At 36.2% G+C, this 72,089-nt stretch overlaps 1 protein-coding gene and 2 long non-coding RNA genes across 4 annotated transcripts; 1 reads left to right on the top strand and 2 right to left on the bottom strand.

Annotated features, from left to right (window-relative positions):
• Positions 1-44,471: 44,471 nt before the first annotated feature.
• On the top strand, positions 44,472-46,946 carry LOC122275355. The gene is made up of 2 exons (XR_006228535.1): positions 44,472-44,745; positions 46,390-46,946. It is a non-coding gene; the product is annotated as an uncharacterized LOC122275355 (long non-coding RNA).
• Positions 46,928-49,084, bottom strand: LOC122275354. 2 transcript variants are annotated; one of them, XR_006228534.1, is made up of 2 exons: positions 48,699-49,084; positions 46,928-47,625 (listed from the first exon to the last, which is right to left on the bottom strand). It is a non-coding gene; the product is annotated as an uncharacterized LOC122275354 (long non-coding RNA). The 2 variants fall into 2 exon arrangements; XR_006228533.1 differs by having other exon boundaries at positions 47,068-47,587.
• Positions 49,085-65,882: 16,798 nt separating this feature from the next.
• LOC122277427 (actin-depolymerizing factor 2-like) lies at positions 65,883-68,291 on the bottom strand. Its single transcript, XM_043087397.1, has 3 exons — positions 68,133-68,291; positions 66,605-66,870; positions 65,883-66,484 (listed from the first exon to the last, which is right to left on the bottom strand). The coding sequence occupies exons 1-3, from the start codon at positions 68,133-68,135 to the stop codon at positions 66,334-66,336; spliced, it is 420 nt and encodes a 139-aa protein (XP_042943331.1). The 5' UTR covers positions 68,136-68,291; the 3' UTR covers positions 65,883-66,333.
• Between the last annotated feature and the right edge of the window lie 3,798 nt (positions 68,292-72,089).

Genomic DNA, 72,089 nt, shown 5'->3' with positions numbered 1-72,089 from the left:
GTCTATCTGGCCTAATGTCCCTTTTGGTGAAAGCTTTTCAAAATAAAATGTTGGTAGAGCTTTTGTTGTCAACTAAAATTTGCCTAGTTGTGTAATTGGCAATCAGCAGTGTTACTACCAATGCATCGTCATGAGGGTATAACACACCCTCACAGTCCTAGTCGCCGAAGGAGATAATGGGAGATGCCCCAAGTCTGGGACATTTAGAAAGTCTTTCAGTCGAAAAGACTTCGTGGTATTTGGCCTGATGGGTGTGAGTCTTTCTTCCCAACGCTGTTGCATGTCCTTTAGCAAATCCTCCTGCTATAGTTCATATTTCCCCCAAATGGGCTTGTTCTTGTCGGGGGGCGTCCTGTCTCTGCTCGTGTCCTGGTGCTGCTTCTTCGGGCTCCTACTCCTTCTGGGTTCATGCCCACGTCCTTCCTCTCTTCTTGTTTTTACATGGTCTACTAGAATCCGCTCAAGCTCCCCGCTTCCTACCAATTCTACCACTCTTTTCTTCATTACGGAGAAGTCTTCTTTCCAATGAGCATCGGACTGATGCTATTTGCACTAACATTGACCCCTAGAGGTCGGATGTGTGTCCCTCCTTTTAGCTCTTGGCTTCTCTCATATGTTTATGTTATTGTGGATGAGGCGAGCCCCATAGTCCTACTGGCAATCTCTCACACCTTTTGCCGCCATAACTTGAACTCGTCTTCTTATCCCTGCTTGAACTTTTGGGATCATTTTTTATTTGTTGTTTCCTTGGTTCCAACAGCACCTGTAGTGTATCTTCTACATTAACATAGCCATCAGCTCTATCCATGAACTCCCTCAGGATAAAAGGAGTTTTCCTGGCCAGCTTAGTCATGAATGGGCTTCGGTGCCATATGCCTCCTAACAAAGCGGCAAGTGTGATCTTCTCATCCTAATTGTTTGTGGTTAACTTCTCTTTATTAAATCTGGACAGATATGCCTTCAAGCTCTCCCTCTATTTCTGTTTAATGGTCCAAAGATAAGCTGTTGGGCGGCGGTAGTGTCTGCTCGCCATAAACTAAGTCAAGAATTGCTTGGCAAACTCCTCAAAGCTTCTAATGGTTCCTGGGCATAAGGTTCTGAACCAACCCAGTGCAATTCCCTTTAAGGTTAAGGGGAAAGCTTGACAGGCCACTCCCCCGGGAAACTGTGAAGGGTCATATGTACTTAAAAATTTTCCAAGTGATCCATGGGATCCCTAAATCCATCATACATGTCAATTTGAGGGACCTTGAATCTAGACAGGAGTGGTACTGCCATCACCTCATCACTGTAAGAAAGATCCGTCCGATTCAGCAACTGCTCTACGGATAAGGAGCCTCCTAACCTTTTTGCCATCTCCTTGTACTTGCCGACGAGACTTTTGAGTTCATCATGCAACTTCTTCTTTTTTGGGTCCTCTGCATTGACCCCTCCCGTATTGTGAGTGTCTCTCTCGCCTTTCGTTTGTTCATGGCTAACTGGTGGCGTGGCAGTATGTTGATGCTTTAACACCTCATTTTCTTTTTGCAACTGTTCTACCATAGTTGTTGCCTTCCTTAATCTGTCCTCTATGTCCACCACTCTTACCTCTATTTCTGCCGTGCTCGTTTCTAGATCCCTATTTGCTTGTGATTGCAGAGTAGTTGACATGTGAAAATTATGCTGAAGTCTGCACTGAATCCCACAGACGGCACTACTGTTGAGGACGTATTTCACACCACCAATCACACGAATGACCTGCAACGAACAAAGGGGTGGCTCTGGTTGACTTGGGAACACTCCGATGCCAAAGTCAGAATACTATGAGGGTAAGTGTATGTAGAAGATGTAGTAAAATTAAGTTGAGTATTTGTTACCACCTGTAAACTATTTATAAAGGCATCAAAATAAAAGATAACCATCCTCCATGAGTGTATCTTCAACGGTTTTCCTTATTAGCTGTAGTGATCCCTTCCTTACATGGTAGCAGTGTTATCTAGTTAAGGCCTTGCATTTGGGCCACCGTAGGCTATTGGGCTTACGGGTGTGATAGGCTTGTATATGTATTGGGCCCAAAGATACCAAAGATCCCATCCACCAACCTTATTCTCTCTAGTTATGTCAACATCCTCAATTGTGTTCCCAGCATGTTTCGTGAGTGTGCAGGAATTATACTTTCTTGGTCATCATGCAAAAAAATAAAGAAAAAACAAAACCTAAACATTATGTTTCCGTCGTAAATATGAGATTAAACATGAGAGACCCATGCAATAGAACAAAGTAGCCCGTGATTTTAAGGGAGATATGTGTAAGACCTAATGACCCATCAATGGTTAAAACTAACACTTGAACTTTCTTCCAAAATTGCTGATACTACTTCTTCCATAGCCAAAATGGAATAGCAGTTTACATTCATCCATTAATTACATAGAAATAAAAGAACAATACTTTTAGTTTGCCACATCTGTGATGATCACTTTCATATTGTCTTTTGACAAAGACTCATTTGATGCTAATCCTGGAGTAGGAGCGCTGGGGAGAGGCTGCTTCGGTCGCTGAGGCTGATTGGGTGGTGGAGCAACCTCCTCTACAGCATTGTCCGGAGGAGCCGAGAGATCATGATCAAAGGACATGAACACACTCTGTGATGGAGACCTACTTTCTGGGACATTTTCTTCCTTCTATCTAATTTTTCTTATTAGCCAAACAACATATAGAAGCCAATGCGCAGAGAGGTACATATGGGTATGGGGGTTTGTGAAAGGAATAGGTGGGACAGAGGAAGCCAGTGGTAGGCTTTGGTACAATTATATTCCATGGCGGGAGTTGACTTCTTAAAATATGTTATGATTTATTGAAGATGCACGGAGTTTTATGGGCAATATCTTACACAAGATGCATCGTGCAATTGCAAATCCATGTTAGGCTTGTTAGCATTAATTGATGGTTTTGCTTATTGAACTGACCCCAAAATAAAAGTTTAAGCAAAGATCTTATAAAAATAAATGTATAGATTAATTTGTCAAAAGTATGTGAATTAGATGGCATGAGACCTAGTTTCCAAAAGAGAGATCTTGAATTCGACCCCTTTTCCAAAATCCCTCAATTTCAGGAAAAAAAATGTATATATTAATTTGATGGAGATATTAAATTTATTTTATAATAAAAAATATTACATTTAGATTCCATTTGGATAGCGAAAGGTTTGATCTATGTATTACAACTTTTTAAAAATTTTACACAAAATATAATAAACACTTCTAATTTTTTTAAATTCTAGAAAAATAATAATATTAAAAAATAATATTTTAATAATATTTTATTCAACTTTCATAACTCATATCATCTCGACTCACTAAGTAAACAGCACCTTAGTTACATCAAATTATAAATTTAGGCCTTGTTTAGATAATTAGTTGATCTCAACTCAACTCATCTCATCTCATGTAATTATTATAACTTTTTTTAAATTTTCAAACAAAATATAATAAACAATTCAACTTTTTCAAATCAAAATAAAAATAATATTAAAAAACTATATTATAACAATATTTTATTCAACTTTCAACTCTCATCTCAACTTATTTCAACTCAACTCACTATTCAAACCTCCCCTTAATATATTTATAAATCAAATATTTTTCAAAAGAAAAAAACATGAAATTTAACTTTTATGATTTTTGTTTTTGGGGTAGGTAATTACCAACATATATATATATATATATAGGATTCTAATTTACAGTTACTTTGATGCATCGATAATTATTCGATCGACAGGATATATAAATTTTATTAAAAAGTACTCTACAATTAATTAATGCAACTAGAAATGGTTGATTTTTCTTTTTTTGTAATTGTTGCTTCAATATTCCCACCGTATGTACATTTTTCTCTTATAATAATATAATTATAATTTATAACCTTTGCCGAGAAGATAACTCCTATTATTTTAATTACATTGTTTCCTCAAAATAGAATAGAATAAAATTATATAATTGGTCATGTTCACACTAGACATCTTCAGTATAATTATAGTCTCTTAATTGCAGTAGTTAAGATATCATTTTAATTATCTGATTGATAAAAATATTGATTAACGACGTGGTAGCTAGTCTCTTGACTCTTGCGGTTTTAACAGCAACGTCTGAGCAACTACGTATATCATGATTAATGGATGATGGCTTTACTACAAATTATTTGATTATTTACATTGATTTTTTTTTTCTTGTATATATATATATATATATTTTTTAAGAAGAGCGGAAAGTCACATGTCCAAGAGTGACCCCCTCCCATATTTATTAAAGACATTCACTTTTGGCAGAGGAATACCGTGGAAACAAAAAACAAAACCCAAGAAAAAACCAAAAGAACCATACTCAAAATAAAACAACGACAACCCTATAAGACAAGAAAAACAACCAGACCTAACATCTTAAAGATGGGAGGCCTAAACTATTCAAACGGATCAACCCTCGCAAAAACCGAGGCATACTACAATTATTATAGAACACCAACTCCACCCCTGAAGCTCCAGATTTGGCTAACCAATCCGCCACCCTATTACCTTCACGTAAAACATGTTGAAATTGGCATTGTATAGTTCGGGTCAGCTCAATAATTTCCTCACAAAAATCCTCTAGGTACCATACACCACATCTTCCTCTCATCCACCAAGAGATAACCAGCTTTGAATCCATTTCAACAATCACCTTAGTGATATTTAAAGCTATGCAAATTCTCAAACCTTGAAGAAGCACCATAAGTTCTGCTTTATTATTAGAGCCAAGACCAACATGTGAAACATAAGCCTGGACATGTCGTCCTAACTCGTTACGAATGATCCCCCCAATATCACAAGAACCTGGATTGCCAAGATTGCTACCATCCGTATTTAATTTATGCCACCCCGACAGTGGCTTAGCCCACCTTACTACTCTGCAAGAAGGGACATGCGGGGCAACCGGTTTTATCCTCAAGGCCTCAAGAATCATACCATCTCGATGAGACAACCGTTTGAGCCGTTTAGCCATCTGACAAAGAGAACCAAGCCATACGCAAATAGAATGGACAATAGTATCATGGGACTCCAAAATACCTTCCATCCGAGTTAGACATCTTCTCCTCCATAATCGCCAAGTAACAATGATGAACATAATACCCACAATAAAACCCACATGTGTAGATGCATTAGCTCACCTGAACCAAATCCCTGCATTCTGTTTCCACCCTCTTCCAATAGGAATACCAAATGTAGTGGCAAAAAAGGACCATATTTTTTTAGGAAAATCACCCTCAAATATCACATGATTCATATCTTCAATGTGACCTCCCATACAACAATCACATTTGGAAGCAATAGAAATACCAATACGTTGCAATCTATCATCCACACTCAAGGCCATATGCCAAGCCTTCCAAAAATGTATAGACATTTTTAACGGAAGACATTTATGCCAAATCCAAGTATACCAATCAAGAGAAGATCCCCTAACACGAATACACTTCCAGGCAGATTTAGTAGTAAACTTACCTGTCTCCATCGGAGTCCAAATCAGAACATCATTTCCAAAATTAGGCCTTGAGAATGAACTTAAAATCTCATCCACCTTCTCCCCCTACTAAACTTTCCAACATATCCACATCTCAACTATCTGATAACCGACATTCTTTAATTTTAAGCAAAGGTGAACCAACTGGGGACATATCATTTATAAGTGGGCCATTCTCCCTCCATTTATCATACCAGAAAAAAATATCTCATTCTCTAATTTTTCACTTCGAATTATTCAACAACAACGGTATACAATTTGCAACTATTCTCCAAAACCTAGACCCTTTTGAGGCTTGAATTAAGCACCAAGGTTTTGTTCCCACATATTTTGCTTTGAAAAAGTTGGCCCAAAAAGAATTACATTGAATAAGATTCCACGCAAAACATAACGGATATGCAAAGCTTTCTGACAATCCTAAAGAGCCTGCAAACCGAGCCCCCCTTCTTCCACCGGATTGCAAATATGTCTCCATGCCACCCATTTTCTTTTATCTCGCCCATCTGATTCTCCCCAAAAGAAAGAACTCATCAACTTGTGAATCTTGGAAATGATAACTTGAGGGACCTGTAAAACAGCAAATAGGTGAATCGCCATGCTAGAAATAACATGTCGTAACAAAATGAGCTTTCCACTAGAAGATAGAAGCCGCATTTTCCAACCACTAATTTTTTGCCTCACTTTATTCATCATATCTTCTAAGTGAACCTGTTTAAGTTTTCCCAAAATAATCGGCACTCCCAAGTATTTGAAAGGGAAAGTCCCCTATCTGAATCCCGTACTCCGTAACAGTCTACACTTCCTTCTAGTGGAAATTTTATTCAAACAATATAATGCTGATTTCTGTATATTGATAGCCTGTCCCGACCACCTCTCATATTGGCTCAAAATTTGCTGAAGAACTCTAATCGATCTCTGGCTACCATTGGAAAAAATCATGACATCATCAACATGCATCAAATGAGAAACAATAGGTGTACCACGGGCCTGTGAAAACAACCCAAACTTGTGCTCATGAACACTTCTATGGATCAACCGGGATAAGACCTCTTGTTGTATGATAAATAAATAAGTGACAACGGATCACCTTGACGAAGACCTCAGCCTCCTAGAAAGAAGCCCTTAACTGTACCATTCATCATTATCGAGTACCAGGGGCTAGAAATACAAAAATGCACCAAATCACAGAATTGAGCAGAAAAACCAAATCTGTGCAAGAGTTTGATCAGAAAGGCCCAGTCCACACGATCATAGGCTTTTGCCATATCTACTTTTAGCATAATATTACCCCCATGAATTCTTCTATTAATGGAGTGAACCATTTCCTGAGTGAGGCTAATGTTCTCAAAGATGCTTCTTCCAGGAATAAAAGCACCTTGCTCCAAAGAAATCAAGCGAGGCAAGAAACCTGTTAAACGAGATACAATAATCTTGGAGCAAATTTTATAAAAAACAGAGCAAAGGCTGATGGGTTGGAACTTATCAAAACCTGTAGTCGACTCCACCTTTGATTTTAAAACCAAATAAGAAGCCGTAAAATACTTGGGAAGATTCTTTGACACAAAAAATTCCTGCACTGCCTTCCACACATCAACTTTAACAATCTCCCAACAAAATTTATAGAAACCCGACCCAAATCCATCTGGGCCCGGTGAACTCTAAGGCGGAATAGAAGAGACAGCCTCAAACACTTCCTCTATAGTGGGAGGACGAATGAGTGAGGTATTTTCCTCCTCTGAAATGACTGGCGCAATATAATCTTCAAGACTAGGCTGCTCTGCAGGTAACTCCCCATGAAGAACAGAAGTGAAGTACTCTACTGCCCCTTGGTGAATACCTTCTGGCGTCTTAAAAACTACCCCATTTGACCGCATATGTAGAACTTTGTTTCTTCTTTTATTAGCAAGGCAAGCATGATGGAACTTGGTATTTCGATCCCCCTCCAACTTCCATTTTAACTTAGTCATCTGTGCCAATTTCATCTCTTCCCGACGTCTCCAATTAGTCAAATCCGAAACTGCCTCCTGTAATTCTTTCCCCAAATTGTCTTCCCAAAATAATTGCAATTGCTGCTCAATTTCCTCAACCTGTTTTTCAAGAGCATCAATATGACTTAAAGTATGGCCAAAGACCCTTTTATTCCATTCTCGAAGTGCCACCTTTGTCATTTTTAATTTTCTAGACAAATTATAGATAGCCGACCCATCCATATAGACCTCCCAAGCTGACCGAACACAATCTAAAAAATCATGATGGTCCACCCACATTTGCTGGAAACGGAACGGGGCAGGGCCATAGGAGAAAGGATCCTGCATAAGTTCAATAAACATGGGAGCATGATCTGAAGTCGAACGCGGAAGATAAGAACAACAAGCATTAGGAAACAAAGCCAAGAAAGAACTATCCATAAGAGCGCGATCAAGGCGTGCCCAAGAACGAGCAAGCCCTGTTTGCCCATTACACCAAGAAAAAACACTCCCTTTCGTCACCGTCTCCATCAAACCTCCTTGATGAATCCAATTATTAAACTCCTCCATAGCCATTATAGTCCGAGGCCTACCACCTCTTCTTTCAGAATCATTCTGTATAATATTAAAATCACCCACAAACATACAAGAGTCGAAACCCACATTATTAATGCTAAGGTCCTCCTAAAGGAGCCGCCTCTCCGCCAAGGTACACTTGGCATAAATAACTGCAAGCAAGAATTTCATATTACCTTCGCCAAGGTACACCTGGTTGGGTTGTCACGTCGGATAAATCTTCCTATTGGCATCATGAGGATATTCAAGAATGACTCTTGATAAAAATTCGGAGGGAGGCCTGGAAGGTAAACCCAGACCGACACTCTACAAGGTTCTGCATCTTCATCAAATTCTGGGGACCACCGAAACGGACGATAGAAGCTTTCGTTAATTTCACACACCTCCCGCGAGAGAGCCTTCGTGAAATCAGCTTCATTCAACGTACAAACACATTCCGAGGACGCCGCATGGAAGATACAACCGGATTGGAAGAGAGTCCCCATCGGCTATGAATGAAAGATCAAACGACATCCAACAAAGGTCTTTGTTTCAGGAACTTCAGAACAACCGAAAAGTGGAATGGTTCTGCTGACCTTGCGATCTCTTCTTTGTAGAATTGAAAGAACACCTCGCCATCAACCACCTTAGGAAGCCTAGGCGCAGGAACCATCTCAGGGATGGGTTGTGGAACTGCAGCCACTAGATCGGCAAAAGAGGGCCGACTGGAGCCACCCTCAATGGCTGCCATGCAGCTTCATGTAGAGACCAGGACGCGACTGAAACCTGTAACCCTATTCTGTAGAGAGAAAAAGGGTAAAACTAGAAATGTTTAATCTCTATGTATTTAAATTTCTTGTATATATATATACATATTATTTTTCTCGAGAAATGGAAGGCACATTAATTCTAGATCTATGCATGCATGGCAATGATGAATGCACTTTCGTGAGATGGGGTGCTGAATCTACTGATTGTTATAATTAGATTATTGAATGGATGGAATATCATAGAGATCAAGCAAGAACTTCGAACATCACAACACCCAAGATGCTCTTTTGGAAGGACGTAACTCTTCCAACTGAATGGGTACTCAAGCAGGAACTTCCTCCCAGGAAGATACCAGCTCAAAGTTCAGACCTTAAGATTATCCAACAGTATCTTGATGGTACTGTAAAGATTTCTTTTGACCAACCTTCTATCAGTAAAAGAAGAAATTCTTTTGCAGGTTCTAAGTCTTCAGTTAGTTCGGAGCAAGATCTAAGAGATGAAATCTCGAAAGATACTTGAGGGATCGTGATAATCCCACTCGTCCGATTCAGATCAGGGAACTTCATCCAAAAGAAGAACCCTTAGACCAAGACGTAAAGTTGGAAGGAATTTCAACTAAGTCCTAGGTTACTTCCGCCTATTACTCAACCATAGATGATCATAAATCCAAAGGAAAATCCATAAAGGAAGAAGTACAAGTAGAAGATGATGAATCAACATCTCCTACAGCTTCTGATATGGTTGCTCCAGTCCATTCCAGTTTAATGGTTTTGGATAAAGCATTGGATGATTTAGATTCTAAATTACTTGTAATTGATATGATTAATTTACATGCTGATTTTATGTCTAAAGAAAACCATGATAAGCGAAAAACTTATTATAGGATTTACTCGGTTTCTGAGAAACAGAAGATTCGAAAAGAATGGAAGAAAAAGATGTACAAGGATAACAAGCACATCTTATTCTTCGATTTCCTTGAAAATCATTATGATTCGAAGAAATTTTTAAATGTTTTAAAAACGAGTTTTACTAAAGAAGAAAGCAGGAAAGTTGTAAAAACCAGACACCCTCCTTTAGAAACCATCCTTGTTTCTGTCAAAGGGAAAGAAGTGAGAGCTTCACCCTTTAAAATCTCGGATCCAGGTCCGAATGAAAATGTTTTTGCCGAAACAAAAAAGATCATAGAGCAAAAAAATTTCGTCAACCAGACCCTCCATACAATAAGTCAACAACTTGACCATATCGAGGATAAAGTTAAAAAACCTGTTTTAAAGAAAACAATTGAAAAACCTTTGATCGTCCTGCCATCAGATAGGTCAAAAATCCATTTTGGAGTGACCAATACAATTGCTAAACTTGATCAAATGCTTGCTGAGGTTAAGCAAGAAAAACCCTCTTGTTCTGTCATAGACAGAAACAGCCCAGGGGTTAATTTCGATGATTCCTTTTCTGTACATACTAGGAATAATTCTGATGATGATGTTTCTTTGTCTGATAATTCCTTAGTTCAGAAAATTGATTTACTTGAAAAAGAATTTCAGGGTCTTCAAATTGAAAAACCCGAACTTGCCAGGATATATTCGAGAGACATTAAACCAATAGGTCTCACGAAAAACTGGTATTCTAGACCCACACCTCCTGATTTACAGTATAAAGAGAGAGGTTCACACTCTCAATTCTCCGTATCTGCTGACCAAATGTATGAATGGAATATTGATGGATTCTCTGAGCAAGAAATCCTCAATACTCTGAATCGTATGTCTATGGTTGCTATTGCTTATTATAACAACAAACTCAGCCAGACTGAGATTGTTGATATCCTGACCAGCGGATTTTCAGGGATGCTTCGTTCTTGGTGGGATAAACATCTCACTATCGAAGACAGGGAAACCATTCGTTCTGCTGTCAAAAGAGACACAGATGGTTTACCCATCTTGCCACCTGAGGAAGACCGAAGGGAAGGAACCCATGGGTCTCCTGATGGTGTCAATACCCTGATTTTTACCATAGTTAAACATTTTGTTGGAACCCCTTCCAACATCACAAATAGAGTTTCTGATTATTTGAATAACTTACGATGCAATAAAATGTCTGATTATCGTTGGTATAAAGATGTTTTTATGTCTTGTGTTATGCTTAGAGAAGATTCTCAAAAGCCTTACTGGAAAGAGAAGTTCATCGACAGATTGCCTCGTTTGTTCGCCATTAAGGTAAAGGACTCACTTACTGATATTACGGGTTATCTGAATTATGATAGTTATACTTACGGTGACATTGTAAGTATGATTCAGAAACTTGGTATTAGTATGTGCAATGATCAAAGGATGATTGCTCAACAGATGAAAGATAGAGAGAAAGCCAAATATGAGATGGGAAACTTTTGCGAACAATTTGGCCTTCCTCCTATTGCTCCATCTGTGTAGCGCAGAAAGAGTTCTAAAAAGTTTTCAAAACCTCGCAGGAACTATAATAGATCCCGTGAGGAGTTTTATAAAAAACCTGTTTCAAAACCGGTTTCAAGAAAGAAACCATTTCATAAAAAGGTTTCAAAAACCCCTGCAAAGGGAACATGTTTTAATTGTGGCCAACCTGGACACTATGCGAATAAGTGTACAAAGAAGCCACAAGGTTTTAAGAAAAAACTTAATGAGTTAAATATCAATTTCGTTGATCAAGAAGATCTGTTTCGTTTACTCGAACATGGATCTCCTACATCCTCGGATGATGATGAACTTAGTTCAAGTGGATCTGATTACCACTCGGACTCTGATCATGTTAACTCACCAAATATCAAGTTTGGTTGCAATGATTCTTGTTGTGCTTCTAAAGTCAAAACAATCAATGTTTTAGACGGAGGAAGAAAACAAGGACCTGTTTTGAGTAAAGAGCAGGAACATGAAAACATGCTCCTCTCGATTATCTCACAGATTCAAGACCCTGAGCTTAAAGAGAAATATCTCAGAAAGCTTAAGGAAACAATGACTCGCAAAGATTCATCGACTTCCAAGGGCAAGATTTCTTTTGAAGAAACTTTGGGCCGTTTTCAAAAACAAAAACCCAAAGATATTTCATTAAATGATTTATAGCATGAAGTATCTCTTGTTAAAAGAGAGATTACTGAACTCAGAGAAGAGATCAAGAATCTCAAATCTGAAAATGCATCTTTTAAACAAGATTTAGCATGTTTAAAGTTGGATAAGGAATTTGATCATGAAAGTCCTTCTGGCGAAGAATCAAACCAGTCAGACCATGCTGAACCCTCTAGTCCAACTAAGGAATTTTGTTTGATTCACCGTTCTGTTCCACAGAAATGGTTTTGTTTAGTAGAGATTATTGTCAATCATGAATACAAATTCTCTGCTATTGCTTTGATCGATTCAGGAGCGGATCTTAACTATATCCGAGAAGGCTTAGTTCCTACCTTCTATTTCGAAAAGTCCGAAGAGAATTTATTCTCGACAAACGGATCTAAGATGAAGATTCGTTATGAGTTGAACACAGCTCATATCTGCCAGGATAATGTTTGCTTTAAAATTCCTTCTGTGCTTGTTAAGAATTTGACTCATGATGTTATTCTTGGCATGCCTTTTCTCAACATGATTTACCCATTTCTTTCTGAAGCCGATGGGATCACCACTGACCCCTTTGGACAGAAAGTTAAGTTTAAGTTTGCTTCTAAGTTTGAACGTGATACTGCTAGGAGATCTGTGTTTTTGCTCTCTGCAAAAAGAAAACATTTAGATTTTCTTAAACAAGAAATCAAGTTCAAACGTGTTTATGATAATTTGCATTATCCCCTGCTTAGATCTAAAATTGAAGATTTTAAAAAAACTTTAATTTACGAGGTTTGCTCAGAGCTTCCTAATGCTTTCTGGCATAGGAAAAAACATGTTTCTTTACCTTATGTAAAAGATTTCTCTGAAAACTTAATTCCTACCAAAGCAAGACCTATTCAAATGAATAGAGAAACTTTGGAGTTTTGTAAAAATGAAATCCAGGATCTTCTTGCTAAGAATATCATCAGGCATAGTAGGTCACCCTGGTCGTGTGCAGCTTTTTATGTTCAGAAAAATGCTGAGATTGAGCGAGGTACACCCCGTTTAGTCATTAATTACAAACCCTTGAACAAAGTGTTAGAGTGGATTCGGTATCCCATCCCTAACAAAAACGACTTGGTTCATAGGTTAAGTGATGCAGTTGTTTTCTTCAAGTTTGACCTTAAGTCAGGATTTTGGCAGATCCAAATTAGGGAGTCAGACCGGTATAAGACTGCTTTCACTACTCCATTCGGTCACTATGAGTGGAATGTCATGCCATTTGGGCTAAAAAACGCTCCTAGTGAATTTCAAAACATTATGAATGATATTTTCCTACCATTCACTGATTTCACCATCGTCTACATAGATGATGTTCTTGTTTTCTCCAAATCTATTGATGAGCATTGGAAACATCTTAAAAAGTTGAGATCATCAAAAGAAATGGACTTGTTGTTTCTGCAAAAAAGATTAAACTGTTTCAAACCAAGATTAGATTCCTTGGTTATGACATCTTTGAAGGCAAAATCAGGCCCATCCAAAGAGCCATTGAATTTGCTGACAAATTTCCAGATGTCATCCTTGATAAAAACCAGCTTCAAAGATTTCTTGGTTCTTTAAATTACATTTCAGATTTCTACAAGGATATGAGAAAACAATGTCGCCCTCTCTTTGCGAGATTGCGTTCCAATCCTTCCTCGTGGACTGATGTCCACACCAATGTAGTTAAACAAATCAAGACATATGTCAAAACTCTTCCGTGTCTTGGGATTCCTACTTCAAATAGCTTCAAGATTGTCGAAACTGACGCCTCAGACGCAGGCTATGGCGGCATCCTGAAACAAGTTGTTTCACCTGGTTCCTCTGAACAAATTGTTCGTTTCCATTCCGGAACCTGGAACCATGCACAACATAATTATAGTACTATTAAAAAGGAGATTTTATCAGTAGTACTATGTATTTTCAAATTTCAAAGTGATTTACTTAACCAGCATTTTCTTTTACGCATCAAAACTGCTAAAACTGTTTTAGAACAAGATGTTAAAAACATTGCATCAAAACAGATTTTTGCACGATGGCAAGCTATTTTAAGTGTTTTTGATTATGATATTGAATTTATCAAAGGAACTGATAATTCGATCCCTGATTTTCTTACCCGTGAATTCTTGCAGAAAACATGAGTAAGAAGAAGAAACTGGTTCCACCGATTACTTCACCTCCTCCCAGACCTGTTTTACCAATGCTTATGCCTCCGGCATCTGCATCGACCTTGGCTTCCTCTCCACTGGAGATAGCCAATAGATTTACCAGTCTAGGACAGGTTCCTAGACCAATTCCCCCCAGTTCTTTTGCTTCTACCTTAGTCGCTCCATACGATGCGTATGCGAGTCCCTTGACTACGGTAAACCCTAGATTTCCCTCTGCCAACAAAGCAGAGTATTTCTTGAAAGCCTGGTTTCAAAATCTGTTTTACATTGAGAAATCGGTAAAAACAGACCCTTTCCAGATTGCTTCTAATTATTTTCCCCGAGGTTTCCATTAGGTCCCTGAGGATCTAAATAAAAACCTCAGTTATTATCTTGGAATTTTGGTAAGCACCAGTTCCATTTCAATTAAACCCATTTACTGCAAAGTTGATCCCGTAATGGTCATCTTCCACAACTGTTTTATCATTTCAGTCATAACCGAAGAAGAATGGGAAACCCACCCTTCTACCTTCAAAACAATCAAGGATTCTAACGCTCAGTATAATTATTATGATTATATTGAAGCTTGGTTAAGATTTCCTTTGTATCAAACACTAGCTATGCAGCATTCTTGGTTTTTCAATTTCAACAAGAACTGCAAGCAATCATTTCCTTTATGGTTTCAGAAATGGTGGCATTTCTTTGGCCCCATTGATGATTTATTTCCTGATAGTCTTCAGAAGGCTATTAAACATTTTACCATTTCCAGTGTATCAAAAATGAAAGGACGAGACACTCTACTCCCGCCCTTGCTCCATTTCTGTGCCAAATACAAAACTCCTTGGATTTGTAGATGGCAATACACTAAAAAAGATTATTTGTTAATTTGACAATATTTTGTCAAGTGGTGGGATAAATTTCCTCACACTAACGATATTGTCTCAAGAATTTCAGTAGATTTTCCCCTTGTTGTTCCTAACCTCAAGGATAAACAATAGTTTCCTTCCCCCACCCCAAATCAAGCTTTGATTACATATCCAGCCATTCCAGGTTCAAGTGATCAAGCTTCCAGATCAAAGAGTTCTTCATCAAAGCAGAAGAAGAAATCATCTTCAGCAAAAAAGAAGAATTCTGCTAGTTCATCCTCTTCTTCAAAACCAAAGAAGCAGGATTTGCTCTTACAAATTGATCTTTTGAAAAAATCAATTGAAGGAGCCTCCGATAGTGAGGATTCAGATAAGGAGTCAGAAGCCTCGTCAGCGGAATCTACAGCCTCTGCTCCATATAGCAATGTTTTTGGTCATGACTCAGAACCCTATCCCCCTGACTTGGGTGATAGTTGAATCATACCCGACCATTTGACCTCTTCTCAACCCAGGAGTGTCAACTTTTTGGGGGCGAAAAGATGGTTTTATCATTACAAACAGACAGCACATTGAAGACAGAAATGCTTTCGGTGCTCTGTAATCATTACAATTCACTTTCGGCACAATCAGACACTACATTGAAGACAAAAAGGCTTTCGGTGCTTTGAGTGCAGAAAGAATATTTCAATTTCGGCGAAAGAAGACAAAGCTACTTTCGACGAATGCATGCTTTCTGAAAAGTGAATAATGAAAAAGTCACTGTTCATTTTCACTGTTCATCCCGTGATTTATGGATTTTACTGTTTGTAAAAGAGCTTCCTTCACCTATAAAAGGGCTCTTCGTTTCATTTGTTAAGCAGAACTTCCTAGCAGAACTTTATAGCCGAACTAACCTTCAGCAAGAACTGCTTCCCCACTTACTTGCAAGCTTCAATTCACCTTCCTTCTCTTCTTTTCTTTATTTCAAGCTTGTGTAATTTTTGTTTAAATATTGTTTATAATTACTTTCAATTAATAATATTTGAAAGTTTTGGTTCATTATTTCTTTTACTTTCATATCAAGCATTTCATGTATCGGCAGTCTGAGACGCCAAAAATATCTGTTCACGTTTAATTCATGCCATTAATCTTTGAGCTTATTTCATTTTCTCTCTATCTTCACTTACTTCCGCATTTTATGGATATATATATATATATACACGAGGAACGCGCGAGGTAGATCATGAGCATCGCATGCATGCATATTGATACTAAAAGCCATTGCTGTAATATATATAAATATTTCTAATTAATTAACTGGTGATGATAATGGTGGCAGGAAGCTGAGAAGGATCCATATCATGATATATATATATATATATATATATATATATATATATATATATATATATATATATATATGTATATGTAGATTGAACAAGAACGTTGAATTGGTTCTCATGAGTTTGTGGATCGAGGGATCGTGCCAAGAACTTGCCTTAATTAAGATCAGATCATCTTCCTTGATTTCTTGGGTTAAAATATACAGAAGATCGCATGTTACTGACAATGCATGCATGCATACTGGTCAATAAATAATCGTTTTGCATGTTAGTGAAATATTATAACGTCCTATTCTCAAAAAATATTATTCAGCATTTTTTAATCATCTTTATTTGTTTTTTTTTTTCATTTTTTATGCTACAAATGAATAAATATTTTTTAATTATTTTAATGTACGTCACGTACTCTTTTTTTCTTTTAGATAGAAGCATCAATATATGAAGACTGAAATGTGTACTTTTGAGGTACGTAGTGGAAATTAAAACAAGCGAATTCTTTTGTTAAATCCACGAAAAGCTAAGTACTCAAATATTAGAGAAATTAAAATGAATCATGCCTCAACCCTAATAACGCTTCATATTCTGGTAACTTCTTAACAACTTCAGATTAAGAAAGACCACCATCCAGTGTTAGAAAATGAATCAAAGAGAAACCAAAGCATAGTCTTGGAAGGAGATATTCATATATTAGATCTTTCAAAGATTTAAAAACCAACTACTCAGCCAAAAAAACAAAACAAAAACCAAACCAAAGCTTTATTAAGTGGAGATTCAAACATTCCTGATCTGATTTTGCATCAAGTGACGAATGATGTAAAGATGTTTTGAGAAATAATATCTCTCAAGTTACATGAAAGAGTATTCTGTCATTCCCATATATAGTGCCATGTACAAACAATGCTATCTAAAGAAACTATACAAAATAGAAAGAATGCTAGAATAAAGGAAATTACACAGTAACTATATACAGCAGAGCAGGATCAAATAGAATTGACTTTCCAAGTTTGTTCATGTTGCTGAGATATTGCTTAATTGTAGCTCATCTGCTTTATTGTTGATTTCATTCCTTATATTCCCCTCAAACTTGGTTGTGGTAGGTAAAAAAGACCCAGTTTGTCTCTCTACAGTTTGAAGGAACCTTTAAGCAAGGGCTTTGTAAAAATATCATCAAGTTGATTAAGGGAAGTCACATACTTAGTGTCCAATGAGCTGAGTCCTACTCTCTCTCACATAATGATAATCAAGTTCTATATGCTTTCTTCAAGCATGTAGAATAGGATTTACTGACATATACAGAGCACTCATGTTATCACAGTGTAGAATTGGTGCTTTTGGTAGTGGCACTCCAAGGTCTCTAAGAAGGATTGAGAGCCAAGCTAGCTCAGCTGCATTAGATGCCATGGCCCTATATTCAGCCTCAGCGCTTGATCTGGACACTATAGGTTGCTTCTTTGCACTCCATGAGATACAATTGCTGCTAAGAAAGGTGCAGTACCCTGATGTAGATCTTCTTGTGGCTTTGTGACCAGCCCAATCTACATCAGAAAACCCATAGAGATCTAATGTGGTGTTGGAGATGATTCATAGGCCAAGGTGTGCAATGCCTTGCAAGTACCTCAAAATCCTCTTAACAAGCTTGAAATGATTAACAGTTGGTGATTGCATGAATTGGCAAAATAGTTGACACAAAATGACAGATCTGGTCTTGTAAAAGTCAGATATTGCAACCCTCCAACAATACTTTTGTAAGTTGTTGGATCATGATATGGTTGAGCAGAAGCATTGAGGTGTTGACCTTTTGATGGCATAGGTGTAGACAAGGGCTTACACTCATGCATATTTGCTCGAGTTAGGAGGTCCTTAATATACTTGTGCTGAGATAAGAAAAGATCTTAATTAACCAATTTTATGAACTTCTATTATATTCCTAGAAAATGGTGAAGAAAAGCAAGATCTTTAATGGAAAATTGAGAACTGAGCTGGGAAATCAACCACTGAAATGCCATTGGGATTGTCACTTGTGACCACCATATCATCTACATACAATAGAAGTATTAGTAGCCCATGTTTAGAGTGACATATAAACAAATTGGGATTAGCTGAACTTGAGTAAAACCCAAGTTGTAAAAGAAAATCACTGAGCCTGTCAAACTAGGCTCGAGGGGCCTGTTTGAGGCCATACAAGGCTCGAGTGAGTTTGCACACATGCTGAGGATGAAGCTCATTGACATAGCCTGGTGGTTGTTGCATGTAAATAGGCTTGTTAAGGAAGCCATGAAGAAAGGCATTCCTAACATTTAATTGATAAAGTGCCCAATTTTTAACAGTGGCAAGTGTGAGAACCACCCTTATAGTAGCAAGCTTTACAACTAGGTTTCTGAGAAGTCCAAACCATCGACTTGACAGAACCCTTTGGCAACTAATCTTGCTTTAAGTCTTTCAAGTGTGCCATTTGCTTTTAGCTTAGCCTTGTACACCCACTTTGAGCCAATGACATTCATGTCATCATTTCTTGGAACCAATTCCCAAGTTTTATTAGCTGCAAGTGCAGCTAATTCTTCTTCCATTGCAGCAGACCAACCAAAGTGACTTCTTGCAGATTTGATAGACTTTGGCTTAGCAGGAATGGAGACCAGATTATGCAAGTTTGCATAACATGGGTTAGGTTTGTGTATTCCACACCTGGCCCTGGTTTGCATAGCATGTTGGATTGGGAGTTCCTGCACAGCAAGTTCAGCAGGAATAGGAGAATCTGTATTGTGCAATGGACTTGGGTCAGAATGTGATGCAGTAATCATAGGAGGTGATAAGGTGATAAACTGTTGCTTTCTGGCTGAGCTAATGATGTGGAAGGAGAACCAAAGATAGAGGGCAAAGGCAAAGGGTTCAAGACAGATTCCTGGGAAGTGCCAATGTGCCATTCAAGGAAACTAGAGAATTCCCCTTCAACAAGAGGAGAATCATATAGCATAGTTGGCTTAGAATAAGGTAGGATAGATTCATCAAACACAACATGTTTGGATGTATAGATTCGACCAGTTGGTGGATAAAGGCATTTGTAGCCTTTGTGTTTGGTGTTGTATCCAATAAAGACACATGGTAATGACTTAGGTTCAAGTTTATTTGACCTATAATCTCCAAGATAAGGAAAGCATCTAGACCCAATTGTTCTAAGAATGCTATAATCAGGATGTTTATTATAAAGCCTGAAGAAAGGAGAGTACATATTGAGCACAGGTGATGGCAGTCTGTTAAGCAGGAAAACAGCAGAAGAGAAACAGTCTAACCAGAATCTAGATGGGAGTTTGGCATGAAACATCATAGTCAAACCTAAATTTGTTAATCTTCTGTGTTTTCTTTTAGCCTTACCATATTGTTTAGGTGTTTTAGGACAGGAAGATTGATGAAGAATTCCATGTTGGTGAAAATATTGGGTGAGGTTCTTGTTATTAAATTAACCTCCTTCATCAGTTTGAAACACATAGATTTTGGCATTAAATTTGCACATGACAAACATATGAAATTGAATGAAGGCAGAGTGAAGATCAGACTTGTTCTTAAGAGGAATCAACCATGTGAAATTTGTAGCTTCATCAACAAAGATAGCATAGAATCTATATTTTTCTCTAGAGAGAAAGGAGCAGGTCCCCGTAGATCACAATGAACTTTTTGAAAATGAATACCGACAGTATTTTCTCTTGAAAGAAAAGGCAATTTACAAGCTATTCACATTTGACAGCTTATACAAGTTTCAGAAGAAACATGTTTTGAATCAAGAGTAATAAACTTCTTGGTACAAAGATAGTCTAATACTCTAGAGTTTGGGGGTCCAAGCCTGAGATGCCAGTTCTCTTTATTGGTGGATCAAAATCTTGAAGAGAAATAGGTTTGTTTATTCTGAGGAGTTGGGACAGCATCATCAAAAATGTATAGGCCCTTCTTCTTCCTGCCTCTGGCTACTATCTTCATGGTTACCCTGTCCTTTATCACAAAACCATATCTATCAAACTCAAATTTCAGTGGATAGTCAAATGTGAGCTTACTAACAGACAATAAATCCTTCTTAATGTTAGGTACCACAAGCACATCATTCAACTGAATTGGAGAGTGAGCGGAGCCAAGCAGTGCATGACCAACATGAGTAATAGGTAAGACTTTGCCATTTCCAACCATTACACCATCAGGACCATTATATGGAATTAAAGAGTGAAGAGTTCCTTCATTAGCAGTCATATGCTCAGTGGCACTTGTGTCTGGATGCCATGTAGATGTGTCAGGAGCTTCATCCATCTTGATTGCTGCAAAACTTTGAGGAAGACCATCATTTGTGAAAGAATGATTAAAGCGATTGAAACACTTGAGTGCAGTGTGGTTTCTTTTGTTGTAGATTTGACAAATAATTTCCTCTCTGTTGGCAGACTTGAAATTGGAGGATGAAGGTTGACCACAAGACTGATTGCTAGGGGTGTAGTTTGATTTGGATCCAGTGGATTGGCCTTGGACAAAGTCACGGCCTTTGGATGTAAAAGAACCTATGTTGGCAGGTGGTTTCTTTTGTTTGTGTGAATTCTGTCCATAGAAGTCCATAGGTGAAGGTGCAGTATTAGATTTGTATCTATCAGTATAGCTTTCCAGCAGAGTTACTACTTTAGAGTATGAGGGAACAGAAGGCCTAAGCATTGTTGCTGTAAAAACTTCAAAGTCCTTACCAAGACCATTGAGAAGCCACCAAGACTTCTTGTGTTCAGAAATAGGCTTGCCAATAGTAGCAAGTTCATCAAAGATTGTTTTAAATTTCCTCAGGTATTCACTCAGGGAATCAGATCCTTTCGTGATTGAGGTAAGTCTTTGCTTAAGAGCAAGAATATGATCAGAAGATACTCTTGCAAAAGCATGAACAAGAGCACTCCAAACCTCTGAGGCATTGTTTAGGCCAACAACAATGCCTAACACTTCCTCAGACAAGGTGGATGTAAGCCATCCTTTGACCAGCCCATCAGACCTGCGCCACTTATGATAGACTGGATTAGGATGAGATGTATTAGATTCATCTAGAATACATTGTGATGGGGGGTGGAAATCACCTGTGATGAATCCTTGAAGGTCATAGCTTTCAAGAATGCTCAACATCTATGTTTTCCAGATAGAAAGTTTGAGGAGTTGAGTTTGAGAGAAACATAGTTGGATACATTCTATGACACGGGATATGGATATGGATCTGAAGAGGTTGAGGAAACAAAAGAGGCAGAAGATTCCATGTGAAAAAAAAAATAAAACTCTTTAGTAACCCGTATAGGCTCTTGATACCATAAAGATGTTTTGAGAAATAATATCTCTCAAGTTACATGAGAGAGTATTCTATCATTTATATATTTAGTGCCATGTACAAACAGTGCTATCTAAGGAAACTATACACAATAGAAAGAATGCTAGAATAAAGGAAATTACACATTAACTATATATAGCAGAGCAGGATCAAATAGAATTGACTTTCCAAGTTTATTCATGTTGCTGAGATATTGCTTGATTGTAGCTCATTTGTTTTATTGTTGATTTCATTCCTTATATGATGCACCTCAGTTTCTAAGACTTGCGATACAATCATAACATCCCATGACTCTGTTTCCATTAGCATAGACTCTAAGACTATGGCCTAAAGATGATAATATACTAATAGCAACGAACTTCTTGCTTCTCCAACAATAATAAACCATAAGATTGTTGATAACAATGAATATACTCACAACCTCTAAAACCACATACACAGGCTACTCACAACGTCTCCTCCTTTAGCATCTGCAGTTAGTCGTCTCCAGCTCGTCGAACCTCAATACCACAATCTCTCTCTCTCTCTCTCTCTCTCTCTCTCTCTCTACAGGCACAGAGTTTTGCAATTATGGAGGAGCATTGTACACAAAATATATATATATGAAAAGAAGAAGATACGAGAATTCCAACCCCTATGTATCCTTCATTTGGATATTGTAGCCATTAATATATTTCTCAATTGGTTGATTGGCTTCGAGACTGGAAGCAAGAGCAACTTCTATAATATTTTACTTGTAAAGTTCAAACGCGTGTTGATTCTATAATATTGGCTCCCATTATGTATATTTTTTTATTTTTCTTTACAAGCAACAAACACTTGGTAATTACAAACAAATCCGGGGAACACTCTGATAAATGAAGGAAATAAAATTGGAATATATCAACACTGATCAACTGCTAGCGGAATTTTTCTTTAAGCAGGAAAATGATCTTTTTTTTTTTTTTTTTATATATATATATATATAAACTAACAATTCAGAGACTATTTCAAGCATCTTCAGGGATTTTAGAACAGAGGACAGAATTTTAGAACTTCAGGGATAAGACTCGCAACTCGGAATAACTATTGCACAGAAAACTTGCTTTCAAATAAAAATAAAAATTGTACAGAAAATGTATAAATTTTGGAAGAGCATAAAAAGACCAGACCCCTTCTGACAAACTGATACAGAATGCTACAATTTGTATTAGAATTGCAATAAAAATTGGTAAAAACTAGCTACAATTTTTGCATCCCTATAAGCCAAACCTCCTACAAGGACCATTTTGTATCACACCAACCTAGGAATCCTAGCAATCTCTCCTCTCTTTTTTTTCTTTTCCTTTTACATGGCATGGAAAGGTGTATTAACAAAAATTGCTAAACTAGACAACTCTATGAAGTTAGCTCCGCTTGTTATGTTGCAATCAAAAGGAAATAAGCAGGTGCCTAGGAATAATGAGATCAGAAAATGGACTTTTGGATCCCTGAATCATTGGAAAGGATCCTCGTCTCTGTTCCTTCATCTTGCTAAAAACATCAAATGGCAACCTGGGAAGCATCAAGTGGAAGTGCGAGACTCTAAAGTAGTAGACTTTGAATAGTGAAAAGTCAGTAGAAAAAACATATTTCAAATCAAATCTTTAACTAAAAAATAGTAACTGCCTTAGAACCCAACCTTTTACATGTCTACATCATTATAGGCAAGAGGCAACAAGAGCAAAACAATTAGTCAATCCTTTGAAAACAACATATTCTGCAACTTAGGCTAGCATGTTCTCTTAACAAGATACATCCAAAGGCAAAAAGGAGTCATGTAGCCAAATAAGGCTTTGCGAAACTTTCCAAAAAATAGAAGATACTGTTCTGCGTTCAATCTCTGAATAGACTTTGCAAACGATCTATTTTCTTCAAGAGGTCTAGAGGCAACATCATCTTGAAATTTAGTTCGAGGATAAATTTAAAGAAAAGAACAATACCCCAAGTGCAAGGTAATGTCTGAATCTTCTTTTAGCATCTGGTGATTGTAGTGCACATCAGGACTCCCAACACCATGATTTGCGAGGGTATTCTGCATTTTTATAGGATAATAATCACAATAAGATGGGACTGGGTGGTCAGTTGGTGGAAAGAAACCATGAAACTCCTCAATCTACAGTAAATTTTAGACAAAAATAATCACGACGAACAAGTGAATGAACATCAGAAAAATATGAATCAAGAAGATTATTACCTGTCTGTGCAAGTTTCATTCTCCAACATAGTCTGATATATTAGGAAACCATTAATCACACCAACCTCTTCAAATAAGGATACAACTAATCCCACAAATCTAGCCCGAAATGCTAGAGAAACAGAGTCGTTGGAACCACAAAAGGAATCTCTCCAACATTACAATTAAGTTGTACCATTTTGCAAAAGTCTTCATTCCTTTTCTTCTTGTAACTGAATCTTATTTATACCAAAAAGTCTATCACCTCTCATTAAGCAGAGTTGTGCACAAAAATCCCATTATTTTGTATCTTTCTATATGGTATCAGAGCCATCAAAAAAAAAAAAAAAAAAACCATTATTGATCCACACAAGAGCCTCTCTTCCGCTCAATCTTGTGCAACTCTTCCATGGCTTCTGCAACAATTGATATTGGTAACTTTGTTACCCTTCGACTAAAATCAGACAACTACCCTCTCTGGAGCTAGCAAATTCTGATCCTTGCCGCAACCCAAGGCTTACTTGGCTACCTCAATGGCTATATAAAAGAACCCACACCAATCATTGTTGGGTCAGAATCGTCAAGAGCTAGCTTCATCCCCAACCCCAAACATGTCAAATGGTAGAAGAATGATCTTCTTTTACTTGGTTGGATTATTGGAAGTTTGACTGAAGAAGCTCTTAGCCTTGTTATTGGACTGGTTCCAGCATCCAAGGTTTGGAACACACTTCCAGAGACATATGCCCAGCCTTCTCAAGAGAGGCAATTCATGCTTTTGCATCAGTTAAATTCCCATACCAAAACTTCTGACATGACACTTGATGACTGCATTTGTCAATTCAAACACATTGATGATAGTCATGCGGTTGTAGGAAGACCTGTTCCTGACAAAGAAAAGATATTTTCTCTCCTGAATGGCTTAGGCGCTCAATATGAACCTTTTGTCTCTTCTATGCTCAAACCACCTACTCCATCCTATGGAGAAATGATTCCTTTACTTCAAACTTTTGAAATACATACTACCACCCATACACAACAATTCAATAGCTATGCTACCTTCTTTAGTCAACAAAATCAAGGCACTAGAAATAAAAAAACCTTCCTCTGGGCAGAATAAGATACATTTGGGAAAAAACAACAAATTCCCTTCTTCACCCAAACCTGCAAATCTTGAGAATAATTCATAGAACAAACCCACTAGCTCCAAATCCTTAGGTCAACCATCCAATACCACTGTTCGTTGCTAGATTTGCAAACGCTATGGTCATGAGGCTTCTGTGTGTTGGTTTTGCTATGACCAATCTGATGACAATACCCCTGATCAAGAGGCTTTCGCTGCTTTACAACTCCATGACGCTCTTGCCGATCAAGAATGGGCAACCGACAATGGTGCCTCATCTCATACGACATCCAATGCTGGTATGTTACATAATCTCACACCTTATCGTGGCACTGACCATGTAATGGTTGGAAATGGCTATTACCTATTACACATATTGGACAAGCCATCTTACGTCATAAATCGCATGCTCTTACTCTTGATAATGTATTGCTTGGTCCCCATTTAGAGCGTAATCTTTTATCTATAGGCCAACTGACCAATGATTATCCTATCAATTGTGAGTTTAATGGTGTTGGCTTTGCTATTAAGGAAAAGGGGACAACCAGATTCTACTAAAAGGAATCAAGAGGGGGTAACTTGTATACCATCAAGACTATACCAGAGGCAAATTTTTCCATGTTGTTTCAAAAAGTGGATAGTGATGTTTGGCACCAGCGGCTCAGCCATTCGCAATCTGCTGTTGTTCAAACTTTGCATTCTAGAGGATTTATCTCATTGCAAGGCAAAAATAAAGTTCGTGTTTGTGAAAGTTGTCAGTTAGGCAAACTTAGCAAATTACCATTTTTATCTCGTTTAACTATTGATTATGGATAGTTTGAAAAATTTTATTGCGATCTTTGTGGATCAGCACCTATTATTTTCAATGACAAATTTTTATACTATGCATGCCTTGTTGATGATTATAGTCGATATATGTGGCTTATTCCCTTGCAAAAAAAAAAAAAAATCTGAATTTTTTGCACATTTTTGTGCTTTTGCTTCTTTTATTGAACACCAATTCTCTCACAAGATAAAAATCTTGCAAAGTGATGGTGGGGGCGAATTTGTTAGAATTGCTTTCGCTAATTACTTGTAGGAACTTGGTATAGTCCATCACTTGTCTTGCTCACATACCCCAAAATGAAATGGTGTTGTTGAGTGTCATCATCGAATCATTTGTGAGCTTGGCCTTACTATGCTTTATCAATGTGGTATGCCAAAACAGTTTTGGGTGGAAGCCTTCTCCACGGCTGCCTTTTTAATTAATCATTTGCCATCCCTTGCTAATCATAGTGACTCTCTCTTTTTTAAAAGCTATGGCAAGCATCCTGATTATAAATCTTTTCACCTTTTTGGTTGTAAATGTTATCCTTATAATTGGCACACCAAAAATAATAAGTTTGATCCTAAAATTGTGCCATGTCTTTTTATGGGTTAGAGTAATAAGTATAAAGGATACAAGTGTTTTTCACCTCAATCAGGCAAAATGTTTGTCTCTAGACATGTGGTGTTTGATGAAAAAAAATTTCCTTACAAACATCAAAACACACTTCATTCACAGCCACATGCCCCTCACACCCTCACATCATTTTCGGATTGTTTTGTTCAACCTCCTTCATTTGCATCCACATCATCCATGTTATCTCCCATTGATTCACCCTCACACATCATTGAACTTCCCCACCCGAGCACCACCTTGGAGGTAACCACCTGCCCAAGCATCATTGCCACTGAAATAGAGAGTCCCTCTATTCTCACGTCCTCTGGTCCTTTTACGGCTTTACATCCTAGTATTCCTACAGACGCTGCTCATTCCATGATCACATGGGGGAAGACAGGCATTTCTAAACCCAATCCTAAATATGCAAATCTTCATAGTGTTACATCCATCCCTCAAGTTCCTAAGACTATTAAAACTACTTTACAACATAAGGGGTGGGTCAAAGCTAAGCAAGAAGAATTGCATGCTCTTAAAAAAAATGAAACTTGGAGTTTAGTTCCCAGAGAATCCAACACACATGTCATTGGCAATAAATGGGTTTATAAACCAAAACTCAATCCTGATGGTACTTTAAAATGCCTTAAGGGTCGTTTAATCACCAAAGGATACACTTAGGTTGATGGCTTCGATTACTATGAGACTTTTTCCCCCGTAATCAAACAAGGTACCATCAGACTTGTGCTTTCTATTGCCCTTTAAAAAAATTGGGATATTTTCCAATTAGATGTTAAAAAGGCTTTTTTACATGGTTCTCTTCAAAAAACTATTTTTATGGAACAACCTCCTGGTTTTATTAATCATATTTTTCAAAATCATGTTTGCAAATTGCACACCGCGTTGTATGGTCTTAAACAAGCACCACGAACATGGTTTACATGTTTTAGCATGTTTTTGACCAAATATGGTTTTTTTTGTAGTGTTTCCAACCCGTCTCTTTTTATTTACAAAAAAGAGGGTGACATCTTAGTGCTCCTTCTTTATGTTGATGATATTCTTTTAACAGGGTCCAATATTACTCTTCTAAACAATTTTATTTTTCTTGTCATAAAGAATTTGATATGAAAGATCTTGGCTTTCTTCATTATTTCCTCAGTGTCCAAATTACTTGTACTTCTAATGGTTTACTCTTGTCATAGTCCCAATATGCTTTTGATATCATTCAGCGAGCTCCAATGGAAGGGTGCAAGCTGATGAACACCCCCATCTCTCCAAAGGACACAATGAAAATAACCATCAATCCATTTCATAACCCTTCTCACTATCAGAGCATAGTTGGCGCTTTACAATATGTCACTTTTACACGGCCTGACTTATCCTTTAGTGTGAATTTTGTCTCTCAATTCATGCATTCTCCTACACAAGGACACTATCAACTTGTCAAAAGGATTCTCAGATATGTGCATGGCACTGACTCACTCAAAAATGAATAGCACAAAAGCTATCCCAAGTGCAGAAGGATGTCGTGTTATAATTAGGAATAAAATTCCTAAATCGTCTCCTCAGAAAAAGTTGCTTAAATCCAAACTCGTATAAAATGATAAAAAGTTTTACAAACAAAAGTGGTGATATGTACAATGAATAGAAGAGTGCAACGAAAATTAAAAAAAAGCACTAGTCATAGACTAGATTCATACTTTTAAATTTTTTTTAGTGTTGAAATGGAACATAAAAGACCAATAAATTGAAATTAACAATTAAAGATTCAACTACTTTAAACAATTTTAATTAATCTGAAAATTAAATAATAAACTAAAATTAATCTAAAATGTAATTGTAATGCATATTTAATAGAAGTTTAAATAAATGAGAAAAATAACTGACATAAAATAAAATAAACAGCAAATAAAATGCCCAAATTTTTAATCCAAAAATATCAAGAATACACCACAAACTTTAAATTGAAATTAAATAAAAAGTAGGGAATGAAAAGAGCAAGCCAAATGAATAAAGATGGAGATGGAAAACAGTGGAGGAGGCTGAACTGTAGCAGAAATTGAACCCCTCAAGGAGTTCTTCAACAGCACTGTTGCAGCATGAAAATATTGTGTGGCGCTGATTTAATTCCAGAGAAAAAAATATCTGCAGCGCTGAAAGGAATGAATTAACTTGCTGATAGAAAATAATGTGTGCCATTTGAATTGAATGCCCAAAGAAATAATAGTGTGCAGCGTGCTGAATTGCCTAGGAGCGTTATTTTTATGCGGCGCAAGCTGAATGATATGATAATCTCCCAAATGTGTTGCAGCGTTGGGTCAAAATAATATGATGACGTGCATGAGTTGAAGTCCTCATACCAATTGACGTACAACTTGGAATTTAATTGGGTCCTGTAAGCAAAAATGAATTGGGCTGAAAAAAAAAAAAAAAAAAAGAATGTTCCATGCAGGTCAAAGTCCTATAATGCCAAAAGTAAAGTGTGTTGCCGTACATGTGAATTGAATCTCCAAAAAGCAATATGTATGTTGCGGCGCCCCTTTAAGTCCCTCTTCATTTCTTAACCTATATAAAAAAAATAGAAATAAAATAAAATAAAATAAAAAGAATATAATATCAAAAATATGTTATGCATGTAAATGAATATTGTCTAATTAAATCACAAGTTATAATATTAAGCAAAAATCATGTTATTTATCAATTTAAATCACAACTTGGATTTATGCATTTTAATCATTTTTTCATCTAAAATCAATAATAATATAATGAAAGAATTAAAATATATTGGTTCTAAATGTATAAAAATATGCAATATTTCAGCTCAATCACACCTCCTAACTAACATTTTGCTAATCTTTAAGCAAAATAGTGAAAATTAATTGAGATGAATATTGCATAAAGATCAAAATTCAAACAAAAGCAATCAAACACAATTTTAAATTCTCACAAAAGGTGATCCATGACACTCAACCCCCAGGACTGTCTCAACAATCATTCACATAAAATTGGAGAAAATGTTTTAGAACTTAGATGTGTGTGTAGCTACACAATTGTGTGTTCCTCATTACTAGTTAGGATTTGTCATAGGATTTTTCAACGTTAAGATTAATTATTGCTGATTCTAACTACCTCAAACCCCAAGAGATTAGCAGTTTTTACGCCAACTCCATTTAAAGATTGAACACTCAACTCCCAAAGTTAGAGTAACTATTTCTAACCCTTTTAGGTGGTGGTGTAATTTTTCTGTGCATCATTCAAAGTATGACTTGCATAATAAATGACCCAAGGCTTATTGTCCACTCTTTGGCCAAGAATGGTACCAAGAGTGAAATCACCAGCGTCGGTCATAATCTCAAACAGCAAGTCTCATCGAGGAGTTTGCATAATAGGTACAACTGTTAAGTGTTCCTTTAGGATCTCAAAAGCATGCTGACACTCATCAGTCCAAACAAAAGTAGTATCATTTTGCAACGAAGTACATGATGGTTTTGCAATACTACTAAAGCTTTGAATGAAACACCAATAGAAGCCAGCGTGACCAAGAAAAGAACGAATATCTTGTCTTAGGAATAGGTAGTTAAGATATTAATTATATCTTGGCCTTGTCAACCTCTATGCCGCATTCAGAAACTAAATACTCAAGTACCAAACTACTAGTGACCATAAACTGACATTTCTCCCAATTTAGCAATAAATTCTTTTCATCGCATCTTTTCAATACAGTAGCAAGATTTTTTAAACAGACATCAAAAGATTTACCAAACACAGAAAAGTCATCCATAAAAACCTCACACATGTCATCAAGCATATAAAAAAAATGCTCATCATACAGCGCTGAAAAGTAGCAGGTGCATTACATAAACCAAATGACATTCTTCTAAAAGTAAAAGTACCAAAGGGGCAAGTGAAGGTTGTCTTCTCTTGATCCTCTGGTGCTATGGAAATTTAATAATAACCAGAAAAACCATCCAATAAACAATAAAAAGTATTACCTGCTACTTTTTCTAAAATCTGATCTGGAAAAGGTAATGGAAAGTGATCTTTTCAACTGATTGAATTCAACTTTCGTTAGTCAATACACATTCTCCAGCCCGTTACCTTCCTAGTCGGGATCAACTCACCATTAGCATTTTCAATAACAGTTAAGCCAGATTTTTTTTGTACTAACTATGTCGGACTTACCCACTTGCTGTCGAAGATAGGATAGATGATAACCACAGCTAATAATTTCAGCACTTCATTCTTCACCACCTCCTTCATGGTAGGATTCAACCTCCGTTGTGCATCACGAACTGATCTTGCATCTCATTCCAAAAAAATGTTGTGGGTACAAATTGAAGGATCAATACCTTTGATGTCTGCAATAGTCCAACCTATCTCTCATCAATGATGTCTCAGCATTATTAATAATTCTGCTTCCTGCTTTGAAGTGAGCTAAGAAAAAATGGCCCCCGAAATGTATCCTCAATTGGGTCCAGAAAAACATACTTCAAGTTCTCGGATAATGGCTTCAACTCTAGTATTAGAATTTTTTCTTCTGACGACTTCATGGCCCCTGGTAAATTAAGAGTTTCAAAGACAGGCCTGCACCAGTTACCCGTATAACTCACATCTGATAACTGAAGAAACCCAGTTGTCTCTGTCAACTGCCCATCTGATTCTGTCAACTCTAATGATGTAGGAATTGTCTCAACAAGAGCCTCAAACTGCTCAGGAAAGCTATCCTCAGATGCACTCTCAGAATCAAATACTGATAACAATTCTGAAACATCAAAATCATATATCATATCAACAGCTTGCACATCTAAATCGACGCATACACTAGACATCTTGCAAGTGTTGAACACATTTATCTCTAATGTCATATTCTCGAAAGTAAATTTCAGTACTCCACTTCAACAATTGATAAGTGCATTGGACGAGCAAGGAATGGACGTCCAAGGATGACAAGCGCATGGTAAATAGTAGAGACTGGTTGCTGCATGTCAAGAACTATAAAATCTACTGGGTAATAAAATTTGTCCACCTGCACCAGCACATCTTCAACTATACCCCTCAACACTTTAACTGATCTGTCAGCCAACTGTAGCATAATAGAGGTTTTTTTTAGCTCACCCAATCCAAATTGCTCATACATTGAGAATTGTAGCAAGTTCACACTACTCCCCAGATCAAGTTGAGCTCTTCCATTATGACTCACCAATCATAATGGAAATGTGGGGTGAGCAGGGATCTTCAAACTTCTGAGGAGTCTCGCTCAATATCAGTGCACTAACTTGCTCTGTTAGGAAAGTTTTCTTCTTCACATTCAGCTTCCTCTTCACTATGCACAAGTTCTTCAAAAATTTTGCATATGAAGGCACTTGTTGTATGGCATCCAAAAGTGGAATATTAATCTTTACTTGCTTGAAAATCTCTTGAATCTCAGTGTGATATTTGTTCTTTTGGCCAGTTGCCAATCTCTGATGATAGGGAACCACAAGTTGGTACCCCCTATTAATTTCAACCTTTCCACTCACAGGCTTCTTTGACTCTAGCCTCACTTCCTCTCTTTCTCAGTTTCATCAGTCTCTGTTACATCTTCAGGTTTAGAACCAACTATCTGTCTATTCATGGTTATCTCAGGTTGAGGAACTTCCTTCCCACTACTCAAAGAAAGAACGGCCTTTGTTGTTTTAATAACGTCTCCTGAGGCATTATGTACTTGCTGTTGTTGTTGCCTGTATATTTGAGGATTAGGCTAAGGCTGTGCTAGAAATTTTCCTTTCTCTAAAGTACTCAATGTCGTGCTTATCTTAGTAATGGTGCATCGCAACTCATTTATGGCCTAAGTATTCTGGTTGTTTGTGGTGGCCTGAATCTGCATGAATTATTAAAGTGTATTGGCCATATGTGTCATATTGTCGTCTAGAGACTTCTTTGCAGATGATTGAGGTTGAGTACTCTTTGCAGCTACATGAGGCTGAAATCCAAGAAGTGCTACAAAAGGATAGCTATGAGAACTCTGATATGGCTGATACTGGTGCTGAGGAGCACCCTGATGAAATGGTTGCTGCAAAGATGGTGGAGACCAACCAGGCTGATCATTTCTCCATGAGAAATTAGGGTGATTCCTCCACCCTGGATTATATGTGTTGGAAAAAAGCTGATTATGTGTTATGTTAACCCAGTTAGCTGATTGCATATGCTCTGACCCATTTTCCTGAAATACTGGCATAATCAGTCAGTCTTGCGTCTTATGGTTCGAATAAGCACATATAAAGTATGCCTCTACTACTTTCACAGCCTTCACTTTTTCCATTTACATGACCTCCAATCTTCTAGTTAATGCAGTTATTCGGGCTTGAACATCAGTGTCCTCCTTAAGCTCATATATGCCCCTCCAGAAATAACCCTTAGTGATTGTGCTGTTAATGACACTCGATTAGTCTGAGTGTTCCACTGTTGTGCACTCTCAGCAAGATAGTTAAAAAATGATAGTGCTTCATCTGTTTCCTTGCTAAAAAATTCTCCATTGCACATCATCTGAACAAACTGCTTGCATTCCGGAGTGAGATCAGTGTAAAAATAGCTCACCAACCTCCAAGATTCGAAACCATGATGTGGACAGATGTTTACTAAATCTTTAAATTTTTTCCAACTGGCCTGAAAAGTCTCATCAAGTTTTTGATTGAATTAACTGATTTGCTCTTGCAAAAACGGATTTCTCTGAAAAGGAAATTTTTTTTGTAAAAATTCGCGTTGCATATAAGACCAACTAGAGATAGAATTAGACCTCAAAGAATTAAACCAAATCTTTGCTTTATCTTTTAAAGAGAAAGAAAATAAACGAAATATAATAAATTCATCAGTAATGGCCCTAGTAATAAAAGTAGTGTAAGCCAACTCAAAATCTGTTAGGTGCTGGTAAGGATTCTCAGAATCCATCCCGTGGAACTGAGGTATCACTGATATCATACCATGTTTAATAGAAAAATTAGGTGCATCATCGGGTAAAACAATGCATAAAGGTGTAGTGGTGTAAGTAGGTTGCAAATAATCATTAAGAGTGCATGATGCAGGTGCAGTCATGGTTTATTCAATTTCAATATCCTCGCTCATAGAAGAGATAGAGAGCTATCTATCTCTGAACTGTGTATACTTCTTTCAATGATCGATGTAACTCTAAGCAACCTATTTGAACTGTTTTTCACTCATGACATGAAACATCAGTCTAAATAACATAAATAAGGTTCAAGTAACTGAGTAGTAGATGCAAATGAAATGTGTAACCAGTGATAACATAGTGAAAAATAAAAAAAAATAAAAAAATAACCAGTTTAGACTTAAATTATACAATTTTCCCCAGCAACGATGTAAAAAACTTGACTCACTCAAAAATGAGTAGCACAAAGGCTATCCCAAGTGCAAGAGGATGTCGTGTGATAATTAGGAATAAAATTCCTAGGTCGTCTCCTCGGGAAAAGTTGCTTAAATCCAAACTCGTATAAATTGTTAAAAAATTTCACAAACAAAAGCAGTGGTATGTACAATGAATGGAAGAGTGCAACGAAAATAAAAAGAGCACAGGTCATAGATTAGATTCATACTTTTGAATTTTTTTTAGTGTCGAAATGGAACATAAAAAACTAACAAATTGAAATTAACAATTAAAGACTCAACTATGCTAAACAATTTTAATTAATCTGAAAATTAAATAATAAACTAAAATTAATCTAAAATGTAATTGTAATGCATATTTAATAGAAGTTTAACGAAAAAAGAAAAATAACTTACATAAAATAAAATAAACAGCAAATAAAATACCCAAACTTTTAATCTAAAAATATAAAGAATACACCACAAATTTGAAATTAAAATTAAATAAAAAATAAGGAATGAAAAGAGCAAGCCAAATTAATAGAGATGGAGATTGAAAGCAGTGGAGGAGACTGGACTGTAGCAGCAATTGGACCCCTCAAGGAGTTCTTTAATGGCACTGCTGCAGTGTGAAAATAGTGTGCGGCGTTGATTTAATTCCAGAGAAAACATATCTGCAACGCTGAAAGGAATGAATTAACTTGCTGATCGAAAATAATGTGTGCCGCTTGAATTGAATGCCTAAAGAAATAATAGTGTGCAACCTGTTGAATTTCCTAGGAGCATTATTTTCATGTGGTGCTAGCTGAATGATATGATAATCTCCCAAATGTGTTGCGGCGTTGGGTCAAAATAATATGATATTTTGCATGAGTTGAAGTCCTCATACCAATTGACGTGCGGCTTGGAATTTAATTGGGTCCCGTAAGCATAAATGAATTGGGCTGGAAAAATAAATGTGCCATGCAGGCTAAAGTCCTATAATGCCAAAAGTAAAGTGTGTTGCCGTGCGTGTGAATTGAATCTCCAAAAAGCAATATGTATGTTGCGGCGCCCCTTTAAGTCCCTCTTCATTTCTTAACCTATATAAAAAAAATAGAAATAAAATAAAATAAAATAAAAAGAATACAATATCAAAAATATGTTATGCATGTAAATGAATATTGTCCAATTAAATCACAAGTTATAATATTAAGCAAAAATCATGTTATTTATCAATTTAAATCACAACTTGGATTTATGCATTTTAATCATTTTTTCATCTAAAATCAATAATAATATAATGAAAGAATTAAAATATATTGGTTCTAAATGTATAAAAAAATGCAATATTTCAGCTCAATCAGGCACCATTACACTGGGACTTTATATTCGCAACCAATCGGGTCTCAACCTCTGTGGTTTCTCTGACTCCGACTAGGCTGGTTGCAAAGAAACTCGTCTCTCCACCTTAGGATACTGCACCTTTCTTGGGAGCAGCATCATCTCTTAGTCTGCCAAGAAACAATCTTCAGTCTCTCACTCCAGCTCCGAAGCCGAATACAAAGCTATGTCCGACGCTGCTGTTGAGCCACTTTGGCTCTCCTATCTTTTAGATGATCTTAGCCTTTCCCAACCACATCCTCAACTCCTTGTTGACAATCAAAGTGCTCTTTACATGGCAGCTATTCCCGTTTTTCATGCACACAGCAAGCATATTGAAGTTGGTTTCCACTTCATTCGAGAAAAAGTCCAACAAGGTCTCCTTCGCACAAAACACATTCCTTCCAAGTTGCAAATTGCAGACATTTTTATAAAGCCTTTGGATCGAGCAGCTTCTGAGTTCAATTGAAGCAAATTAAGCCTCGTTTTGCAGCTTCATTTGAGGGGTGATATTAGGAAACCATTAATCACGCCAACCTCTTCAAATAAGGATACAATTAATCCCACAAATCTCGCCCGAAATGCTAGAGAAATAGAGCCATTGGAGCCATAGAAGGAATCTCTCCAACATTACAATTAAGTTGTATTATTCTGCAAATGTCTTCATTCCTTTTCTTCTTGTAACTAAATCTTATTTATACCAAAAAGTCTATCACCTCTCATTAAGGAGAGTTGTGCACAAAAATCCCATGGTTTTGTACCTTTCTATATGCTACTCCTGAAATAGAGTTGAAAAAATAATTATTGAAAAAAAATAGTTGGTTTCTTTTTTAAAATCATTCCTTGAGAATTAGCATAAATGTAATCTTATTTGGTAAAGATTATGGATTTCAAATTAATTGAATACTTGCAAACTATGCAAGGGCTCCAATCTACCTACATCCTTGATTGCTATGTTTTCCCTAGAATCACAGAGAAAAAAAGAGATGGAGTGAAGAGGGAGAGAGGAGCATGGGTGGAAGTGTGTGTGTGTGTGAGAGAGAGAGAGAGAGAGAGAGAGAGAGAGAGGATTGCACAAGGCTTTGCCTTAGAATCACTATGGAAGGAGTGAAGCACTGTGGGGAAGGGAGGCTAGCGTTGTGGGGAGGAACGCACGAGGAGATGAAGAAGCTGCACACATTTGGCCGATTTTGGGATTTTGGGGCAGATTCGTTTCACAGAGAAAGGAGATTCGGGCACACGGTCACTACTTTGCACGCAGGGACGAAGGTACTAGGAGATTCACAAAGGAAAGGAGATTCATAGGAAAGATACTCGCGAGAGAGATTCACATAGAAAAGGAGTTCTTGAGAGAAAGGGAAGATGTTGGGGGGCGAGCGAGAATAGCCGGTTCATTTGTTAGTGAATTCGGCTCGCCACGTAGGGCGTGGGGTGACTGATGGGAAGAATTTCAGTTTAGGTAAACATAATCTCACCACTAAGCTTGTTTGTGACAGACATAGCTCATAATAAGTAAAAAAGCTCAGATTGTATTAGCAGGTAAAATTTGAATTTCCATCCCACTTAATCCAGTGTAATTTCCTATCATTCTTGTAGTTGAATTGTAATTAAACATACTAATAAATGCAATTTATCTACTCCATTAGCATTGTCAATAACATTCTTAATGCGGCTAGATAACGTTCTTACATGTAAAATATTTTGTTAAAAAAAAAACAAATGACAATATGTATATTATTAATAAAGAGAAGATATTTTCCAAAAGGATTTTTTTTGTTTTGTTGGGGAAGGAGGACTAAAAAATGAAAGAGCATTTTTTGTCCTTTTTTCTCATTGATTTTTGGCAGGCCTACTACCTATTTCTATGGGAGTAACATTTGTACTGTCCTCAACATGTAATGAACAGTTGAGGACCAATTTTATTTCTCTTTCTCAAAAACTAATGCTCCCAAAGGGATCAACAAAACTAAACTCTCACTAAGCATTTTAGATTCTGAGGTGTCGATTAGGCACTCTGAACATTTTGATGGCCAATTTGGATACTCAAAAACCAACCACACCATGAATAAAATCCCATAGGCATTGAGCACTATGGGAATAAGTGAAATGTTTATTAGGGATAAGGAAATCCAAAAACTCAAAAAGTAAACAAACAAAATGAAAACCAATCCCAAGTCTGGAATAAATAACCAAAGCATACAAGAAGCAATTCTAGTATAAAACCAAGTCCACATTCCGACAGCAAAGAGCCAAACTGCTAAACCCCCAAAGCTGGCTGCTTTAGTTCCAAATCAATGTTCAGATCCACGAGGAGGGTTCCTGGATGATGACTATATTGATGCGAACTTTGAACCACCACCTCCGCCAAATGAGGACCCATCAGAGGATTTGTTGTCATCACTATGCCACCTATTACCAACTTGGGGCATTCGATCATCTTGTCTATTACCACCAAACGATCAAGTTTGGGAGGTGGAGCCGGCCTTGAGCTCTCGATTCTCTTGAACCTTGGAATAAATTTTCCAAGTGTTGGAGAAGCAAATCTAGACTTTGATTGGCGGGCCACAGCAGGAGCCTTAGAAATATTTAAAGGTACTTCTGTGGATTTCCCCAAAAGTGCTTCTCTCCTTTGCCTTTCCTTTTCTTCTAGTTCTCATTCTCATTGCCTTTGCTTTTCAGCTATCTCGTGCAATTTTGCTTTGCGTTTAGCCTACTTTTTTATTATACTCTTAGATTCTATAAGTTCCAAAACCGCCAGAACAAACCATTAAAACATATTGCGAAAGGCCCCCCACTTTTGCACTAAAGAAAGAAATGCAAGATCCAATAATAATGAATTGCATAAGCAAATAACTGGATAGAAAAAAAAAAGTAATTTTAATGTCAAAATGTAAGAGCACTCCCAATGGATTCTCTATCCTATCATTCAAAATACATCACCAAAACTCACTTTTTCTATTTTACATACTGATTTTTACAATACACCATACATCAGCTTATCTATTTTTTCTCTATATCATTTAAATGTTATACTTTTTAATATTTTTTATTCATTTCAAATATTTTATCTCACTACTTGATATCCTCATATATTTTGATATATACAATATCTCCTCATATACAATGTTATATAATTATGTCATATTTCATATTAATCTAAATTTAAAAGTTAAACCAAAATATAAATTGATTCAAAAAATAATTTCCTCAACCTTCCTTCCATTCTCTCCCCCAGCTACCATTTTTTTGAAGATCCAGTTCTTCAACGACCCACAAAGTAAAACCCCATAAATATCCTCACAACAGAAGGTGGGGAGGCATACAAATCAACTAGGGTGAAAAACATTGCGGTTGAAAGAGAGAAAATCAGCAACTGATGAGAGAGAAATTAATTTAATATGTTTACAGCCTCAAACAGTTTCTTCTACATTTAGAAGAATTACTGTAGCAAAATGTAAAGTAAAAATGAAATAAAAGACCCATTGGAGGTAAGTTTTGCACTAATTTCTTTATATTTTAAAGATAACTGTATTTTACAACATCCATTGGGAGTGCTCTAACAATGGTAGTTGATGAATTACAGTTGGGCAAAAACATCAATCGTGGTAACTAATGGTGAGAGGGACAGCATTTCAGTTCTTTTTTAAGAACTTCTGACTGAAAGAAGGAAGAAAAAAAAAAAAACTGGTATGATTTGAACAGAAGTAACACCTTCACGCTTCCATGCTCCCCTTCCTCATGCAACTTTTTCTGCCTCTCCTCTTCTAAATTCAAATAAAACTTCAACTTCCTCATCTTCTCTCTCTCTTGTCTCCTAGATTGCAAGATTTGTGAGACTCTCTCCTGCCTCTCCCTTCTTAATCTGTTATTTTCTTCTTCCCGACAACTGACAACCCTTGCTTGAAATATTTCCTGCACATAAAAACCAAGAATCCATAGCTCCTTAAGGTACAACCAAAAGCTGCCAAAATGCCATCTTTTTGAGACACAATGTTAGCTATTATTAAACATAACATGAGTACAATCATTGCATGCATTGTTGAGTGGGTTCCCTCCTATTAGAGGATGGCCCATGTGAGTCCATTAAGCCCACATGGAAAGAGGGTTTAGGTCTAGCTTAATTAGGTTTATTAAAACCTAAGTGCTGCTACTGCTATTAGCAAAAAAGAGTGAAAAAAAAGGGAGAAAAACTTATGAGAGATTGGAGAGAGGAAGAGACAATAAAAAACATGAGAGTTTGTCTTGTTTCAATCAAATACTTTGATTGGAGTCGATTGTGGTCCAATTGAGCTAAAATTTTGCAAGCACGTTCACAACCCAAGGCTTTATAATTTGAACGATGTAGATCAGATTTGGAGTAGTATTCATTGTGGTTGAGGTCGTGAACAGAAACACATCTCTTTGGTGAAATCTCTTCTATTACACTGTTTGATTGTCAAGAAAGTGTTTTCTTGAGATTATTGTTGATTGTATGCCTCAAGTATTATCTAGAGAGAATATTTGTGTATACATCATTGTTGATAATGAAAGGTTTAATTAGACTAGGTCCCATGGTCTTTCCCTTTGCATTGAAGGGTTTTCTACGCAAAACAAATTCTTGGCTCTTTGTGTGTGTGTGTGTGATTTTATTATTCTCTATTAAATTATTTCCTAACAGATTCACACAAAGTGGGAGAGAATTATTTTTCATTGTTTGGTTTGATTTGATTATTCCAAATCGCTATTAAGATTTCTCCCAACAAAGTGGTTTTAGAGACAGGTTATAACCATTCAATACTTTGTGTTGAATAATGGAAACTAATTTGAGTATAATGGTTACTCTGAGTGGTTCTAATTATCACACTTGGGAAGGAAAAATGAAAGACCTTTTATTTGTGAAGCAATTTCATCTATTGGTGTTTGCTTCTAAGAAGCCTGAAAATAAATTTGATGAAGAATGAACTTTGCAACATTAACAAGTTTGTGGGTACATCAAACAGTGGGTAGATGATAATGTTTTGACACATTCACATGCACACACTCTGGATTAAATTTGAACAGTTATATGCTCGAAAGACTGAAAATAATAAAATGTATCTCAAGCATTTGATGTCTTTGAGATACCAAGATGGAACTCCGTTGACAGATCACTTGAACACATTCCAAGGAATAATTAATCAATTGGCTGGAATGGGTATCAAGTTCAACGATAAGGTACATGGTTTGTGTTTGCTTAGTACATTGCCGAACTCTTGGGAGACATTCAGAATGTCATTATCTAACTCAGCCCCAGATGGTGTAATCAATATAGACCTGGCTAAAAGCACTGTTTTGAATAAAGTGATGAGAAGAAAATCACAAGGTTCCTCTTCGCAGTCAGAGGTCTTGGTTACAGAAAAGAGGGGGAAGAGTACAAGCAGAGGTCTGAAGAACAGAGATAAAAGCAAAAGCAAGTCAAACAAGTTTGCTAATATTGAGTGCTATCATTGTGGCATGAAAGGGCATATCAAGAAATATTGTAGAAAATTGAAGAGAGAATATAAGGAGAAGGGAATGAGAAGAAGGACGTTGATGAAAAGAAGGATGGCCAAGTTGCCACCACTACTTCTGGAGACTTCTTCATTGTTTATGATGATAATGATATTGAAAACATTGTTTCTCGTGAAACTAGCTGGGTGATTGATAGTGGTGCCTCAATTCATGCTACATCGAGAAATGATTTCTTCACAAACTATGCACCCGGTGACTTTGGCATAGTAAAGATGGGCAATGGTGGCTTGGTTAAAATTATTGGCATTGGAGATGTCTGCTTGGAAACTAATAACGGCATGGTGATTGTTATTAGAGATGTGAAGCACATTCCTGATATCCATTTGAACTTGATTTCTACAAGTAAACTGATATCCATTGCAATACCTTTTGTAATGGGCAATGGATGCTTACAAAGGGTGTTATGGTTATAGCTCAAGGCAAGAAAGTTTCAACTTTGTGCATGCTTCAAACAAGGCTCTCCAGTAAAATTATTAATGCTATGGAGAATGAGCCCACAGTACAATTGTGGCATAAGAGACTTGCCCACATGAGTGAGAAATGCTTGGCAATATTGGCTAAAAAGAACTTTTTGTCTGGAATGAAGAGTGCATCTTTGAAAAAATGTACTCACTATTTGGCAGGAAAGCAGAATAGAGTTTCCTTCAAAAGTTCTACTCCTTCAAGAAAGTTAGGTATATTTGATCTAGTTCATTCAGATGTTTGTAGTCCTATGAAGCCAAGAACACTTGGAGGTTCTTTGTATTTTGTGACCTTCATAGATGATCATTCAAGCAAGTCTTGGGTTTATACCTTGAAAAGAAAGGATCATGTATTGGAAATGTTTAAAAAGTTTCAAGCCTTAGTTAAGAGACAAACTAGAAAGAAGCTGTAAACAATCTGTTTTCTTCAAGAGGTCTGGAGAGGCAACATCATATTGAAATTTAGTTCGAGGATAAATTTAAAGAAAAGAACAATACCCCAAGTGCAAGGTAATGTCTAAATCTTCTTTCAGCATCTAGTGATTGTAGTGCACATCAGGACTCCCAACACCATGATCTACGAGGGTATTTTGCATTTTTACAAGATAATAATCATGATAAGATGGGACAGAGTGGTCAGCTGGTGGAAAGAAACCTTGAAACTCCTCAATCTACAGTAAATTTCAGAAAAAAATAATCACAGCAGACAAGTGAATGAAAATAAGAAAGATATGTATCAAGAATATTATTTTTATTACCTGTCTGTGCAAAGTTTCATTCTCCAGCATAGTTTACTGCTCTTGAAACATAGTTGAAAAAAGAATTATTGAAAAAAATAGTTGGTTTCTTTTTTAAAATCTTTCCTTGAGAATAAGGATAAATGTAATCTCAGTTGGTCAAGATTGTGGATTTCAAATTAATTGAATACTTGCAAACTATGCAAGGGCTCCAATCTACCTACATCCTTGATTGCTGTGTTTTCCCTAGAATCATAGAGATGTCTATTTTTGCCCTAGAATCATAGAGAAAAAAAGAGATGGAGTGAAGAGGGAGAGAGGAGCATGGGAGGAAGTGAGAGAGAGAGAGAGAGAGAGAGAGAGAGAGAGAGAGAGAGGATCACGCAGGGCTTTGCCCTAGAAGCACTGTGAGAGGAGTGAAGCACTGTGGGGAAATGCACGGGAGGCTAGCACTGTGGGAAGAAAGGCAAGAGGAGACAAAGGAGCTGCACACATTCGGCTGATTCTGGGATTTTGGGGCAGATTGGTTTCACATAGAGGAGGGGAGGAGATTCGGGCACACAGTTGCCACTTTGCACACTGAGACGAAGGTACAAGGAGATTCACAGAGAAGAGGAGATTCACAGGGAAGAGGCTCGCGAGAGAGATTCACAGATAAAATGAGTGTTCAGGAGAAAGGGAAAATGTTGGGGGGTGAGAGAGAAAGGGACAATGTGCTAGCCACCTTACAATGGAGTAAAAGAAGAACCAAAGATTCTATATGGAGTATGAGAAGACCCAAAGATTCCATATTTCTCTTGCACATAAACAATAAGGTGAATATCCTCATTTAATTGACCTTAATAATAACAATAGTTTCAAGCAATGAAGCATGTTATGAGATATATGTTAATCATTTTAACACACTAGCTCAGAAGAAGTTACCAACAGACAGTTAAAGCAGCATAAATATCTGTCACTTACCTTCCACTAGTTTCAAAGCATTTTCTGGCTTGGCAAAACTCACCATATCAATAAATTCAACCAACTCAGATTCCTTGCCCGCTCAAAAGATAGGATGGGATATAAAATTAATAAGAGATCTACACTTTGTAATAAATTAATACATCTCAACCCAAAATCATGGCCAACCAAAGAAGGGGGGAAAAATAAACTACACTGTTTTACTGTGAGAAAGGAAAGAAATTTAGATTTGACAGGCTGAGTTTATACATATTTTAACTGTTTTAACGTGAGAAAGAAAAGAAATTTAAAGTTGAGAGGCTGACTTTATACATATTTTATTGGGACCGTGTCCAAGAATAGCATCCCAACTAATCTCGGGGTTGCACAGACTTTCGGCAAGAAGTTTCTCACAAGTACACTTTGGGTAATTTAAGGAGAAAATCCCCCCATCCGATAGCCTCTAGGAATTTTTTGCACCCAAGAGGATTCGAGCCTTAGACCTAGAGGGAGCATACCACAAAGACCAAGACCTTTACCACTTGAGCCAACCCCTAGGGGTTGAAAAAAATGGAAGAAATTATTCTCACCATCAACTAAAACACAAAGAACTGGAGATGCAGATGGGCAATAAATACGAAGGGGCTGCAGAGGTACTGTCAGAAAACCTTCTATGATATCAGGGGATACAACTATATATGACAAAAATCACTGAAGTAACAAGACTTATTCAATGTCAAGGAATAAGTTTATTGTTTGAGAAATTATTGGAGTTGTACATATTTCTTTTTCTTTTATAAAAGCTTCTTTAGCAATGTGAACTTAAATAAAATTAAGTTGTTAAATATCAGGATCCTAAGAAAATGGTTACCATTGGGATGGGAAATAAACCATATCGAGGATATCTGCACAAACTACTCTTCATAGTGCACTACTAAAAATGAGAAACTAAGGATCAGTGCTGCACTAGACTACAGAGAGCATGTAATCAACACAATGGTTGCTTGTAAAATTAAGACAAACCACTAAGTGTTTGAATTTTAACTAAACCACAAATAAGAATATCAAGATTCAACTATGCCCAAAACATTTGTACTAGCAATCATGTAGCACTGAATACGAACAGAAGAAGGCCATATTGTAGAGCCTGCGTAGAGCATAACACATATGTTATGCTGTGTACCAAAACACAGTTACATGTTTGTTATGCAAAATGCACTACTACCCAACGATTGTCACTTGAAAACCGATCAATTTATGTATAAAAAAAAAAAAAAAGTGACTTCAAATTTCTAACCATCCCTGACATTATTGCGAGTTAATTGAATTAATCAGTCCACTTTTATTACGATCGCACACATTGTATTCTTCATAAAAATCAACAAAAAGCACTCAAATTGCAGTTCACTACTAGAGTCCACTTCCGGGATCAAATCATAGCTCCCGATTCCGTAGATGTTGAGTCAAAATAACTAAGATTGGTAAAATTGGACCTCAAATTTCCATAAAAATTAGGAAGCATTTTTGAAGAAAATAATTAAAAAAAAACACCTGAGATAAAAACCTTTTTCCATTAACTGTGATATAACCCTTGTTCAACCTTTTTTATTTTTCAGGCAAGTAAAGTTTGTACATAATAGTTTGTTGGACTATACTATGTTAGTGTCAGTTAACTTGAAAAATCAAATGTACATAAAGAGTTATTCTATTATTAAGTTGATGTGTAGAGATGGAGTTCTTCTAGGTACAGGCAAATTGTGTACCAATTGTGCACCGCAGGATGACGTGGTAGGGGCATTTGTGTAATTGTATAAAAAGGAAAAATACGAACCAAAGAAGAAGAGAAGAAATAACTCAGCTGCCATTTTCAATTTTCATCTTCCCTCCATCTCCTCTCTCCCAAATTCCACCCTATTTTCGCCATTTTTATCTCCGCTGCAGATTGGCCGATCTCCTCGTGACCCACCTCCTAAGCAAGCCTGATTCAAGAGTTTTCCTATATTTTTATCTCCATCTCTATCTTCCTCAACGTGCACAAACTCTGTGTTTTGCGCTTACAAAAGAGGTTCGGCTTCCCACATCATGAGCTCTTTCTCTCCGTCTGTATTTTTGTCTGCTGCTCTTTCCTTGTTTGCTTTGTGTTATTGTTATGTGTTCTGTTCTAACTTATGTTAGGTTACTTTGGTAATAGCCAGGAGAAATATCACTTCTCTCTGTTTAGATTGGCCATGTTTTGGATGTAAAACCTCTTGAGAGCACTCGATTTGGAGATTTTGGTTGTTGAATATTTGGTTTTAGTGAAAGTAGAAGAACTAAAACTCCTTGAAGCTGAGCAGTGACCGGCATGATTTGTTGGTCACTAGTAGATACAAGAATATTTTCTTTGCATTACATTTGAATTTGTTAGTGGTTGCATTCCTACCCAACTTAGAAAAAAAAAAAGATGTAAAAACAGAATAGGCATGAAATATCCATTGTTGTGAATTCAGCAAGGGCGCAATTAATATATAATTATTGATTTCTGAAAAAGTTAAATCTTTTTTAGAAGAGAAAAAAATTCAATTTGTCTTGTTATATTTGGTGTTACATTAAAACTAGGTGCATAGTTTTTAATATTTTTCTAAAAATGAGATTGTTTTAAATGTTTGGATACTTGAGGGAGGGACAAAAATAATTAACAAGAAATATACCAAAAACAAAGTTTCTATCTTTTCAAAAACTGCTTAATACTTCCCAAGATATATTTGCAACTCTGCCCATTTGTTTCCTACTTCTGCATACGCCTGAATGAGTACCTTGTCCTCCTCTTCACTCCACATATCCTTCTGCAAAGTAACAAAAAAGAAGAGGAAAACAATAAAATGAGGTATATATTGTGTACGTGCACAAGTACTCCCTCATATTGGTGGTGCATTCTTTCTTTGATCAACCAAGATTTTGAGCCTTTTCTCTAGATGGAGATTCTTTAGATGGTGAAAGGGAAGGAGCACGCATCTCCTATGTATCTCTAGGTTGTCAACATTTTTCTGCTTTGATTTATGGGACACAACCTTGAATTTGATCCTCTAGCTTTGAGTCATTTTTCTGCCATTCGTATGAAAATTGGGATTTGCTTGTAGTGGTTTGCAACTGAGAATGTATATTGGTTACCTAGGATGATTGGAGAACAGGTTATTAAGTCCAGGTTATATTTTTTCCACTTGTGGTTTGTAAGATGCAGTTCTAAGACTTTTACCACTGATAGATTGTAGCTTCTCTTGTATAGCTAGCTTCTCTTATATTATATAGGCATAGTGCATTATATTTGTACTGATGTTAATGGCTTTTGTTCTCAGTAATTGGGGATGAACTATAATATTTTCTGTCAAGTGATTACAACTGCTTATGTTGATTGTTTTGAGTAGTACGTGCCTGAGTGTGGGAAGCTTTGTGCATTGGAATGAATTAAATTATTTCATGTTTTGGAGTATTGGACAGTGCTCAACACACTCCACATTGGGCTTTGTTTAATTTCTTGAAATATTTTCTGTATGATAAAAAATAGACAGAATTGACACCTAATCGAATCTCATAGAAATATAGGCCCCAATGACATGCCTACCACTAAAAATCTTTCATTGAGACTTTATTCTCTTATACAATTCGCATTCTATGTGGTTGTGGCTAATTTATTTTATCTTATTTTATTTCTTTTTACCTATTACTTCAGTATTTCTGATGATGCATGGATTGAGGCTACTGCAAATCTTCCATTATTGAAGGAGCTTGAAATTTCAAACCGTCCTTGGAGCATAGAAAAGTTTGTGGAAGCTGTGGACCGCAATTGTCCCCATTTGAAATCACTCAAATTGAAAAATCTGGGAATTTATTATTGGGGAGCAGGTTCTTCCAATGGGAGTAATCATTAGGCTGTTGCTATTTTAGAGAACCTACCTGGACTATTCAGCCTCTTGCTTTATGAAAATAAACTGACAGATGATGCATGTAGTTAATTATCAGTTGTATCCACTTCACAGGTTTCTTACTTGGAGGTTTTATTTTTGAGCAAGTCCAACCTGGTCAACAGTCACCCAAATCCACAATCTTGGGGTCAGAAGGAAGGAAGTAGTTTTTTTGTTAGAGAAAAAGTCATACTAGGCTTTTTGAGACCTGTAATATTTGTTGTAATATTTGTTTACTTGTGTTTCATTTGCTGTAATATTTGCAAGTTATGAACTTAATTCAAGAACTATTGTTTCTCATTTCAATGGAATCTCTCCAAAACCACGTGCACAAGTTGTTTTCATTATACAACTTTTCATTACAAAGGTTAATTTAATGAACCTACAAATATCCCTTTTGTACATCATAACCAAAACACTAGAGAAGTACCATTACAGTTGATACATTAAAAAATGATCTACTCCATACAACTTGCTATTTATATACAATATATCCGAAATAAGACAAAACTATTACAAATGTGACAACCCTGTACAAATATAATAATTTACAATATAAGAACTATTTGAATGATGATGCATCAAACAGCTTTCACAAAGCCAGGACCTAAATGGAAAAATAACCAAAACTCCTCTAACAATCTAAACTAACCAAAACTCTGGAAAACCAATAGCTTATTGGAAGCTTCCTAAAAAATGGTCATATTTTCCTTAAAATTGCAGATCACTATGTCATCTTTAGTGGCCCCAATCCTAATTCTCTTTTACCTTCCCTTGTCCATATAGTGCTTCAAACTTGAATCAAATCACTTCTTATTAGTACATCCATTGATCTATGCTGCGCATCCTCATCATAACTGCAACATTGAGCTGCTGCCTTCAGCATATAGAAGATTAAAGAAAAGATTCCTTTTTGCAGCTCCAGACAAGTATGAATTGTTTTAAGTACCACCAACAACCATTCAGCTGAACAGACCAGGTTAAACAGATCATCAATAGCGATTCTAATCAACATAGAAATAATGCATTTATTAGCGAAGATAACAAGTAAATAACTATCAAGCTGAAACTTCAGCTAGCAACTAGATGCATGTATATTTAATTTTCAAGTTGCTTCACAAATGAGTGCTTATTTTATAACTTGCTCAAGTGCAGCAACATCTCATCTGCATGCAAATTAAAACATTTTATTTATGATTATATAACGGTTGAGATGTTGCTGCAATCCCTTCTGAAATCCCAGAACAAAGAAAATACAAATACAGTCTCTTGCAAAAACCAAATACCGTTCAAGATCCTATGGGTTTACAGTTAAAACTGTCGGGTTTGAAAGAAACAAGGGGTGTAAAAATTGAAACTAAAATACAAAAGGGGGAAAGAAATTTGAAAATAGAAACATCTAGATGTATGGTCCTATAGACATTTACAATGCTATACATTTTCTATTGCATACTTAAGAGACACGATACTTCTTTAGCTTTATCTTGCCAACTGTTTTCACATAGAAAAACTAGCAAGATATCCAGGCCCACAAACTTACAGAAGCATGATCAACCCCGAAAATGTCAACTAGCATTTCCCAAGGGAAAATACTCTGGGTATTGGTTTGCTGCACCATAGAGAGGAGTTGTTTACAGTTTTGTTATGCTGATTTGAAAAAAATCACAAATCATCAAGTTCAACTCTGTGCAACTCCAGGCCCACAAACTTACAGAAGCATGATCAACCCCGAAAATGTCAACTAGCATTTCCCAAGGGATAATACTCTGGGTATTGGTTTGTTGCACCATGGGGAGAAGTTGTTTACAGTTTGTTATGCTGATTTGAAAAAATCACAAATCATCAAGTTCAAATCTGGGCAACCACATTATTGACCTCCAAGTGGCATCGTTGTTATTCATTAAGCTAGGCTCAAAAAAATTAAAAATTGAAACTTCAAGGTGCTATAGATTTCTCACAATTATAAAAAGAAAAGCTAGAATACACACCACTGCATCGGATTAATAATGTAAAGAATAAGAATTTTTTTCTTTTTGAAGTGGAACCTCACCAAGGCAAGGAAGCACTTCAAACTAACCTGTAGAGAGTAAAACCCTAGATACACGACAGGTTTGGTCTGCGATGGGTTAGGGAGGGGTTAGTGATTTCAGTCTCCAGATGGGCAGAGGGGTTAGGGTTAGTGATTTCAGTCTTCAGATGGGGAGGAAATTTCAATGGTTTCAGATGGGGAAGGAGATGGTCAATGGTGATGGTTTCAGCCACGGGAGGATTTCGATGGCGATGGGATGTGGATTTCGAGTTGCAATCTTCCCGCTCCAGACTCAATGTTTGATGAAAGCAAATCAGCTTCCCGCTTCATACACCCAGCAAATCTCCATTTCAATGAAACGCATCGTTTCATTTGACATGTCAGCATTGGTGCACCGGGGGTACGCGATCTGCCTGCAAGAAGACTTTTCCTAACTTAAATAGTAATATTTAATTTATAAGATTTTAATTTTAAAATTTATCCTTTGAATCAAATTATATTATTTAAATATTTTATTAAGCGAGTTCAACAACTGACTTGAAAATATAATTTTTAGTACATAAATAGGCGGCTCGGATGATGGGTCATCCAGACTCATCCGCTCTGGCCCGCTGGACAATTGGCAAGCAAATACTATCAATATTAATAAAGAAGCAAGAGGGTTGTGGGTGGAATACATACTAGTTTTTACTCGCTTTTATAATATTTATACATCTATTAAAAAAACCTCAAATCTAATTTCACTTTAGACGGATGTATTTTTTTCTCTAAAATTTATATTTTTGCAGTCACAGAATACAAAAGTGTCGCGCATTATTTTTTTTAAAAAAACTAAATAAATATGAGTTTCACATTAAAAGAATTAATTTTTTAATAATAGATCCAACTATTTCTCAAAAAGAGTATGCCTACACAATCTATGAATATATATAATATTCCTCTTTTTTCCCATTTATCCTCTTCTTTTTCAATTTTTTTCAGCTTTCGTAGTTCCTCTCCTCTATTCAAGCTCATAGTGCTGCTACAAGTTTCTTCTTGTCCAAGACCCACGACCACCTAATGGAAGCCTCACTCCCACTCACTTATAATTGGCGTGTTGGGTGATTAGATCTAAGGTTTGTTGCGTATTGGTTGGCTAAATCTAGAGTTATCTCAAGGTAACACAAAGATCTAAATTGGTTTGTTGGCGAAAATCAAGACTAGCCCGGGCTATCACTTAACTTTCAAAGGTATTGAAAAGAAAATTCTCATTCATTGAATAAAACATAACAATAATTGATTGAATAACAATGCAAAACAAAATATAAATAGAAAAGCCCCTAGGGTTGGTGCCACCTTGCGTTCCCTCTCTATCCTTAACCTAGATCTAGTTCTAGATCTCAATCTTGGATCCACTCCTAAGTTTTAGGAATCCTAAGTTTAAATAAACATCTAATGCCTAAAATAAAGGAAATTAACTAGGAATTAAACTACGAAATAACATAAACATATTATAAATAAATAAATTCCTAAATAAAAGGAACATGGCCCGCCACCACTATGAATGGGGCCACTACCCCTAAATTTTATGAACTTGTCATCTTGTTATCCAACCTTATTGTCATCCAATCTTGTCATCTTGTCATCCAACCCTTAAAATCAAGAAATTGACCAACATGTAAAACTCTTCTAGTTGCACTTGTCATGGACGCCCATCGCCTCACCACTTGAGCCATGCATACAACCCAATGCAACCCTCCTAGCCTCGGCACGCCTAACCCTCTTAGTGGCATTATGAATGGCTCTTTTTGCATCTCTATCAATCCTCCCCCCTTCAAGACTGACCTTGTCCTCAAGGTCCAAATTTAGGAATTGATCCTTGAGAACCTGAATACTCTCCCATATAGCATCCTCAAATGGAAGCCTCTTCCATTGAACCAAGGTTTCGGTTCTCACTTGGCCACCCTTCCTTACAAGCCTATATTCCGTAATCTTCTCGGGTTGGATTACTAATCTTCCCTCTTCATCCACCACGGGCATCTCACTCACCACCTTGGTTGGATCTCAAACCTTCCTCCTTAGCCATGAGACATGAAAAATATGGTGAATGTGAACCACGACCGGTAGATCTAGCTTGTATGCAAGCTGTCCGCACTTCTCCAACACTTGATATGGGCCAAAATACTTAACCCTCAATTGCTTAATGTTGCTTGGGATAGTGCCTTGTGCTCTCTTAGTAGGTACTTGAGAAATAACCACTCATCCAGTTCAAAGGACTCCATACTCCTCCCTTTGTCAAAGTGCTTCTTCATTTGGTCTTGAGCACGTGCCAAATTCTTCTTGAGATCCTTTAAGATTTCATCCCTCTCTCTAAGCTCCATATCTACCAAATCATTTGGTGAACTCCCAACTTCATAAGCCACAAGCATCGGTGGTGGTTTCCCATAAAGTGCCTCAAATTGTGTCATCTTGATAGATCGGTGCTATGATGTGTTGAATCAAAATTCAACCCATGCCAAATGCTCTTCTCACTTCTTCGGGTATTGGTGCACAAAGCACCTAAAATATTGCTTAAGAGTCCGGTTGGTGACCTCTGTTTGGCCATCGGTTTAGGGGTGATAGGTTGAACTTCAGGCTAACTCCGTCCCATGCATCTTGAAGTACTCCCTCCAAAAGTTGCTCATGAACGTGGTCTCTATCAGTCACTATTGTGACGCCCCCAAATTCCGTTTAGGATTGGACGGACATTTGAAGCGTCGAGACATGTAACACAAGGTTACCTGCCCCCGTTCATGACATATAAGATGCAATGTTCCTAACATGCATCTAACATTATGCAATATTCGCAGCGGATAAATTATTTCTTTAGCAATATTATGCACCAAATTGAAAATATCCCAAATGCTTAAAACATACTTGATATATAAAGACTCATTAAACAACTAAGATCATAACACTAGTCCAAAATGATTATGATTCAAAAAGTACTGGAGATGCAACTCCATCGTACAAGTAGTAATTTACGTTAACTACTATATTAACATTGACGTCGCATCGTCGCTCAGTCAACTGTGTCTAGTTGGTCAGCTCCTGATTCTCCTTCAGATCCTGTAACAAGATCTACCATTCGGGGGGAATGGTAGTTGGAACTACCACAGTGAGATTTGATTACAAATCTCAGCAAGTTAACAAAAAACTTCCACACAGGCTAATGATGCATGGATGACAGTAAAAGCATAAATGCATAATCAAATTCATAAGTAATTAAAGCATAACTTGGCATACAACATAGCATAATTGATATAACTTAAATTGAAACATGAACTGAACTTGACTTGACATGAACTTGATCTGAAACTTGACTTATCATGAACTTGTTCTGAAACTTGACTTAACATGAAAAATACATACTCCACAGTTGTTATGGCCCCATGTATTCTACGTGTAAATACATACTCCACAGTTGTTGTGGCCCCATGTATTTTACACAAACTTGACTTAACATGAAAATACATACTCCACAATTGTTGTGGCCCCATGTATTCTACGTGTAAATACATACTCCACAGTTGTTGTGGCCCCATGTATTCTACACAAACTTGACTTAACATGAAAAATACATACTCCACAGTTGTTGTGGCTCCATGTATTCTACGTGTAAATACATACTCCACAGTTGTTATGGCCCCATGTATTATACGGAAACTTATTCTTTAACTGCTTAAATACATACTCCACAGTTGTTGTAGCCCCATGTATTCTACGTGTCACAATTGTTGTGTCTCACGTAGTGTATGCGTCACAATTGCTGTGACCCCATACATAAGTAATCAAAATGAAACGTGACTGGAATATGAAAGGACTGAAGCCCTGACGTAACATAACGTGATTTGAACATAACTTGAAATACATGACCAATTTGAGATAGAAACATTTCGTAACATGGCATAACATATAATAGACAACATATTTAACATGACATACTTGCAACAGTGAATATTACATGACTTGACATACATGTAATAGATGACATACTTAGCATGACGTACTTGTAATGTACAGTAATACATAACAGGATATATTATATAACAGATAAAAATTGATGACAGAATAAATTCTATATAATAGACAATTACGTGATAACTTGGCATGGCATGACATATATGATAACACACATACATACACTGTAGTTCCTTTACTTAGCACACATACACAATAAACTGCTAGTAAGTTAAAAGCTAACTTACCTCGATTTCCGCGTTTCTTATAAAACCTTAAGCGTGATCACGAGAAACTGTAATTAGTGATTCTAAAAGTTAGCACTAAATCACTAATAAATTGAAATATGGAAAATACTAACTTAAAGAGTAAAATTTCTATTTTACTTTCTGCATGTAGAAAAATGACCGTTTTACCCATAACTTAAAGATTTTGCATACTAACTCCAAAAGTCACCAAAATTTACATGCCTCATGTAAATTTTATTCTCAATTCATATATCAATTTAGAAAAATTTAAAACTAATCACAACTATTAAAACTCCATAGGGCCGAAATTCTCATATGCTATTTCTATTGATTTTTGTTTCCAACTTGTTTTGATCAACCTTTTGATCTATGACTTATAAATATGTGATCTTCAAACCAAACCATCACATGGTTTAAAAAGATGTCCTAAAACATATATAAGCTTCTAATTCAAGATCACATGGTTAAAAATTAACCAAAACATAAATTTAGCCAAGAACATCCACACTTTGGCTTATTTGAATATCTCTTTACATAAAATTTCATATCTTTGAAACTAACATCAAATATATTCAAAATAATAATATAACATGTATATAAGATGCTTAGGATCTTCCAATAAAATTATCAAAGTCATTGGAATAGGTTTAGACCACCAAAGAGTTAAACTTTTTCAAAATAGAAACTGTTTTTCCTCTTCCAATTTCTAAGTTTCTAAATCTAAGAAATTCTTTCATCAAAACATTTAATCATGCAAAAATCCTCAACCAATAGTCATATATACATGTTAACAATACTCCATAAAAATTTTGGACCAATATCTATCCATTAGCTTGGTCAAAAACTCCAAACTATAACATATTCTCCAGTTTATCTCCCAGAATGCCCTTTCTATAGTTTATATAATATTTGACCGACCAAATGATCTCCAAATAGGACAAATAAGATATCCATGTAAACTAGACTAAAAAAGGAACAACTTATATGAAGGAGACTTTATGATAAAACACTTACAAAAGCTTCGAAATAGGCGTGCAAAAGAACTCCTAAAAGCTGTCCGAGAGAAAGTGTTTGATATTCTTTTAAAGGAACGTGTAAATGAAGATAAGTTCGTGGGTGATGGCTGGAGATGCTTATGGATGAGATAAGGAAGATGATAAGGCTGGAGTTGAGAGTTAAGTGTAGTTTTCTCCTACCCAAAATATCTATAAAAGATTATCTCAAAATATTCTATCCAATAATATCTACAAAAATCAGTTTAAGATATTTTCCAAATGTGGAGTAGACTTGGAAGAGTAAGGTGGCTAAAATCTTTCCATGTGTATTTTAAATCTCTATTCTTAAGATATTTTCCAAATGTGTATTTTGCTTAGGTGTCATGATCTCACACCTTGATTTCCTTCACAATTCCATCTAATGGTTTCTCTTTGTGCCAAGTATCTAATACTATTCATTATGTGTGGTTAAGATCTTGCCAAGTGTCCAAATAAAATTTCGCTAACCTAATTTGGACATTTCACACTGTGATTTTGAAAACACTGCGCTTAGTTATTTACCGAGGTTACTATTCACTCCAAAAATAAATAAACTTAGTACTGAAAAATCCTAAATATTCAATTAAGCCTAGTGGTGTAGACTATAATGTATTCTGACACTTCTAACTATCTCAAATAATTAAAATCGCATTTCTGGCATCATAGTGAGTGATAACACTAACTATGTTGACAGGCTAAAACCTATGCGATTAGTAGATTCGTGAAAGCTTATAGAGTCTTCACGAGATTCCTAAAGTCAATAGAAATTCCACAATTGAATTTCTAGCGGGCTGTTACAACTATGCTTCTCGGCATCCCATAAAGTTTCATCACTTGATCCACATAAAACTTAGCAATAGTCTTGGTTGTGTATGGATGCACCATTGCAATGAAGTGTGCATACTTGGTCAAGCGGTCCACCATCACAAGCACCCCATCACAACCATTTGAGAGTGGCAACCTCTCCACAAAATCCATGATGACATCCTCCCAATTGTGAGTAGGAATCGGTAATGATTGCATCAACCCCTTGGGCTTGATACTCTCAATCTTCACCCTTTGGCAAGTGTCACATCTCTTCACATACTCCCTCACCTCTCTTTTCACACTATCCCAATAGAACAAATTAGTCACCCTTATCCAAGTACGGTACACCCCCGAGTGTCTCCATTCCTTGGAATCATGAAAATGGCTCAATATCTTCCTTCTAAGCTTCCCCACACTCGACACCACTACTCTCCCTTTATATTTTAGAAGCCCATCATTCATTTCATAATTTTCAACTCCCTTAGCATCCACATCTAGCTTCTCCATCACCTTCTTACACTTTAGATCTTTTTTTACTCTCTCTCTAATCTCATCCCAAACTCCCCATGAAGGACGGACCTGAGAAGGCCTCCAATACCACACCATCTTCCCTCCTTGATAGGGCATCGACCACTCGATTCTCCCTACCTGACCTATACACCAAATCAAAATCAAAAACAAGAAGTTTAGAAACCCACCTTTGTTGATTCCGAGTGATAATTCTTTACTCCAAAAGGTGTTTCAAAAGTTGTTGATCCATGACTATTGAGAACTTTCTTCCTAACAAATAAGGCCTCCACACCCTCCTTGCCTCTATGATGGCAAGCACCTCTCATGCATACACGCTTCACCCTTTCTTTTGAACACCAAGGGCCTTACTAATGAAGGCTAGTGGCCTCCTTTCTTGCGTCAAAACAACCCTTACACACACATTACTTGCATCCTTATGTAGCTCAAATGCCATTTCAAAATTAGGCATAGCAAGGACGGGTGTAGTTGTCATGGCTTTCTTCAATCTTCAAAAGCCTTCTCCGCCTCTTCACTTCAAACAAAATTATTCTTCTTGAGCATGTTGATAAGTGGACTTGCAATGGAAGCATAATTTTTGACAAACTTCCTATAGTAACCCGTGAGCCCAAGAAAGCCCCTCAATTTAGTGATAGTCTTTGGTTTGGTCCAAGCCACCATAGTTTCCACCTTCCTTGCATCCACCTTGACCCCATCATGTGAGATCAAATACCCCAAGTACTCAATCTCCTTTTTGCCAAATGCACACTTGGACAATTTAATGTAGAATGAGTTGTCAAGTTGCACCCCCAAAACAACCTCCAAGTGCCCCAAGTGATCCTTCCATATCTTGGAATAAACAAGAATGTCATCAAAAAATACCAACACATACCTCATCAAATACGGCTTAAAGGTTTGGTTCATGCATACATGAAAAGTTTAAGGAGCATTGCATAGACCAAATGGCATCACCAAATACTCTAAGTAGCCATTGTGAGTTCAGAAAGCTGTCTTGTGAATGTCCCCTTCATGCACCCTTATTTGATGGTACCCGACCCTTAGATCTAGATTGGAGAAGAATATAGAACCTCCAAGCTCATCTAGCATGTCCTCAATGGTTGGGATCGAAAATCTATCATTGATGGTAGCCTCATTCAAGGCTCGATAATCGGGGTAAAATTTTCATGTGACATCCTTCTTCTTCACCAAGAGAACCAGACTTGAGAATGGACTAGTGCTTGGTCGGATGAGCCCATTAGCCAACATCTCATTGACTTACTTTTTGATCTCAGTCTTTTGGTCGTAAGCATACCGGTAGGGAGTCACATTAACAAGCTTGGCTTCCTCCTTCAAAGGAATGCGATGATCAAATTCCTTTGAGGGTGGAAGTGTCTTCGGATCCTCCATAACTCTAGAGAACTGCCCCAACAACTCCCTCAAATCAAGAGGTATCTTGTCCCTAACTCTCTCTCCATGCCTCCATCTACCACCTCGTGCCCCTCACTCAAGCCCCTCGGTTGGAAGGCCAATGTGATAGCAAAACATTGTCCCCCTCGCTTCAAGATCTTCTCCATCTCATTAGACCCCACGGCCTTGCATCCTCATCTTCCAGTCATTCTCATGGTCACCCATTTACCCTCATCATAAACTCCATAGTCATCTTCTTATAATCCAACACTATCTTTCCTAACTCTTCTAACCATTGCACACCCAACACCACATCTAACCCAACAATTGGCAAAAAATACAAGTCTACCACAATCTCAAGATCTTGTGTTTTCAAACATACTTTTTTTATAAACTTCTCTACACATCAACTTCTCCCCACTAGCTACCTTGACCTCAAATAGAGTGATAGAAGTCATAGGCAAGCCCAAGATCTCGACCACCTTTGAATTGATGAAGTTTAAAGATGAACCATTGTCCACGAGAACTATTACCTCCATCTTGCCAATGTGTGCTTGTGTTCATTCTAGGCCTGGCAACCCCTACCAAAGCATGAATAGAAATATAAAGGTCTACCCCCCGGCCTCATGTTGATCTTGCTCCTCTTGCCCTTGCTCTTCCTCCATTACTTCTTCCTCTTCATCAGACTCCACTTCTATGAAAAAAATTTGCTTGGCTTTGCATTTGTGGCCATAGTGAACCTATCATTGAATTTAAAGTAAAACTCATTCTCTCTTCTTCGTTACATCTCTTCCCACGATAGCCTTTTCACCCATGTGGGTAAGGGCTAGATCCACTTGATACGACTCCACTAGGACCTCCTGGTGAGAAGTCTTTGCCAAAGATATTGTTTGCACCAATCTTGGAAACCATTGGGGGTGGTTTCCTCATTTCAAACCGACTACTCTTCTTTAGATCTTGAAGTTGAACTTCCTTAACCTGTGCAACCTCCAAAGCTTGCATCAAGATCTTTGGTTTTCTAAGCTTCACTTCTACCGCCAACTCAATCTTTAAGTTGCCCATAAAGGTCCCAATAAGAGCCTTCTCCGACCACCCATGTGCTCTAGTGGACAAGTACTCGAACTCCTTTTGATAATCTCTTAAAGATATGATTTACTTGATCTTTGAGAGAGTCTCATGGTAATCCATATACTCAGTTGGACCAAACCTCCTCAAAAGCTCATTAACAAACTTCTTCCACTTCAACTCCCTCCTTTGAGCCCCATACGTCTTCCTCGTCCATTGCCACCATTGGTTGGCCTCCCCTTCAAAGAAGTAAGTGGCATAGGATACTTTAGCATGGCCCTCTATGTGATTGTGCTCAAAGTATTGCTCAACTCTACTAACCCACGTGCTCGGGTCGTCACAACTGAACTTTGGAAAGTCCATCTTTGGTTTGAGAACTTCCCCCTACATGCTCCTCTCTTCTCATCACGGTTCCCTTCTTCTCCTTCACTTTCCTATGTGGATTCCTAATGAGTGCTTGAGGAATCTTGAGAAGATGAATTCGAGTCATACACCATCTCACGGCATTGGCTTCTTCTAGATCCAAAGGAACCCTCAGGACTATGGACTCTTCTTCTATGGCGCATCATCTCTCCATTCCTCATTTGATCTACCAATTGATAGAGCACCTCCTCAATCCTTCCAAGTCTTTCATTGGTGGTAGTTTGTTGTGCCTCCAAAGCGGCTTCAATATTCTCAATACACTCCCTATAAGTTGGTTGCCGATCGGTCATGGCTTCCTCTCATTGGGTTGGATCTCTCTCAATGAAAGCACCAATTGATGGAAGCCTCACTCTCACTCACTTGTAATTGGCATGTTGGGTGATTAGATTTAGGGTTTGTTGCGTGTTAGTTGGCTAGATCTAGGGTTACCTCAAGGCAACACAAATATCTAAATTGGTTTGTTGGCGAAAATCAAGACTAGCTTAGGCTAGCACTTAACTCTCAAAGGTATTGAAGAGAAAATTCTCATTAATTGAAGAAAACATAACAATAATTGATTGAATAATAATGCAAAGCAAAATATAAATAGAAAAACCCCTAGGGTTGGCACCACCTTGCCTTCCCTCTCTATCCTTAATCTAGATCTAGATCTACTCATTCCCTTTCAATCTTAGATCTACTCCTAAGTTTTAGGAATCTTAAGTTTAAATAAACAGCATCTAATGCCTAAAATAAAGGAAATAAACTAGGAAATAAACTAGAAATTAAACTAGGAAATAACATAAACATATTAAAAATAAATAAATACCTAAATAAAAGGAACATAGCCGGCCACCACTATGAATGGTGCCCCCACCCCTAAATTTTAGGAACTTTTCATCTTGTCATCCAATTTTGTCATCTTGTCATCCAACCCCTAAAATCAATGAATTGGCCAACACATAAAACTACTCTAGTTGCACTTGTCTTAGATACCCATCGCCTCACCACCCGAGCCATGCATGCAACCCTCCTAACCTCGGCACGCCTAGCCCTCTTAGTGACATTATTAATGGCTCTTCTTGCATCTCTATCACCACCCCATGGGTCTCTTTCTACTCAACTCTCTAAGGTGTAGAGGGATGCGATCCACAAGTCTCTAATGCGGGTCATAGTTTTGAAACTCATATCCAAAAGTCCCTTATACGAATATAGTTAGATCCACAAGTTCTATTTTCTATTGACAGATGCTGTTGGCTTTGATCTGTTGATGTTATTTAGAAATCTTTGATTTTTTTGGGTGGATTTGACCGACAGTGGGTTGGGTATGGCACCACTATACTCTCTCTCTCTCTCTGGGAACCTCTCCAAGGTGGAGCCCTTCGGACCCACTCCTGTAGAGTAAACCCCGATCCCATGCACCCCGCACACTTAAAAGTTTCTTTAGAAATTATTTAAATCGCCGACTTTTCACTAGAGGGTGTCACCCCAAATGATTGTTTGCACCCATGAAGTGTAGAATCTTGGACCTTGAAGGGAGTAATACCCCAAGACCACAGCTTTCACCACTTGAGTCAACCCCTGAGTAATGATACACACACAACACATAATGTAAAATGAGGGTATTTTGATAAAGTGGTGTTATTTTAATATGATATTTTACAATAATACCCTTTATTTTAAAACATGATTGTGAAATATGTTATGAAAAGTATTATGTTTATCATTTTTCAATCAGAAAATATTTTATGTAAAATTATAATAATGATGTAATTGTTATAAATCGATTTGTATGACCACATTTAGCCATCAATTGTTATAAATCGTCTTGTATGACCACCTTTAGTCATCAATTATGACCATATTTAGCCATCAATTATGACCGTTTAGCCATCAATTATGACTTAAGCTATACATAAATCATTTTTGTACTCCTATATATATAGGTATCGTTCACTTGTATAGTATGATGTTTTCAGTTTTGAATAACAACGTTTTCTCTTACAATATCATTTCTCTTTTAGTTTTATAACACATTATCAACACGAAGGTTTTGTCGATTTTGAAACTAGTAGTCTTCTACTTTAAAAAATTTCAAATCTTATCATATTGGAATTCGTTACTCTTGACATTTCTGAAAAAAAATTATTTATCTTGGATCCTTGATGTTGAGATCCATTTAGATGTGATGAACTTGAGAGATACAATTAAAAAAGGAAATCACAGGTCCCGGCAGGATCACCCTAAGACAATGATTTTCTTTCGGCACTATCTTCATAAAGAATTAAAAACTGAGTATCTCACGGTGAAAGATCCCCTTATTTTATGGAATGATTTAAAGGAAAAATATGAGCACCAAAAAACTGTAATCCTCCCAATAGCTCGTCATGATTGGTTGCACCTAAGATTGCAAGACTTCAAAAGTGTCAGTGAGTATAACTCAGCACTCTTTAAAATCAACTCAATATTGAAATTATGTGGTGAAAAATTCACTAATGATGACTTGTTAGAAAAGACATATACTACTTTTCATGCATCGAATGTGCTCCTGCAATAACAGTATCGAGAGTAAAAGTTCAAAAAATATTCTGAACTTATATCTTGTTTTTTAGTGGCTAAGCAAAATAATGAGATTTTGTTAAGAAATCATCAGTCATGTCCTACTGGTTCTATATCATTCCCTAAAATGAATGGTATTGGATTTACACCATTTTTAAAAACAAATGGTGTATCTTTTCAAAGAAATCGAGGGCGTTCAGGTGGTAGGAAAAATTATAGAAGTAGAGGTCCTATAAGCGACCACACTAAAATGGATAATAATATATATATACCGTACCACCAGAAGTGGTTCAACTCAGAGAAGGGTAAAAGTCCTCAGAATAAATTTTCAAAGAAAGAAGAAGATGGATGCCATAGATGTGTAGATGTGGTATGACTGGACATTGGTCTTGTACCTATCGTACAGCTAAGCACTTGGTTGACTTATATCAAACTTCTATAAAAGAGAAAATAAAAAAATTTGATACAAATTTTGCTGAACCATCATATACTTTAGTTTCTATGGATGGAGAAGATATTACCCACCTTGATGTTTTTGATTTATTTGAAAATTATAGTGGTAGAGTTGATCATTTGATTGGTGATGGAAGTGTTCCTTTTTAATTAATGTATATTCTCTATCTTATAGTAATTTTTTTTTAATATTTTATAATGTTTTGTAGTAATGAAAGTTTTATATATTTTGTAGAACCATGAATCTTACTAATGAACTTTTTATTTCTGAGATGAATAATAGAAATGTATATCTGGCTGACAATGTTATAACTCACATAATTCTTAAGGATAAAAAATATTTTCAAAATCTTACATTGAGTAAAACCTACATCCATACCATATATGGTTCATCAAATCTAATTGAAAGCTCCGAAAGAGCTTATATTGTGTTGTCTAATGACATCAAATTGTATATTGATGATGCTCTATTTTTTTCACGATCCATAAAAAATTTATTGAGTTTTAAAGATATACATCATAATGATTGTCATATTGAAACCACCAACAAATGCAATAAAGAGCATCTTCTCATTACTAAACTAATTTCAAATTAGAAGCTCGTATTAGAAAAATTGTCTGCTCTCTCATCTGGATTGTATTATACAGAAATGAGAACAATCGAATCACATGTGGTAATGCACCAGAAGTGCATTGACCCCAAAGTATTTATGACTTAACATGATCGCCTTGGACATCCGGGATCAATAATAATGCGACGAATAATTGATAATTCGTATGGGTATCCCCTAAAGAATTAGAAGATTATCTTACCCAATAAATATTTGTGCTCTGCATGTTCTTAAGGTAAATTAATTATCAATTCATCTCTCTCAAATGTTGTTTTTGAATTTTCGTCATTTTTACAAAGGATTCATGGGAATATATGTGGGTCTATTCAACCATCAAGTAGACCGTTTAGATAATTTATGATTTTAATTGATGCATCAAGTCAATAGTCACATGTTTGTCTACTTTCTACTAGAAATATTGTATTTGCTAAACTTGTTACCTAAATAATTAAACTACGAGCACAATTCTCTGACTATCCAGTTAGAACTATTCGATTGGATAATGCAAGTGAATTTACATCTCAAGTTTTTAATAATTATTGCATGTCAATAGGAATAGATGTTAAGCATCAAGTTGCCCACACACACACTCAAAATGATTTAGCTAAATCTTTAATTAAAAGGTTTCAACTAATCGCTATACTTTTACTTATGAAATCAAAACTTTTTATTTCTGCCTAAGGACATACTATACTTCATGCAGTATCATTGATTTGGGTTAGACCATCAGCATATTATAAATATTTTCAATTACAGCTTGCATTTAGTCAACAACCAAATATTTTTTATCATCATTTTTTTGGATATACGGTATATGTTTCAATTGCACATCCACAACGTACAAAAATGGGTCCTCAACGTAGACTTAGGATATATGTTGGGCTTAATTCTCAATCTATTATTAGATGTCTTAAGACTCTTACAGGGAATATGTTTAAGGCACGTTTTGAGAATTGTCATTTTAACAAATCCATTTTTCCAACATTGGGTAATGAGAAGTCGGTGCCTAAAGCACCACAAGAAATAATTTCAGAAAATCAACCACTTTTCCAAATTGATCCTTGTACAAATGAATGTAAATTAGAGGTTCAAAAGATTATTCATTTACAAAGTGTTGCAAATCAATTACTAAATGTATTTACTGACACTAAAGATGTGGTAAAATCATATATTTCTACTGTTAATGTTCCAGTAAGGATTGTAGTCCCTAAAGGACAAGTTGCCAAAACAGCAATAGGTGAGTCTAAGACACGTTTGAAGCGTGGATGGCCTATTGGTGCAAAGGACAAAATTCCTCGAAAGAGAAAAATACAAAATGAATTTGGTACTCCTAAAGAGCCCATACCCACAACACAAAATACAAGAGTAATTGATACTCATGAAGAGACTAAATCTTATGAAAAAGAACCTCCTAAAGAGGTATTTCATGAAATGTCTTCCCTTGAAGAGGGATAGATACTTGAAAATAATAAGATCTCGATACATTTCATTAGTACTGGAGAAATTTTGGATAGAAATAAAACTATTGTCGAAAACATATTTTCATATAAAATGGCCCTTGAAATTACCAGATATAATGAAAAAAGTGAGTCAAGAACTGTTGGAAAATGTCAACGTAGAAATAATTGGCCAAAATGGAAATTAGCTATTGAAGCTGAATTAAACTCGCTAGCTAAGCGGGAGGTCTTTGGACCAATTGTACAAACACCAAAAGGTGTAATGCATGTTGGATATAAATAGGTACTTATACATAAGCGTAATGAGATCAATGAAATTATGTGATATAAAACATGACTAATTGCACAAAGTTTCATGTAGAAACTAGGGATTGATTATGTTGAAACCTACTCTCCTATTATGGATGAACATTCAGATTTTTTATTAGCTTGGTAGTTACAAAAAGATTAGATATGCAGTTGATGGATGTGGTCACTGCATATTTATATGGATCATTGGATCATGACATATATATAAAAATCCCTGAAAGATATAAAATACATGAAACTCCTAATTTGAGTACATACAGAAATATATATTTTATTAAATTTCAAAGATATTTATATGGGTTAAAGCAATCCGGACGCATGTGGTATAAACGTCTTAGCGAATATCTATTGAAATAAGGATTTGAGAATAATCCAATATGCCCATGTGCTTTTATTAAAAAAATTAGAATATGGATTTGTTATTATTGCAGTTTATGTTGATAATCTAAATCTTGTTGGAACTCCTAAAAAGATCACAAGAACTGCTACATATTTAAAGAATGAATTTGAAATGAAAGACCTTGGCAAAACAAAATTTTGTCTTGGCTTGCAGCTTGAGCATTTGCAAAATGAAATTCTCATTCATCAGTCAACTTATGTAGAGAAAGTCTTGAAGCACTTTTATATGAACAAAACTCATCCCTTGAGTACTCCAATGGTTGTTCGATTACTTGATGTGCAGAAAGATCCATTTCGTCTTTGTGAAGACGATGAATAAATTATTAGTCCTAAAATACCTTATCTCAGTGCAATTAGAGCCCTGATGTATCTTGCAAATTGCACTCGCCTGATATTGCATTTTCAGTTAATTTACTTGCAAGATATAGTTCTGCACAAAATCAAAGATATTGGAATGGTATTAAACATGTCCTTTGATATCTCCGATGTACGGTTGATATGAGATTATTTTATCAACATGGATCAAGTCCACAATTAGTTGGATATGCAAATACATGTTATCTTTCAGATCCACATAGAGGTAGATCTCAAACTAGATATGTATTTACTTATAGAAATTCTGCTATATCATGGAGATCTGTCAAGCAAACACTATCTGTTATTTCTTCAAATCACTCAAAGATCATTGCAATTCATGAGGCAAGTCGAGAATGTATTTGGCTAAGATAAATGATTCAATATATTCAAGAAAAGTGTGATCTTCCTGTGATTAATGATAGCCCAACAATTTTATACGAAAATAATGCTGCTTGTATTACTCAAATTATAGGAAGATATATTAAAGGTGACAGAACTAAATATATTTCACTTAAATTCTTTTACACCCATGAACTTCAGGAGAAATGTAAAATTGATGTCAAACAGATACAGTCAAGTGATAATTTGGCAGATTTATTCATTAAGCATTACCAACTGCAACATTTAAGAAAATTGTGCAGAACATTAGAATGCGAATACTTCAAAACCTATTATAATGCACTTTTTCAGGGGAGTAAAGTTTTAAAGACTAGTACTAATTGTACTCTTTTTCCTTCGCTAAGATTTTTTTCCCATTGGATTTTCGTTTATAAGGTTTTAATGAGGCAATCCTAAAATACTTGGTGGTACACATAAATACTATACTTTTTTTCCTTCGCCATTAATTTTTTTTCTCACTGGTTTTTTTTTTTTTTCTCGGCAAGATTATAACAAGATATATTCTTTATGAGTTCATTCAAATAGAGAGTATTATAAACCGATTTGTGTAACACCTTTAGCCATCAATTGTTATAAATCGTCTTATATGACCACCTTTAACATCAATTATGACCATCTTTAACCATCAATTATGACCGTGTCATCACTTATGACTTTATAATCCTATATATATGAGTATTGTTCACTTGTATGGTATGATATTTTCAGTATTAAAAAATAATGTTTTTTCTTGTAATATTATTTCTTTTTTAGTTTTATAACAATAATTAAATTAAATTCATAATAAAATGTGTCTACAATTTTTAAGACTGAGAAAATAAATGGTTTGAATCGTCATGAACCCTAAAATCATCTCGAATGACTTGAACCTAGATGACACATTTAATTATTTAGGTTGAGTTAGAGCTAACTCATTGAAGACCCAAGCCCACGTCCTCCTATAATTAACATTATTTGCCTATCTACGTTGATCTAGTGTACCCCAAAAAAATTAAGTATGAGTGGTGGACGACAGAGTCACAGACACAGATCAGCATCCCCATCATTAATGAATTGATAGGTACATGACCTCGCTCAATGAAGCTGTCATTGACGTGTACAAACATTTAGTTCACAAAGGGCCTGTCAAGACAGCAAATCTTGTTTCACAGACCACAAAAACTCTAAAGTAAACTTACTAAGTAGAATGTAGAACTCGAGTAAACATACTAGATAAGTCTGCAGGAATAAGTATCACAAGTTTTCAAGAACAAGCATCAGTTCTCTTGTGATGTAATTGTCTATGTAATACAAAACAGGCCAAATAAATCAGCAACTTTGTAAATCTTAAACCATTCCCCTTTAGCACTCCAAAGTTAATTAATTGACAAGGATCAATTTAAAACTTGAAATGAACTAAAGGTGCCGTCTAAACACCCCCTCCTCCCCGGCAAACAAGTTACATCTTAGCTAAAAGAAATAGGACCATAAGAAGCCACTCAACAGTACATAGGTTCCAGAGATAACAGATCACATTGATATACTGGAAAGCAGAGATGCTTGTCCAGGATTGATAAAAAAACTCCAGGGCAAAACTTGGAAATTTATACCGTAATTAGCCAAGTCCACCATCCCACAAACTATAGACACTTCACTCAAGTAAAGAAGGACCAAAAGGAGGAACTCTCTGTTGAAAGGCCTACAATTTGTATTCAGCTGGCGCGGCTCTTAATGACATCAAGACCAATCTCAGTTGGATCAGTTGCTTGCAACTCAACCTGAATTCCATCAAGCTCTCTCTTAAATCTATCTTTGGAGCTTGCATAAATCATCTTGCTTCTAACCCTTGATGTATCGGGAGACCTTCAAACAAACAGGAGACAAATTAGTGTATGTACAATAACAAATAACAAGGCATCAAAGATCAATTGAAAGGCCAATTAACGAAGAAAATCCTGCTCTTTTATCAATCCTTAGACTCACCAAGCAACGAAGAAGATCCTGCTCTTTTGGCAATTCTCTTCCGTGACAAAGTCAAAATCATATACAGCATAACGGCACTCATCAGCTGGAAGGCTTGCAGTGAAATCCTCATAACCTTGGTTTGGCTCACCAACCTTCTCCACAATAACTTGCTTCTGCTTCTCCTCAATCTTGAAAACTATGAAGCGATAGGTCCTTTTTGCCTTAAGTTCAAGAAACCTCAACTTGCAGTCATCATGCACAGCTATACCTGAGGCTGCGTTGGCCTAAGGAATTTTATAAACATCATAGAGATTAAGCAGTTGACATAAATAGACCTACAAGTTATTGAGACACAGAGTATGAGGAATATTAACATATCGAAGACCTTATAGGTTGTTAAAATAAAACCACAAAAATTAGCATCCCCAAATGTAGTAAACATTAAGAAATCAATTCTATTACCTAGATTTGACAATAGAAAAATCCTAGCCTAACTCGATCCACCCTTTTTTTTCAACAACAATAAAAAAGAAGTAAAAGAAAAATCAACTAAACTATGCTAGAAGAAATTGTAATCCGCTTGGATAGAATTCTAGATAATGGAAAATTCCAACACAAATACATTGGCCTCCTTTATCCCTTAAAATTTTTCTGAGCAGCCCAATGTGCTCGTGTTAGAAAACTGGAAACAGAAGTAGAATTAAATCTAAATATTAATGATGATAATAATACTTCCAAACCATCACTAAAGGACTCTAAAATCGTACGTATAATCTGAAAAATAACAACGCTTAACATGCACTGCAAATTCTTTGTCCAAGTATAACATCCATAAAAGACCGCATATTAGAAGAATATCAGAACAGAATGTATTCAAAACTCAGCCCGATCCGTTTGGTTAAGGAGAGTAGATCGTATCACTTCCAGTCATCAAAATAAAAATGAATCATTGATCAGAAAATTTCTTTCCAAAAAGAATTATAATCCACTACGGAAATCACGATTCAAAGAGTAAACATTCGAAAAAGTCAGATCTGCAAGCTGAAGAAGCACAACTAAACTGATTAATAATTATACCAACACACACACATTTCTACAATTCCAAACTTCACTTCCGAACATCAGATCGACCACAGAACAATTTCCAGTCATCAAAATAAAAATGAATCATTGATCAGAAAATTTCTTTCCAAAAAGAATTATAACCAACTATGGAAATCACGATTCAAAGAGTAAACATTCGAAAAAGTCAGATCTGCAAGCTGAAGAAGCACAACTAAACTGATTAATAACTATACCAAAACACGCAGATTTCTACAATTCCAAACTTCACTTCCGAACACCAGATCGACCACAGAACCAAAAAAAAAAAAAGACATCGGAAAAATTTCAAAACAAATGAAGATCCGTTTGATCAATAAGAAACTGTGAGAAACGTTGAAAAGAAGATTTGGAAGAACAGAATCATAGGAGTTCTTAGCCACAATTTATCAATAATAAGTGAAGTAGCGGAGCAGAAATGGAGATGAAAGAGTAGAAGACTGACCATTTTGTTCGGTTTGCTTGGAGATACCGAGAACACGATCGAGAAGATGAGAATGAGGAGAAAATATAGGTATGAGAGGCTCCTCCGATGACGAAGGCTCTGCTAAACACGTTGAAGCTATTTATATAGATAAGTGGCTGGGCTCTCTCTGTGTGCGTGCAGGGGTCAATATACTGGTATACGACTACGATTGGAGCGGTGAACCAATTGCGTGGCGCCACGCGTTGTACAGGTACCCAAGGCAACGGGGAATGAGTCGAAGGACTAGTCTACGCCATTGCTTTATTGGATTGTACGAATCCGGCTCAACTCTGGAGTGGAGTCGGCTAAAGAAAAATATTGTGAGACGGCGTCGCTTGGAATTTTTTTTTTGGTATCAGTTTTTTGCTTTTTTAAGAAACCTTTTCCTTACAAAAAAAAATATATGATTTTTCCGATTTATAAATATTTCTGATTTACCTCACAAAAGATTAAAAATACATACATCCGTTCTGATTTTTATTTGACTTCAAGATATAATTTTTTTTTATGATATCATTTTAGGTGACTCAACGTTAAGTAAAAGCAAAAGTTCTATATAAAAAGAGCACATTTTTCTTGAAATATTTATCAGAAAATATAAAATAATTTGTTTCTCTCAAGTAAAATTTGATTCTTAAATTTTAGAATAATGTTTAATTGTAAGTGTTGAAGTGAATTTTTGCTTGGCTTGACCGGTAACAAACTCCTCTTACCAAATAATAAATATAGTCATCGAAATTTGTCGAGTTATGAAGAATTGGGATATTTCTTTAACTAACTTATCCATTTTTCATCTCTCCATAAATTCAAGTGAGAGTTCTAATATGAATTAGTTACCTTTTTTTTGTCCCCACTTTTAATGTAATTTTCCTAAATAGGGACTATAAATATTTGCCACATGTTAACTTTGAAACCGTTCAGATAAATTAGAGTTAATGACTATTTCCTAAAAGTAGAGTTTAGTGGCCAATATCTAGTAAATGAATTTCTTACACAGACACAAGGCAAAAAAATAAAAATAAAAATCACCATCACGACACACAGCAAGACCACAGTTTGAGTAAATAAATTATGGTCACGCTTCAAGATGCCAAGAAGAAAAGTCAAAAACAAAAAATGGGAAAATGAAGAGAATAAGGAGAAAAGAATCAAAAGAAAAAGAGGAAAATGAGAAAAAGAAGAAATAGTTATGGAAAAGAAACTGAAAAAGATTGAAGGAGACGAGAGGATAAGTAACGGAGGGGGAGAAAAAAGAAATTGAGAATGACTTTATGAAAGAGAAGTAGACGTCCCACCCTCAACTCTACAAGTCTACCCACATGTAGGCGGGGTGGAACGAGGTGGAGGGGTGGCAGACCCTATTGTACTTTTTTATATTCAGAAATAAGATGAGATAATTTTAGATGTAATATGAAAATTAAATAAAATATTATTATAATATTATTTTTATTTTAAGATTTAAAAAATTGAATAGAGATTTTAAAAAATTAAATTATTTATTATATTTTGTAAGAATTTTAAAAAATTATAAAATAAAATAAAATAAAATGATTTCTAAATCCTAGGCCTAAATATAATAAGCATTGGAATCAATTTTGATCTCTCTTAAATTTAAATAAGGTAGGCTGAGGGAAGGAAAAAAAAAAGAAAAAGCCTCCGAAGTCGGGACGCGGCGTACAGGAGCCAGGAATGGATTGGCTTGGCGAGGGCAGCTGGGGTACGTGTCGGTACAGAGAGATATTTGTCGGTCGTTGACGTAGTGATTGGGTGGTATTAAAATTAGGGGTTTGCTAGATGCAGTCGATAAATATAATCGGCATGCAGTCGGCTATATGGAATGAATAAAAAATTAATTTTTTTATGAGAGACCTACATGAATAAAAAAGTTATAAAAATAATTTTTTTTTCATATAAGTCTTATATTAATTCTCTTTTTTTTTCACGACTGCACGTCGACTGCATTTACCGACTGAAAAAAGTATTCCTCTAAAATTTTAGATACTTTGCTCAAGCGCCATTTCTCCGCTTTAACCATGATTAGCACTTGCGGGCTGTTGGGTCCCCCATAATAGATTCTTTTTCTGCGTCAATCCAACGCCAACTTAAATAATGTTGCAGCCACGTTCCTCCAATTTTAAAGCTTGTATCATGGTTCAACAATGGTTTCCAATAATTACTTGTAAAAAAAGGGAAAAAAAGTGTTTCCAATAATTGAATTGAATTTAATGAAAGGCAGTTGAAATCTTACCTTGAAAGAGAGTTTATTGGATTTAGGACAAATAAATGGAGGATACTTCAAACTCCATCTTTACGGATTCTTCCTTTTCACCTCTTTTACCATGGTTTTTCACGAGGGAGAGAGAGAATGAATGAACATCAACGACAATAGAAGTTGTTTGTATGTAAAATAAAATCAAAGATCAATATTAGTAAGAAGAGACATAATACTTGTTAGTTATCATCTTTATATCATATACCAATATGTGATTTGTTATTTTTATAATTTTATTTAAATACATATTCATACATCAATATACGTGTATTTTAAATAAAAAGATAAAAATGACAAATCGCATATTGGTGTATCGTATAGGAGATGAGAATTGGAGTTTTCTTGTAAGAAATATTTGTAAAATATTTTTTAGATTGGAAAATGATAGAACTACAGAGAGTTGAGTCCCGACATTTTTTTTTACGTAGTGATTAAATATGTATTTTTTAATGATATAGTGAATTTATTTAAAATGTTAAGGATAATAAAAAAAAAAATCTATGAAAAAAATGAGGATTTGGCCCTCTCACAACCCATCAATGATGGGTACATCACTATTCTTAAGATTGTGTTTGGGTACTGAGAATACATTAGGTACTCTTATTATTATTCATTACTTTATTATTACTTTTCATTTACTTTTTTTTACTATTTATTACTTTTTACCTATTTTTTATTACTATTTATTATTTTATTATTACTTTTTATTTATTTTTTATTACTATTCACAACTCTTTTCAATACTTCTTACTATCCAAACACAACAATTGTAGCCACCATATATGATAGTGCTTGATTTTTTTATAAAAGTTTTGTTTAAAACAAAATTTAGAAAATTATTTTTAAGATTTTTGGTATTTTGAAAATTTGGGTTAGAAGATTTTCAAGTTTCTATGATGGGGAGCGAAATAATTTTTCACTGAAACATATCTTTGACTTTAGAGACGAAACACCTTTGCCAGGCATGCCATAAATAGATGAACGGAGACCTCGTTGATTTATTCACAAATAATCATAAAATAATTATTTATGATGAAAATAAATTTCTTTTAACAAAAATAATTATTTTATAAGAAATAACTGACTATAAATAAATAATTTTTTTTAAATGTATAAGATCTGAATCAATTTTATTAACATCATAGTGGAATGCATGACGGTAACTTCAAAATTGAAAAGACGCTTATTGGATGACAGCTGAAACACCTAAATTTATAAGTTAATCACCATAATATTTTTTTTTTCGTACATTATTTTTTCCCTCAAAAGGGGAAGAAGATGACATCTGTCTAAGCTGGTTTGCTTCTCCTCGGCGCTATATTGGTTCAAAACACAACCGCCCCCGCCCCCCCCCCCCCCCCCCCCCGAGCTTGTGCGGTCCCTGCTTTCATGGGCTTTGGTGCAGTAACGTGGTTTTGACCCTTATTCTTGGGAGCTTTTTTGTGGAGGCATGTTCTCCCTTGTGCTTGTGTTCTTCAAGGGTACGTCTTTATTAAACTTTACCATGGCCTTCTCTAGACACATTGCTTTCGTACAGTTAATCGATGTATTATTATTGATTTGTAGTGAGGATATTATCCAGCATGTCTCGCGGGAGTCTTGCTTGAATGCAATTCAACATTTTAATTAAGGATGTCAATCATGTCGAGTTATTTAGGTTTGTG

The sequence above is a fragment of the Carya illinoinensis genome, chromosome 9 (assembly GCF_018687715.1).
Source record: "Carya illinoinensis cultivar Pawnee chromosome 9, C.illinoinensisPawnee_v1, whole genome shotgun sequence".
Classification (NCBI taxonomy): domain Eukaryota; kingdom Viridiplantae; phylum Streptophyta; class Magnoliopsida; order Fagales; family Juglandaceae; genus Carya; species Carya illinoinensis.
Note: the sequence above shows the minus strand (reverse complement) of the source record. Positions and strands in the feature narration are given on the sequence as shown.

What these genes read in the sequence shown, in the direction of transcription:
- LOC122277427 (XM_043087397.1), bottom strand. An exon ending in AGGATCTTCTTCGTTGCTTG is followed by an intron (nt 66,485 to 66,604) that starts GTGAGTCTAAGG and finishes GTTTGTTTGAAG; the next exon opens with GTCTCCCGATACATCAAGGG.